Below are 53,486 nucleotides of genomic sequence, written 5' to 3' on the forward strand. Positions count from 1 at the left end.
CATTGAGCCATCTCTCTGGCTCACAATTTGTAACTTCCATCTATGTATGACATTATTGGTTGAGTGTCCATCTCTTGTCCTGAGCTTCTTGAGCAGGAAATCACACATTTCCCTGCACAGTGCCTGGAACTGAAAGAGACTTGGCCAATATTTGTTAATGAGAGGATTACATGTTAGTGCTAGAGGGATAGAACAGCTGGTAGGGCATTTGCCTTGCATGCGGCCGACTCAGGTACGATCCCCAGCATCCCATATGGTCCCCTGAGCACCGCCAGGAGGAATTCCTGAGTGCAAAGCCAGGAGTAGCCTTTGTGCATTGCCGGATGTGATTTCCTCCCCTCCAAAAAAGAGATGAATACATGTTAAAAGACAAAGCCGAGGGCGTGTAGGCATATGCTTTGCATGCATGGGGTTCCAAATTTATTCGCTGGCACCATTTAGTCCCCTGAGCACCACCATCAGGAGCCATCCCAAGTCTGGTTGTATATGGTCCAAAATATTTTTTTAATCAAAGGACTGGAGCAATAGTACAGCAGGTAGGGAGGGCCCTGGCCTTGCAAAACTGATGGCCAACCCAGTGTGGTTTTGTTTTTTTTTTTCTTTTTGGGTCACACCCAGAGATGTCCAGGGGTCACTCCTGGCTTTGCACTCAGGAATTACTCCTGGCAGTGCTCCAGGGACCATAGGAGATGCTGGGAATCAAACCCCGGTCAGCTTCATGCAAGGCAAATGCCCTACCCGCTGTACAATCGTTCCAGCCCCAGCCAACCCAGTTTTGATCCCTGGCACCCTATATGGTCCCACAAGCACCACCCGAGTGATGATCCCTGAGTGTAGAAACAGGAGTAAACCCACAGCAGTGCCATGTGTTATCCAAAACAAAACAAAAATGAGTAAATGATGAAACCAAGACAGGGTTTTTTCTTTCCTGATTTTTAAAAAGTTTTTTATTTTTTTGTTGTTTAGGTCACACCCAGCAATGTTCAAGGGTTTCTCCCAGCTCTGCACTCAGGAATCACGCCTGGCAGTTGCTTGGGGGACCATGTGCTGGGGATTGAAGCCTGGTCAACCACCACATGCAAAGCAAACACCCTACCAACTAGTCTACCTCTCCAGTCTTCAAAGACTAAACCATGGTGGGGGCTGAAGTGCTAGCACAGCAGGTAGGGCATTTGCTTTGCATGTGGCCGACCCGGGTTCGATTTCCAGCACCCCACATGGTCCCCTGAGTACTGCCAGGAGTAATTCCTGAGTACATGAGCCAGGAGTAACCCCTGTGCATCGCCGGGTGTGACCCAAAAAAAAAAAGAAAAGACTAAACCACAGGCTCTGCGAACTGAAAGGCCAATCCCACAGAGTCATCCCATGTGGCAAGAAAGGATTTTCTCAGCCTCCGTCACATGACAATTCTGCCAAACATTCGTGGTCACTCTTCTACAAGTTTAAGAATCTCTTGGATGCTTGGGTAAGGCTGGAATTTTGCTCTCCTGGTCTTTACACTTTGCCCAACAGAGTCTGAGAGAGGATGACATTTCCTTCCCCCACTCAATCATCACACACATTATGCCATACAAAGAGAGGTGAAGGCTTGAGTATAACATGGAAGATTCTAGAATTTTTCCCCTTGACTTTCCAGAACACATGAAAAATTTTCCTGCATGAAGTGCATGAGCTCAGCATGCCCCACTCCACAGATGAGGGGACTGAGGCATGGAGGAGTCGAACAATGGGATGAAAGTTCCAGAGCTCTGGGGCTGAAGCGATAGCACAATGGGTAGGGCGTTTGCCTTGTACATGGCCAACCCAGGTTTGGTTCTCCGCATCCCATATGGTCCCCCGAGCACCGCCAGGAGTAATTCCTGTGTGCATAAGCCAGGAGAAACCCCTGTGCATCGCTGGGTGTGACCCAAAAATAAAAAAAAAAAAAGTTCCAGAGCTCAACCAAGCAAGAACTGAGATTCACTCCCAGCTCACGCCATGCACAAAACCCCTGGCCCGAGAAACAGGATTCCTTAACCCAGCCCTCTAACCTTTGTTCCCTGAGACTGCCGGTGGTCAAAAACCTTAGAAGTGACAAGACCTGGGGCCCAGAGCTATAGTACAGCAGGTAGGGCATGACTTGGCACATGGCAGACCCAGGTTCAATCCCCAGTGTCCCATATGGTCTCCTGAGTACTGCCAGGAGTAATCCCTAAGAGACAGAAGTAATTTGTGACCATCACCAGGAATGGCCCAAACTCCCCCCCCAAAAAAAAATTAGTGATAAGAATTGGACTGTAGCAATAGTACAGCAGGTAGTACTATTTACCTTGCATGCAACCAACCTGGGTTCAGTCTCTGGCACTCCGTGTGGTCCCCTGAGCTCTGCCAGGAGTGATCCCTGAGTGCAGAGCTATGAATAAGCCCTGAAGCACTGCCAATTGTAGCATCCACACACACACCCCAAAAAAATTGTCAAGAATTCACCCTGGGGAACTGGCTGAACCCTCAGATTTCTTTTCTTCAGATCCATTGGGTTCCACCATCTTGCATCCAGGCTGTGTGACTTCAGAGCACAGGCAAGAGGTGTGAGGAATAGAGAAGACCCCCGCGTATACGGACCTAGGACCAGTTTAGTTCTGCCTAAACACAATCTCAGGACAAAGATACTACAGACCCAGGAAGCTTGCAGTTCAGCATGGAATCAATAAACCTAAGCAATAATCGTTGACAATATATGTATCAAAGGAAATACACTTTCTCTAAAGCTTTATCAATTACCAAGGGGTTTATACTCAGAGACATCTTGTTTCTATTCTCACTCAGCAAGAATGCACTGAGCACATGGAAAAGTTATGCAGCTTGCTAGTGGGGACAGCCACAAAAAGGGGGAAAAAAAACTGGACAGGAGCTGAGGGTGAGCCCTAATGCCTCTCTGGGTTTGGGCGTCCTTATCTGTGAAACGGAACTTGCACTTCCGCTCTCTGAGGTCCCCTTTGTCCGAGACTCAGCATCTCCAGTCAGCTGCAGAGACAGATCTGGAAGCATCCAGGAGAGCACCGGCCTCCAGAGATCAGGCTGACCCTTCATTACTTTGACAACGCTCAGGTCCAGTCCTGCTCATGGGCTGTGGACAGTTGGCTCAAGAGTCAGAAGAGAGTTCATGTCAGGGCAAACCATTCATCTGCCCACAGGCTCAAGGCCAAGCCACGTGGGGAGACTGAGTTAAGCAGGGGGTAATGCAAACTGCCCCCAGGATGCTGAGCTTGACCCCTTGGCCCCAGGAGTGTCCCTTTCTCTTTTGACCTTGGTTCCTGTCCCTGTGAGATGGTGGGGTGGGGGTGGGGATTATGACTATTTGTCCTTCCCATTGGAAGGTAAGGATAATATTGTAATGATAATAGTAATGGTCCAAGCAGATAAAGTTTTTCCCTCCCTCCCGCTCTTCTCCTCCTCCCAAGGGTCCCCTCCCCTGACCTTTGGGGAGCAGCAGATGGGTTATATCCAGCACCCAGCCTACCGTCATGCTTGACTGTTTGAGATGTTTAGGGAAGAAGCAACGTGCAGGTGCCTGACAAGATGCCACTCCTCTGGGCTTCAGTTTCCTCATCTATATAATGATGTGGTTGTAGAAATGAGTTCTGAGGGTTTGTCCAGCTGTGAGCTATAAGTTCAAGAGTTATAGCTCAGTGTGCTTTGTAGGAGGAGAGGCTCAGTACTGTCTGGTACCCCTGAGCAAGCACTAAGCCAGGAGTAACCCCAAGTATTGTCAACCAAAGAGACTGTTCGGGGTGCAGCTACACTGTTTGTTCTGGTGTCTAAAAATAAATAAATAAATGCCTGGGATCAGAGCTACAGTATGGGTAGGGTGCTTACCTTGCACAAGGCTGACCTTGGTTCAATCCTTGGCATCCAATAAGGTCCCCTAAGCCTGCCAAGAATGACCCATAAGCACAGAGCCAGGAGTAAATCCTGAATACAGCCAGCTGTGGCTCAAAAAAAAAAAAATGACAATGAGATGACTTGAAGACCGAGAGTGTAGGGTCTGCACACAGGAGCCCCAGATTCAGTCCCTGGCACTGTGTAGTTCATCCTTTCTCCACCATACACACACTCACCTGGTATGACCCTAAACATCACTGGGTAAGGCACCTACTTTTTAAATTTTTTTTCTTGGCTTTTTGGGTCACACCTGTGAATGCTCAGGGGTTGCTCCTGGTTCTGCACTCAGAAATTACTCCTGGCAATGCTCAAACCTGGGTCAGCTGCAAGAAAGGAAATGCTCTCCCTGCTATACTATTGCTCCAGCCCCCATTTTTTTTTTTTAACGATTACGATTCTGTGGGCTGGAGCGATAGCACAGCGGGTAGGGTGTTTGACTTGCACGCAGCCGACTGGGGTTCAATTCCTCTGTCCCTCTCAGAGAGCCCGGCAAGATACCGAGAGTATCCCGCCCGCACAGCAGAGCCTGGCAAGCTTTCTGTAGCGTATTCGATATGCCAAAAACAGTAACAACAAGTCTCACAATGGAGACATTACTGGTGCCCGCTCGAGCAAATCGATGAACAACAGGAGGACAGTGCTACAGTGCTACAATTCTGTGGTTTACAATATTATTAATAATGGTTTCTCAGGGCTGTAGCAATAGTACAGGGGCTAGGATGCTTGCCTTGTCTGCGGCCAACCCAGGTTTCACCCCCAGCATCCCATCCCATCCCAGCACTGTCAGGAGAAATTCCTAAGTGCAGAACCAGGAGTAACCCCTGAGCATCACCGGGTATAGCTCCAAAACAGAAACAAATAAATAAATTGTGTTTTAATGATGGAAATGCTGTGTTTTATAATACTATTGACAATAGTTTCTCAGAGCTGGAGCAATAGAACAGCGGGTAAGGCACTTGCCTTGCATGTGGCTGACCAGGATTTGGTCCCCGTCATCTCATATGGTCCCCTGAACCTGATCAGGAGTGATCCCTTAGTGCGGAGCCAAGTGTATGTACTAAGCACTGCTGGTTGTGTCCCCAAAACTACTACTACTACTAATACTAATAATAGTTTGTCAAGGTACACAGACTTTTAAAATAACATTATAGGGGCTGGAGCGATAGCACGCAGCCAACATGGCCGACCCAGGTTCGATTCCCAGCATCCCATATGGTCCCCCGAGCACTGCCAGGAGTAATTCCTGAGTGCATGAGCCAGGAGTAACCCCTGAGCATCGCCGGGTGTGACCCAAAAAGCAAAAAATAAATAAATAAATAAAATAACATTATACACACACACACACACACACACACACACACACACACACACATATACACAGAGTCAGAGCAGAAAATATCTGCAAACCACCAGTCCTGCGTATCCCACATTGACCACAAGTGTCCCACTCAGTCAGCTGCCTGTGGGGACCAAGAAAGTAGAGACAGAGGTGGGACTAAGGTTCCCAACCCGATTACCGTAGACCCAAAGTGGCCCCGCCCCCATGGAGCCCCGACCTCTCCTCGGCAGCAGGAGGGCAGGGGGTGCTGGAAAGGAAGTCTCGCCTTTCCCCTCCGTCTGCAGGGGCCTGGAACTGAGGCCCAGGATTTCCTGCGCAGTCCAGGATTCCTGCCTGCCTGCTCACGAGTCAAGGCCACATGAACACAACAGTGCGAGTGACAGCTGTGATCAGTCACGTCCCTCATGTGCACAGGTTCCTCCAGCACATCTGAGTGCAGAGCACGTATGGGGTGGGGAGGAGAAGCCAGAGGGTGCCGAGGTGGCTACCTTTTGGGAGTCTCTGCGCCTGAGGAATAAAAGCAGGGGGACTAGGGGGAAGGAGAGAGCCTGGGAGACCTGGGTCAGCTTTGCCAAGAGAACTCAGGCGCATCGTTTGTCCTCTCCAAGCCTCAGTTTCCCCTCCGAGGGTGGAAGGTTGACCCCAATGGCCCTGAAAGATGCTGGGAGGTAATGTGTGTATTTGGTTTCTGTTTATTTTCATCATATAGGGGGATTTCCTCTCTGTGACAACATCATTTTATAGATGAGGAAACTGAGGCCCAGAGGAGTGGCAGCTTGCCCAGGCACCTGCACGTTGCTTTTCCCCCAAACATCTCAAACAGTTGTGCATGACTGTAGGATGGGTGCTGGATATAAACCATTTGCTGGTCCTCAAAGGTCAGGGGAGGGGACCCTAGGCAGGTGGGGACCAATGGAAGGGAAGGGAGGGAAATCTGTCCATCTGTTTGGACTATCCTGAAATAAAGATCATTAATATTACTATTATCATTACAATATTATCCTTACCTTCCAATGGGAAGGACAAATATTCAGTGATGAAAATAAACGTGGTGCCTGGGGATCACCAGGCTCAACCAGGTGATGCAGTGCTGGGGATTGAACCGAGGGCCTCGCGCATATAGGGCATGTGCCCGACCACCTGGGCCAATCTCCGGCTGGGTTCTGAGGTCAGAAAGCAATAGATAGCAGGGGCAGTGGGCTTATGCCCTAAATGGAGGGGCACAAACTACAGCCTCCACAAAACTAGCCAAGTGCATTCTCTCTGGCAGTGAATCTCATTAGCATCCTTTGGGCCCCTTTATCTTGCCCCTACACCACCTTGCAAAAAGCCCAGCCACATGTATCACGGTTCTCCCTGCTCTTCACAGAAGTTCTGAAACCCATGGTTCACAGAGAAAGCGCAGAGGCTCAGGGCAGGAACATGTTCCTATCTAGAAGGGCAAAAACAGGGCAGAACCTGAGTCTCCAGGTATGCCCAGGGTAAAGGAGTCTCCCCCAAATAGGTAGGTCTTCTTGTTCTGGGAACTCCTTTGAGACCCAGGATAGCCCATGGGATGACTTCAGTGTTTGGAAGCCACCCCGCCCTCACATTCCTGGTACCATCCCCTCCATCCTCCAGCCCTATAAGGCTGCCTTTTTTCATTGTTATTCTGTTCAATAGTTCTCATTGTTATTATGTCCTGTTTTCACTTTTCTGTTCTGTGGCCACACCTGGTGGTGCTTGGTGGAGGTAAGGGAGGACCACAGTCCCCCACAAGCTCCTGCATGCAAAGCCTGGCCACCGGTCCTTGGAGCTGTCTTCTGGCTCAAGAGTTCCCTCTTTTGGGACCCGAGTGACAGGACAGATGGGCTTAACCATAGACTCCACTGTCAATAAAATAAGGTTCTGCCACTTGCCATCTGAGCCAACCTGGAAATATCTTCCATGTCTTGGAATGTTTCCGCTCCTGTAAAAAAAAAAAAAAAAGGACGGTAACAAGCTTCCCCTTTGATTGCTGAGGCATGACCTGCTTAAAGGACTAGCCTAGGTAGGTACAAGGAAGGGCGACCTTGGTTCTGCGCAGGTGAAATGCTATTGGCCACGCCCACTCTCTTCCAAACCGGAAGCGACTGCCGCCCCCACCTTGATGGTCCCCCCCCCCCCCCCCCCCCCGCCCGCACCTGGGCTCCTCATTCCCCTCACCCAAACTTTGCAGAGTTTTCCTAGGTTGGGTGGCTGGAAGTGCAATCCCAGTCTGTGGAAGTGCATCCTCCAGTCTGTTTCCCTGCCCCAGGGATCCTTCAAGAGCAAGGACCCATGGGCAGAATTAGCCTATAAACTATCTGGGGGCCAGTTAAATGTCAATTTCAGAAAACTCTGGATTGACTTTAATGGGCCAGTTAGGAGTTCACGATTTTTACCATTTACCTATTTACCTATTTATTTTGGTTTTTGGGCTACACTGGGTGATGCTTAGGGGACTCTCCTGGCTCTGCACTCAGGAATCACTGTTGACAGTCTTTGGGGACCATAGGGGATGCTAGGTCAGTTATGTGCAAGGCAAGCTTCCTACCCACTGTCCTGTTGCTACAGCCCAGCTTTCTTATTTCTGTACTTAAACTTCAAAGTCAATCACTGGTGCTGGGGAGAGGAACTAGAGCTGTTGGAATCCCAGTTTCTGTCCTTTGCACCTCATGGTTCCATGAACACTGGACCAGGAGCAGTCCCCAAAAACACTTCTGGGTGTGCCCTCACCCAGGAGAAAATTAGTGCCTGTTTATCTGAACTTCAAGTGTAAGTGGATGTCCTGTATTTTATCAGGAATTCTTTTCCTTGGATCTTAATGGATGACAGCCCAACATGTGTTTTTTGTTAAGACTTTTTAAACAATTACAAGTATAATTTATAGATTGTAAATTTTACCCATCTTTAGCAAAAGAAATAAATTTCTAGAAAATTTGCCAAGTTGCACAACTATCACATCGTCCAGTTTTTTGGTTTTTTTTTTTTTGCTTTTGCTTTTCGGGTCACACCCGGGGATGCACAGGGGTCACTCCTGGCTCATGCACTCAGGAATTACCCCTGGCGGTGCTCGGGGGAGCATATGGGATGCTGAGAATTGAACCCAGGTTGGCCGCGTGCAAAGTAAATGCCCTACCCGTTGTGCTATCACTCCAGCCTTATATAGTCCAGTTTTAGAGCAGCTCATCAACCCAAATGAAATGACTATTTACAGTTAATTCTCATTACTGCCTCCACAGATGGTTTTTATTAATTTGGAGGGGGGTGGTTTGGGCCACACCCAGTGGTGCTCAGGGCTTACCCCTGGCTGTATACTCAGGGATCACTCCTGATGGGGATCAAGAGACCAGATGGGGTGATGAGGATAGAACTCAGGTCTGCTGCACACAAGGTAAGTGCCTTACCTGCTGTACTCCATCTCCAGCAACGTTAATTTTTTATTCACTATATCACTGTATCCCTGTCATCCTGTCGTTCTTTGATTTACTCAAGCGGGCGCCAGTAACATTGCCATTCATCCTAGCCCTGAGATTTTAGCAGCCTCTCCTTACTCCTTCTTCCCAACATATTGGAGGCTCTTTCAGGGTCAGGGGAATGGGACCCGTTGTTATTACTGTTTTTGGCTATTGAATATGCCATGGCTAGCTTCCCAGGCTCTGCCGTGCGGGTGGGATACTCTTGGTAGCTTGCCGGGCTCTCCAAGAGGCATAATTTTTTATTATAATACTTTTTTGGGGGGAAGGTTACACCCAACAATGCTTAGGGGTTACTCCTGGCAGTGCTGGGGGATGAAGGGATGCCGGGGATCGAACCTGGGTCACCATATGCCCTACCCATTGTACTATTGCTCCGGATCCTAATATAATACTTTCAAAAAATATTTTCAGGATTAGAATTATAGTACGGTAGTTACAGGAATTGCCTAGCATGCAGCTAAACCTACTCCCATCCCTGGCACCAAAGATGGACCCCGGAACTGAGCCCCTGAGCACCACCAGGTGTGACCCAAAGCTCAATGACAAAAGAAGTCAAACACTGTATAAGTTCTAGGGAGAGGGCCAGAGAGATAGTGCAGTGGGTAGGGCACATGCCTTGCACAAGGCCGACCTGGTTCAGTCCCCAGCATTTCATATGGTTGCTGGGCACTGTTGGGGGTGATCCCTGACCTCAGAGCCAGTAGTGAGCCCTGAGCACTGCTGGGACCCAAAAACCAAAAGAAAAAATAAATTTTAGGGAGAAAAATTAGATAGGTACAAAGAAGAAAATAAATCATTATTAAATCCATCATCTAGCAAAAACAATTAATAACTGGGTACTTGCTTTCTTTGTTTTGTTTTTAGGCCACACCTGGAAATGCTATGGTCTTACTCCTAACCCAGTGCTCAGGAATCACTCCTCAGGGGACCATATAGAGAACTGAGGATTGAAAAAGGGTGGGCTATGGGCAAGAAAAGTGCCTTAACACCATGACTGTCTCTCTGGACCCCTAAAAGTTAAGTCCTTAGCACCACGGGGTATGGCCTAAAATCCAAAATCAAAAATAACTTCATTGCCCTGCTTTCAGCCACTGGGCATCTGCTGGGTTCCCAAAAGTTTTTCTTTGTTCAGGGGTCACATCCAGCAGTGCTGGGTGCTATTCTCAGTGGACAGTGGTGCTGAGAACTGAATACAGGGGGCTGGAGCAATAGTCTAGTAGGTAGGACATTTGCCTTGCACAAGGCCAACCCAGGTTCGAGTCCCAGCATCCCATATGGTCCCCTGAGCACCGCCAGGAGTAATTCCTGAATGCAGAGCCAGGAGTAAACCCCTGAGCATCGCCGTGTATGATCCCAAATGAAAAAAAAAAGGAACTGAACACAGATTCCCTGCATGCAAAGTACGTGCTCCAGTCCATTGCATCATCTCCTCAACTGCCCCCCACCTTACTTTTTAAATGATATTTTAGGGCGTGATCCACTCCCAGTGGTGATCCAGGGGCTAATACCAGTACAGTTTCTGGGGGTCACTCCTGGCAGTGCTTAGAGGTCCAGTGCCAGAGATTGACTTCAGAGACTGACTCTTGTTCTCTGAGCCAAGCCATCTCCCTCATCGTAAAATATTTTTTGAGGTACGATTCTTTTTGGGGAGTTGACATAACTGGCAATGCTCAGGGCTTTCTCTTGGTTAGTTCAGGGAACCGTGTGTGGTGCTAATGATGGAACCCAGACTGACTACATGCAAGGCAAGAACCCTCCATGCTGTTCTACAATTATTATTTTTGACTTATTAATATTTTTGTTTTGGGGGCACACCTGGCTGTACTCAGGGCTTATTCCTGGCTCTATATCTGGAATCATTCCTGGGAGGCTCAGAGGACCCTCTGGGGTGCTAGAAATTAAACCTGGGTCAGCTGCATGCAAGGCAAGTGCCTACGCATTGTCCTAACTCTCCAGTTCCTAAAATTATGCTTTTATGGGAGTCTCACATGTCAGTGCGGGGTGGGGGGCAGCTAGAACCACTCTGGTTGTTCCCGAGACTGAACCCAGGGTCTCAAACAAACAAAGCGCATACTCTACCCTTGGGGCTGCCTCCCCAACCTTCAGGGGTCCCAATACTTCTGCTCCTTTGGCTTTATTTTGGGGCCACACTGCAGTGCTTGGGGACTTCTCCCAGCCCAGTGCTTGAGCATTATTACTCTCAGCAGTGCTCAGGGAACCGTGTGCTGCCACGGATCAAACCCGGGGCAGCATGTGCTCCAGCAGTTTGAGTTATCTCTGCAGGCCCAGTGATGCTTCATTTCCATGCTTGTTTTTTTGCATTAAACCCAGGACCTCACACATGCAAGGCAAGTGACTGAGCTGCCACCCCAGCACCCTCCTTCTGTGCACGTTTCCCTTTCCACACTCAGAGTCTTTACCTTATGTTTCCTCCTTCCCTTCCCTTTGCTGTGACGACGGATCACAAGCTTTGCCCCTGGAATCCTACTCAGGGCCTCTGGCTCTAGGCCTGCAAGGCAAGCATCCTACCAGAGCTGGCCCAGGTCCCCACGCTCAACATTTTCAAGAAAAATTGTCTCACACTGTTTGTTTTATTTTATTTTTTATTTTCTGGCCACACCCAGAGATGCTCAGGCGTTACTCCTGGCTCTGCACTCAGGAATCACTCATGATGGGATGCAAGGAATCCAACCAGTGTCGGCTGCACGCAAAACAAGGTTGCTACCCACTGTCCTATCTCTCCAGCCCCCAAAATTATATCACTCTGTACCTGATATCTTACAAACATTTCACGTAAGACATCCTAGAAACATTTCCATGGCATCAAAGTTTCTGTGACAACATCACATTCAGACATTGAATTGCACCCTATTGGGCTGTTTTTCCTGGTTTCTATATTCAATCCCCTTCAGAGAGACACCACAGTTGTTTCCAAAGTTGTCGTCATTCTAAATAATACAGTGATGCACATTCTCATGACTAAATCTCTGCACATATCAATTATTCTCCTAGGACAAGTTAGAAGTGGAGCTCTTTGCTATAGGGGCTACACATATTTAAGGCTTTGGGCGACATTTTCTTTCTTTCTTTCTTTCTTTCTTTCTTACCTTCCTTCCTTCTTTTTGTTTTTTTGGTTTTGGGACCACACCAGGCGATGCTCAGGGCTGACTCTTGATTCTGTGCTTAGGGATCACTCCTGGTGGGCTCAGGTGCCATATGGGGTGCCAGGGATCAAACCCAGCATGCAAGGTAAGTGCCCAACCTGCTGTGCTATTGTTCCAGCCCAGGGTGGCATTTTCTGACCCTAGAGGGACTCTACCAGGGGATGCTTCAGGAACCTTCTAAAGGAGTTTTCAGTCCTGTAGGAGGAGATTGGCAGGGGACACGATTAGGGGTGCAGTGGAGGGCAGCTACCTGGCTGTGAAGATTGTCAAACACTGGAAAGTTCTCTATGGGACTCGGTGGGGGACCGTTCTCGGCCTCTCTGCAGCCCCTCCCCACCAACATTCAGAAGGGCGCAGACATCAGCAAACCCCTTCTAAGCTGGCATCCAGTACCCCAAGATCCAGCCAGCTGCGCCCTGCCCAGAGTTCTGCCCTATAGCCCTGAGCCCCCAGAAGGGGCTTCCAAAGACCCACCACAGGGGTCCAGCACCCCTGCTCCCGCCTTATGGGAGGTGAGAGGGGGAACCTTGGCAGCCCACCCCATGTCCAGCACCCCTGCCCTCACCTCCCAGACTCAAAGGAAGACCCCCCCTCTCAAAGGAGAGGTCTGTGGGGGAGGTGGGTGTTGGATAGGGGCCGTGCACAGAGGCTGGGATGACTCACCCGCCACCAGCGGGTAAAGGGTGAGGGATGAATGGATGGCAGCGCCGAGGGCGGGGCCTCGACTCGCCCGCGTCAGTTTCTTCCACATCTGCAGTGCGTGGGGCTGAGCCATCCCGCTGGGGGCTGGGGGGAGGCAGGGCCGAGGCTGGCTGACGTTCGCTTCCCGCCTGCTGGGTCGGCCCGGAGCAGTTCATGAATGACTCACCTCATTGTCAGGCTGATTCAGTGCTCGCCTGGGGACCTGGGTGGGGGGAGAAGAGGGGAGGAGAAGCGGCTGCAGCCCCCTTAGTACGCAGGCCCGGCGGCGAGAGGCTCCTCCTCTATTTATTGGGGGGGAGGGGGAGAGTTGGGGGTGGGTCCGGAAGGGAATAAACGAGGAGGGGATCCACACCCAGCTTGTTCATTGAAGAGCCAAATTTGAGGTTCCAGTCCAGCCTACCTGTAGTTAGTTGCAGTCCAATGAGAGGCAAGCCTCAGTGCCTCAGTCTCTCTAGCCAAATTTCAAGCCGTCCATGGGCGCCCTTGGGCTCCTGGCATCCCTCTCTCTGCAGATAGGGCGACAAGATAAACTCTGGATCTTCCCAAGTTCTACCCCACAGTTCTGGTCTCACCCAGACTCTCGGCATGTGAGCAGCCCACAACGCCTTCTGCGGGGCGGCACCCCGCCTCCCACCCGCTCTGTGGGTGCAGTTCCAGGGGCCCCACGGTCCACACCGAGGCAAAGGCGCACAGAAGCGCGCGCACACCAGCACACCGCAGCGCCAGCCAGGCGCATGCAACTGCTCATTCCGGAGAAACACAAATTCCTGCGAAAGCATTTCGTGAATACACTGAAATAGATCCAAACTCAAGCCATGTGGCTCCCATCACCAATCTCAGCACATGTTTGCAAACTCAAGTAGGGGGGAAGGGAATCCACATTGTTGAGCCCCTGCCAACATGCCAGGCGTCGAGTTAGCCATTTCCGTGGATTAATGCACTTATATCCCGGCAAACCCTGTCAGCAGGATGATCTTTGACTGCAGCTTCGGAGATCCAGTGAAGGATGCTCAGAGAGGGAAAGTCACCTGTTTGATGCCACACAGCCAGATGGCGGCATGGTGAATGTGAACTGATCTTTGCCCCAGACGTGGGAGGACAAAAGCACAGAAGAATCATCGGCACCCTCTTGACAGAAGGCATCAGGGCCTGGAAATACTGAGACTATTATGTATGAAGTCAGGTGGGAAGGAGAGATAGCTAGGAAGTCGGGCACTTCCCTTGCATGTGGCCCGCCCAGGTTCCATCCCTGGCACTGCATAGTCCCCTGAGCACCACCAGGAGTGATCCCTAAGCATAGAGGCATGAGTAGCCCCTGAGCACCAGCAGGAGCGGCCCAACTGCCCACTCCAAATCAATTACTCAGGGTGCTCTTGAGACGCCCTGCTTCCCAGCCAGAATTCAGGAGTCTTCTGGAGGGGGTCCTCTGGCCCAGGTCCCAGCACCCACTTTTCCCTATCAGAAAGGTAACCCCATTAATCCTGCTTCTGCGGGGAAGGAGGAGGACCTGGTGCATCACCAGGAGCACATGGGCCTTGCTTTTGCCTGCCTTTGCCTTCAGAGAGCAGGTCCGGGATGGCAAAGACATCTGCTTGGGAAGGGGTGCCGATGACCCTCCCCCCCAGCATGAGGGTCCTTTCCAACTCTCAAATCACAGATAACCACCTCCCCAGGGCCTGCCGTCCCCTCTGCAGATTGTTGCACCCACATTTTCCACTTGTTCCAGTCTGGACCCCACCCCACCCAGGTTCCAGCACGAGGCTGAGGTCTGGAGTTCATTTCTCCTTGCAAGATTACAGTAGGGAGGAAGTACAGGCTTGGGACTGGAGTGACACTATGGTGGGTAGTTCCATGTGGCCTGCCAGGGTTCAATCCCTGACACCAATATGGTATCCCAAACCCATCAGAAGTAAGCTCTGAGCACTGCTGGTGTAGCCCCCAAATTAAAAAAAGAAAGACACGGGATTTCCTCACAGATCACCACTGAGTGTTGGGCTGTGTGAGCCCAGAAACTGCTTTACTCCAGGGGCCTCCGTTCCCTAATTCATAAAGTCATGCCTCACCCCTCACCCTCTGTGAGATCTTTGTGCAGATAAAATGGGCTATGGTTCAAATGGGAAGCTGAAAACTATAGTGGAGCTGGAACTTCTTATTCCTCTTGGCCTTGGGCTCCCTGGTCTCCCTGCGGCTGGAGCTGACAGCCCGATCTGGGTCTCCTGACCTGTCCACAGTTGGGCAGGATGGAAGGTGAGGGTGGACCTGTAAACAGGAGAGTTGGGGTTTTGTTCCCCAGCTTCAAAGCATAGAGGCCTTAAGGGAGTTCCTAACTGCAGTGAGAGTGAAGGTTCCCTATCTGTTCACTATTCTCCCCTCCCTTCTGATGCAGAACTGGCAAATGGGTCCACAGGCAGCTATGAAGAGTTAGGGCTGTGGAGAGGTGAGCTCAGAACATCCTCCCAAAGAGCCAGGGCTGATTTCGACTAGCTCGCTTGCTCATAAAAACTGAGTCAGGGACTGAGGATATGGCTCTATGGGGTGACTGTGCATTTTGCATGTGGGAAGTGGAATTCAGTGCCAACATGACACAGTTCCCTGGGGACCCCCAGGTCTGGTCAAACACTCACTCCCCTCCTCAAAAAATAAAATGAAGTTAGCTATTTTCCTCCTGCCTTTGGGTGTTCAAAAATCACAGCAAGGTACTGGAGAGATAGTTCAGGGGCTAAGGTGCTTGCTTTGCATTTGGCTAACCCTGGTTTGATCCCTGGAACCATGTATGATTCCCCAAGTATCGCCAGGTGTGATGACCTTGAGCACAGAGCCAGGAATAACCCCTGATTACAGCTAGGTATGCAAACCCACCACCACTGCCACTAAACACACACAAATGCAACCAGAACTGCCACCGACTAGTGACAAATCAGGAGGAAAACTGAGGTAAGACTGAAAGTCTCACAACAGGCTTTAGTGAGAAAAAAGTCTTCCCAGCTCACTGGACCCCTGACCATCTTTCTGCCCAGCTCTCCTGGACTCATCTTTTGATCTGCCTCTCCCTGACTTGTCTGTGAACTGAAGGGCACAAGGAGTTTCATTCATTTCTTTATCCCCAGGGTCGAGCACTGGGTCCAAGACATAGCCAGCATTGTGTCATTCATTCAATAACCCTATTGAGCATTGTGCCCAGTGCTGAGGCTACAATGCTGAACAAGCCAGGAAAGGTCCCTGCCCTCACCGAGCTCATATTCTAACGAGGAAGACACACAATAAAAAAGTAAAGCACAACAATTACGCATTATGAAAAGTGCTGAGAAGGGAAACGGGTTGTCCTGGGGGAGGGGTTGTGACTTGAAAGAATAGATCTGCGATCTAAACTGAAACATGCAGGCAAGAGTCAGATCAGAACATGTTAAGGCTGGATGGATTGATGGATGCATGAACAGCGGAACGTACAAGCCAGTAGTGTGGATTCTGGTGTGAGCGAGAGGCGCGATCTAACACCCAACCCCTAGAGTGCTTTGGCACAGGAAGGCAGGGTGACCAGGGCTGGGCATCAAGTGTCCAACCAAGGTTTCCTTACTTTTCCTGGAAAGGGAAGACCTGAGAACCCGTGGGGCCGCTGGGGGGCGACCGAGAGCTTGTCCATTCCCCTTTAAGGCCGAAGCGGAAGCGGGGGGGAGGGAGGAATGCAGGCCCTTTGTGTCGGCGGGATAGAAACAGGACCGGCCCTTTAAGAGGGCGGAGACGCAGGAATGGCGGCGGCTTCGAATGCGGCCTAGGGCGCGGGTGTCCGGCTTTCTGGTGGCCGTTCCTCGCCCGCCCGCTCGCTCTCCGAGACTCCGCTCTCTGGCCTCGCTCCGGGACGCTGTCGCTCGGCCTGAGACCTTCCCGTCCCCGCCAGATCCGAGGCGGCCGCAGCTGGCGAACTGGGGGCGGCCGAGCCCCGCCGTGGTCGCCATGGTAACGTCTCCATATCCCCCCCCCCCCCCCGCGGAGACCCTCGCCCGGGATCCGCCGGCCCAGGCTGCTGGGCACGACGCGGGGGGAGCCTGGGGAGGTTCAGTGCACCCACCTCCCACTGGGCCTCAGTTTCCCTCCTGACACCTTCCACGCTTTCCTGGCCCACTCCGCCTTCCCCCTCCAGGTGCGCTTGAGCATCCCCAGGCCCGCGCCTGCCCCGGGTCCTTTCTGATCTCCGAGGATTTTTTGTTTTGTTTTGCTTTGGCTTTTTGGGTCCACCAGACCATGCTCAGGGGTTCCTCCTGGCTCTGCAGTCAGGAATTAACTCCTGGCGGTGTTCGGCGGGGACCATATGGGATGCTGGGGATGGAACCCGGGTCGGAGGCGCAAAACGCCCTACCCGCTGGACTATCGCTCCAAGCCGACCTTTCTGATCTTTGGGTGGGGGTGGGGGGGTCGGACCCTCGCTGCAACCCTGCAATCCTGTAGCCCAGCGGTCCCTCACCGCAGTCGCAGTCCTACGTAGGAGGCACTGCACAGGGTACCAGCCACCAGGGAACCTGGTTACTGGTTCCGGGATTGGCCAGAGAAAAACCTCGCTTGGCTTTTCCCCAGTGCTGTGCATTCTTGACTTTATCGTAGTTTCTGTCTCTGTGTCTCCTTTTATCTGGAGGGGGGCAGTGCTGGTGCATACCCTGAGCACCCCTGGTTCTGCTCTCAGGGATCACTCCTGGCAGGCCTTGGGCAACCGGATGGGGTGCCAGGGACCTAACCCAGGTGACTTGTGTGCAAGACAAGTGCTTACCCTCTCTGCCTTACTTCTCCGACCAAATGGTGTTCCTTTTGGTTCCTGTGTGATGCTCGATGCTTAGTGGTGTTGCAGAGTCCTTAGGCCTCGTGAGCTGTGTGCCCTGTGTAGAGAATGCCCCAGGACCTCTGGAGCGTTGTTTCTGCGCCCCCACCCCCCACCCCAGGGTGAATGTCATGGATTTGTGTGGATTTGTGTTTAGGAGACAGGATTCTAAGTAGGGTTTTTTTTTTTCTGTCCTCATCCTTATTTCTCCCCCCAACATTAGCAAGAAAACAAACAGAAAACAGTACACCTGCTGGCCCGTCAGAGTAGGAAAGCAGCGCGGTGAGGACACAATGTACTTGCAAACAGAGTTCTCCAAGCTCTACTGCTTTGTTTTCCTTTCAGGCATGCAGTCTGCAGAAGCTCTTTGCTGTGGGAGAAGAGTTTGAAGACGAGGTAAGGAGGTGTTGGTGACAGGGCTGGCAGAGGGGGCCCTGGGCACTTGGGCGCGGCCCACTCCTGCTCTTTCACGTGACATAATAGGTTGATGTAATGATGTAAACATGCACACACATTTTTTTTTTCTGTGAGAGGCTGAGAAATGCAAAAAAGCTTGTGGAACTGTTTTAAAAACAGGCCAGAGATAGTGTAATGGGTACAGCGCTTACCTTGCACATGGCCCACCAGTGTTTAATTCCTGGCATCTCATACGGTCCCCCAGGCCCCGCCAGGAGTGATGTCTGAGCACAGAGCCAGGAGTAACCCCTGAGCACCTCAAGATGTGGCCTAAAATACCAACAACAGCAACAAACCAAGTAAACAGGAAGCCAGAGCTCTGAGCTACCTGATTTGTCATCCCTTCGCAAGCTTGAGGGCCCTTGCCTGGCAGTTGAATTCACCTGTGTGCTGTCTGGCCTGCGTGGGGAAGAGAGTTTGTGCCCACCCAGCACAGCCACCCTGGAGGCCTGGGTCACCCGCTGGCTCCTAAGTTTATTCTCTGGCCTTCTGTTATTTTCCCTTCTGCAGTCTGAGGGCCGTTCTTCCTGTCTCTGGTCAACTTTGCTTCCTACCCTCTCAGAGAAGTTGCACCAGACCTGGAGCTCTTCCCTTAAAACAACCCCTGCTGATCCTGACACGTGCTGCTTTCTTTCCTAATTTTTTGGTGTCAGGGAGCGAACTCAGGGCCTGACAAATGCCAGGCAAGTGCTTTCCTGCAAAGTCACGCCCCCAGCCCCTCTCTTACTTCTGGACAGGAATTTCTCACCTCTGGGCCAGCCAGTGACCACTGAACTAGCAGTCTCACCGTGGTCTTCCTGCTCAGACCCACCACAGAAAACCCAAATCATGCTACCGCAGCTCCTCTTCAGAAAGGGCAGGTAGGATTTCAGTGAGGAAAGCCCCGAGGTAGCCATTTCACGCATCCATCCTTTCGTTCCCCTTCCCCTCCCCTTGGGGGGAGGGGGGGTCTCAGGCATGCTTGATTGTGAGCCCCCTGGGAATTGAGGTGCTCACACCTTGTTTACTGGGGGTCGCGCTTTCACTTTTATAAAATTTTGGGCCATACCTGGCGGTGCTTAGGCTTACTCCTGGCTCTGCGCTCAGGAATCACTCCCGATGGTGCTCAGGAAACGTATGTGGTTCCATCCAGGGATGAAACCCATGTCAGTCCTGTGCAAGGCCAGAGCCCTAAACTCTGCACTGCCTCTAGCCTAGGAGTCAGGTTGGTGGCAGTTTGGAAAGATTTAAGGTTAATCTGGTTGAGGTTTGCCGAACCAGTTGAGGAGATAAGAATGCAGGGAACAGGGGATGAGCTTTTGTTTCTTGGGGAAGGGGGGCCCACACCTGGCTGTACTCAGGGCTTACTCCTGGCCCCATGCTTAGGGATCACTCCTGCTGGGGCTCAGGGGCCTATATAGGCTGCCGGGGATCACGCCGGGATCAGCTGCATGCACGGCAAGTACCTTACACCTATGCTCTCTCTCCAGCCCCAGCTTTTCGTTTCTGGCTGGTGGTGCTCTGGGGTTACTTCTGTCTCTGCACTCAGGACTTACTCCTGGCAGTGCTCTGGAGTCATATAGGATGCTGGGGATGGGACCCGGGTCAGCTGTGTGTAAGGCAAGTGTGTATTCACTAAAGGGTTGTGGTGCTCTATCTCTTGCTCTTGCCGCCTGCAATCGGTAGTCTTATGCTGCTTCCCCCACCTTGGGGAGGTCGATGGCGATGGGTGGATGAAGGAAGGGACAAGAGCCTGGCTGGTCGGTATCAATTATTATTCCAATCTCCTCCCCATTCTCCTCTGATTCTCCTTCTGCTTCTCTTTCTGGATCCCCCCCAACCCACAGCCTAGTTTATATAGAAATCATGTAGGGTGGGGATACAAAGGTGGGGTTGAACATTCACTAAATCAACAAAGAGAGATAAGGTCACTCCTCCAGAAGATTAACTCAAGGACAAAATCTCATCTAAGGAGATTACTCCAGATTACAAGGAGATCTGCTTAAGGGCGGGATTCCATTCAGGGTGTGTTGCTTTCTTCTTTCCCCAGCTAGAAATCCACTTAAATAGTTGTAGTAAATTTACTTCTAATATTTCTAGCAATGTCATTTTTTATGAGAACAGTAAGAGATATCAAGCTTAAAGTTTGGTTCTTCCCGAGAACATCTCACTATGTTCCTGACCACAGTCCTCAATCCAGGTTAGTCTCCCTAATCCCAGCAGGGTCCTTATTCAGTTACCTCTGTTGGATCATGACAGAGTTTGTCCATGACTGTGCTCTTAACTTATAGTTAAGTATTATGGCGCTTGGCCTGGCCCATTTCTATGCCAGGGTAGCTCACAGCTTGCCCTGAGTCCATTCAGTCCCTCGTCTGGACCCTGCTTTTGGGGTGCTAGGCAACTAAGGGCAACTGAGGCTTAAGTTAAGAAAGCAGATGTTTAGGAGTGAATATTATTCGGAGTCAATTAACTCCCATGTTACATAGCATGGCATCAATTGTCTTTCTGTGTCTACAAAAAGGACATTGCTAAATAAACCAGACAAATGACATAAAGGGAAGAGAAAAGCAATATAGGATTATTAGTTGTGGAGCCTTAGTTGCTCTGTTGTAGGAGTGGCTCATTAAACCTTAAGCTCCCTGTGGAGCAGCGAAGTGTTATCCAACAGGCAAGCACCTTACCCGCTGTACTATGGGTCCGGCCTCTCTATTTTATTTTTTTGCAATTGGGGATATAGGGCTCACTTCTGCTGGACCCTGGCCTTGCCGATGCTTGAGGACAGTGATGAAGTGCTGCTTAGGCCTGCGGGGCTGTGGGCCACCAGGGTCATGCCGGTGGAGCCATGGATCAAACCTGGGGCCTCAAGCTTGCAGGACATGGACTCCAGCCTGGTTTGGTGCCCACTTTGGGGACTGTGTGGCCCAGGGAGCCCACCCAGGCCTCCTGCAAGCAAAGCCCGTGGGCAGCCTGATGAGTCATCACTCCTGCATGATTTATTGCAGTGCTGGGGATCGAACCCAGGAACACATGCAAGGCAGGTGATCTGTTGATCATCCCCAGCCCTGAGCTGTTTCTAGGGGAAGGGAGGAGTTTGGGGCCAGACCTGGTGGTACTCCAGGGCTACTCCTAACTCTTTGCTTAGGAATTGCTTCCTGTGGTGCTCAGGGATTGGCTCTAGAACTAGGGTCAGTTGCATGCAAGATAAGTACTTTAAGCTTTGTATTACATCTTTGATGGCCCCCACCCCCACCCCCAAGCACTGGATTTTTTTTTTTCTTTTTGGGTCACACCCGGTGATGCACAGCGGTTATTCCTGGCTCATGCACTCAGGAGTTACTCCTGACGGTGCTCGAGGGACCATATGGGATGCTGGGAATCGAACCCGGGTCGGCTGCGTGCAATGCAAACACCCTACCCACTGTGCTATCGCTCCAGCCCCAAGCCCTGGATTTTTAAGAAGTCTGAGAAAGCTCTATTTGCCCCTTTAAACCCCACAGGCTTGGAGATATAGCTATTCTGTAGAGCACCTGCATTCCATGTGTTAGGCCCTGGGCTCAATCGCCAGCACTGGAAAAAGAGAGAGGGAGGTGGGGGAGGGCTGGATGGATAATATAACAGGTAGGACACTTGCCTTGCATGTGGCCCACCTGGGTTCAGCACCCTGTACATCCACCCAAGCACCACCAGGAATCACCCCTGGGCACAGATCCAGGAGTAAGCCCTGGGGAGAAAGAAGAGCTTCTTCAAACCTCAGTGTCTAGACTTCTAACAGGGCACAGGAGGCAGAAGCTGCCAAGGGTTCCTGACGCAGGATTCACTACCCAGTGAGCCCCCGGGAACACACTCAAGAGAGTTTCAAAGCCACACCAGGTGACAAACATTAGACGCAAGTGGCTCACAAGTGGCTTGATGTTCACAAAACAGCAATTCCAATCTGTAAACACAGTTTAGTAGTTTCTGTGCATTTTTTTCTTAAAGTTTTTTTTTTATTGAATCACTGTGAGATACACCCTGACAAACCTGTCCGTGAATAGGTTTCAGTCATGCAGTGTTCCAACACCCAACCCTCCACCAGTGTACACGCATGCATTTTGGACTACAAGATCTACACTTGACTGTTGGTGCTAGATGCTGAGGCAGTGAATTTAATCTCTGAGGTGGAAAGTAGGTGATGGGACTCCTGCCTTACAAGCCTGAGACCATGAGTTTGATTTCCAGGACTGTCAACATGCATTCCCCCCCCCCCCCCCCAAATCCTCGAGCTTCCTGTTGAGATCTCTCCAGCATAATAAGTATTTTTGTGTAATAAGTAAGTCTCCATTTATGTCAGGTGTGTGAGTACAACTTAAAAAGATGTATGATGGGGCTGGAGTACAGTGCATAGGGTGTTGGCCCGGATTCGATCCCTGACAATCCATATGGTTTCTTTAGCACTGCCAGGAGTAATTCCTGAGTGCAGAGCCAGGAGTAGTCTCTGAGCATCGCTGGCTATGACCCAAAAATAAAATAGAATTAGTCTCGATAGCACAGCCAGTAGGGCGTTTGCCTTGCACGCGGCCGACCCGGGTTTGATTCCCAGCATCCCATATGGTCCCCTAAGCACCGCCAGGAGTAATTCCTGAGTGCAGAGCCAGGAGTAACCCCTGTGCATCGCCGGGTGTGACCCAAAAAGAAAAAAAAAAATAGAATCAGTCTCCAGCTTCTGTTGCTCACGGATGTCATAAGATGTAGTGGCAGAGGCAGCTGGGGATTCTGGTTCTGCTGGAAACTACCTAACTCTCAAGTCCTGGTTTCTGCATCTATAAACCAGGAAAACTGATCATATCTGTTCTAGGATCCTGTGAGTGGTCAGGGAGAAAATTCTGAAAAAGTTTGTGGTACTTGGTACCCAGTGAGGGTTTTTTTTTGGGGGGGGGGGTGCAGAGAGAAGGGGGCCTCCCAAGCAGACTTGTAATGGAATTTGTTTAACCACATCAAAAATATCTTTAAGTGAGAAAGTAAGGTGATTTAATTATTGAATGTCAAGACTGACCGCTAGTAGGCAGTCACCTGAAATTGTGACTCAGAATGGGGCTACAGAGCACTTTTATTTTTTTCAGGGTGGGGGAGGGGGTGGGCTTGGTCCACACCTGGCGGTGCTCAGGAGTTACTCCTGGTTCTGCACTCAGGAATTACTTCTGGTGGTGCTGGGGAACCTTATGGGATGCTGGGGAAATAACCCAGGTTGGCCTCACGTGCAAAGTAAATGCCCTACCCACTGAGTTATCACTCTAGCCCCCTACGTCAGGAGCACTTTTTTTTGTTTTGTTTTGTTTTGTTTTGTTTTGTTTTTGGGTCACACCCAGCGATGCTCAGGGGTTACTCCTGGCTTTGCACTCAGGAATCACTCCTGGTGGTGCTCAGGGGACTATGTGAGATGCTGGGAATTGAACCCGGGTCGGCCGCATGCAAGGCAAACGCCCTACCTGCTGTGCTATTGCTCCAGCCCCGGGAGTACTTCTTATAAAAGTTTTTCTGGTAACATAGCAACTTGTGGAACAAATTGGGCAACAGAATAGAGTTTCTTGATTGTGTCCTGACAATACACTGAGGTACACTGAGGCGGAGGGATGCAGCACAGAACTTGGGGGTGGGGGGCCCTTGTTGCTGGGAACCCTTAGGTCATTGAACCCTTAGGTCAAATGTAGAGGACATTTATTTACTAATTGTTTTTGGTGATCCCACTCCCCTTCCCGCCTAGGTAACAGATGGGTTGGAATCCTTCTGTTCTGAATCATAACTTATGATTTATGACCTATTCATCTCTGCCCAGTTTCCATAACAGCTCTGCCTCTGGCTGCCTTCCTGGTCACCTGTACTTAGTGACCGGCTTATGTTTCTCACTTTCCCATCACTATGATAGTACATCAAGATACGGCCTTTCTTAATCCCAAGGGTATAGGAATGGCAGAGCGAAAGCTGCAATTTAACCCTTAAATACCACACAGCAGGACCTGGGGGTCCTACTCCCGCCCCCCGCGCCCCCCCCATCCTCGGCTTGGTGCTGCTCACGCCCAGCAATGTTCAGGGGTCCTTGCAGTGTCAGGAATGGAATCAGGACCCCTGCATGCCGGGCATGTACTCCTGGCCCACACTTGGTGGTGCTCTGTGTTTACTCCTGGCTCTACTCAGGGAGCACTCCTGGCGGGGCTCAGGGCCCATATGCAGTGCCAGGGTTCGAACTGGGGTTGACTGAGTGCAGGCAAGCTCCCTGCCTGCTGACTCTCTAGCCCCTTATCTTACTATATATATTTTTTTGAAGGTTATAAATATTAAAAAGGTAAAGGCCCTCCCGTTGATCGTCGATTTGCTCGAGCGGGCCCAGTAACGTCTCCATTGGAGACTTTGTTGTTACTGTGTCTGGCATATCGAATACTCTCGGTAGCTTGCCGGGCTTTCCGAGAGGGGCGGAGGAATCAAACTCGGGTCGGCCATGTTGGCCGCTTGTAAGGCGAACGCCCTACCCGCTGTGCTATCACTCCAGCTATATTACCTGGCTTTATTACTCCTTGGACTGGAGTGGTAGCACAGCAGGTAGGGCGTTTGCCTTGCACACAGCTGACCCGGGTTCGATTCCTCCGTCCCTCTCGGAGAGGCTGTCAAGCTACCAAGAGTATACCGCCTGCACGGGGGGCAAAACCTGACAAGCTACCCAGGACGTATTCGATATGCCAAAAACAGCAACAACAAGTCTCACAATGGAGACGTTATTGGTGCCCACTCGAGCAAATTGATGAACAACGGGAGGACAGTGCTACAGTGCTGTTACTCCTTGGGGACTTGATGCCTGATGGTTGCTTTCCCCAAGAGCTCAGGATGGCGACTTTGTCCAAGAGATGCGTCCTTGTGCTTGTGCTCATCTTTCAGCTTTGGGGACGTGTGATCACAGCCTGAGAGGGTGACTGTCAGAGGGCCCCCAGGTGTGATCCGGCGACGTTCGTGCAGGAATATGACCCCTAACACCCCCAGATGGCGGTGTCACGTCCCACATGTCCCAGCCCCCCCACCCCCAGCCGGGGATCTCGGTGCTGCCATCCTGCTAGGACGATGAGTCTGGGCGCCCTCTCAGGGTGGGCTCCTCCTGCTAATGCCCAGGCTAGAAGGAGATGGTCTCTGCAGCCCGGACAGCTCCGGGCAGCGGGGCGGGGCCAGCGGGAACCTTCCTGCCAGTTCAATCAGCAGTTCTGACTCAAAAACACCCTCGGAGCAGGTCTGTTGCTCTGCAAGGTGGCAATCTCACCTTGCTTCCCGACTGGAATCCAGACTTAATTTAACTTGCTGAAAAGCTATATTTAACTTCTGCCTGTTTTGCTGGCTCCGAGGCCTCCTGGCTCACCGAAGGCAGTGTGTGTGGTGGGGGCGAGACGTGGGCCGTGGACAAGCCCGGGGCCAGCTGGCAAGGGCCTGACTGCACGGCTGGACACCAGAAAGAACGTTTCCTGGACATGGGTGTGTAACCTCGGGTGACTCTTATGGCTCCTGCAAGCCCTGATAATGCTTGCTGCTCCGCCAGCTGCCGCCCCCACTCTGTCCCGAGACGGAAGTGAAAGGGAAACTCCTGAACACTTGGCACGTGGCTGGCAGGAGCCCGGTGGTGGTGGACTTAGGGGCAGCGAGCGATGGCACAGAGGGCTAGCGCACAGACTCTCATGTGGGAGCCCCGGTTGCAGTCTCCCTCATCACAGGGTGCCCCAGCACTGCGCCAGGAGTAGCCCCCAAGCACCACCGGGTATGGCCCTAAAACCCAAGGGGCACTGGATGTGTGCATCTGCACTCACATCGACACGCGCCCTGTCAGCCAGTGCCAGCAGGGTGCTGTGGCGCTCCCGGTGCTCAGACCCTTCTGCTTCTTTGCAGGATTTCTTGTCGGCTGTGGAGGATGCCGAGAGCCAGTGTGCTGGCCCGTGGCCCATGAGAGCTGCGTGCCTGCAGCCTGGCCCTTCCAGACCCCAGGACAGTGTGTCCGAACAGCTGCCGGCCTGTCCCCCTGCACCTTCGGAGGCCTCAGGCCTGCCAGCCCGGGGTCTCCGCCTCCCAGCAATCAGTTTGCAGAGGCCTCCAGCGTCCGTGGGAACAGCTGCTCTCGGGCCCGAGTCTCCTCCCTGTGGCCCGGAGAAAGGGACCCTTTCCAAAGTGGGAGCCCCGCCCTTGGCCCCCCGCCCCGGGCTCGCCTTTGAGAGCCAGCAGCCGGGGCTTGGTGATTTCGAGGGCCCAGAGCAAGATGAATTTGATAAGGTGCTGGCAGACATGGAGCTGGAAGGGCCTGGCCTGGAGCCGACGCCTGGCCTCTTCAGGGAGGCCCAAGGAATCCTGCCGACGGAGGACACGCTCTCCACTAAAAAGGCGTGGGGTGCCGATCGGAGCCAGTCTTTTCTACGGGGTCCCAGGCCTGATGCTCACACAACGGGCAGCGTCTCAGCCCCCCATGAGCCCTCAGCTCCGCGTGTCCCTTGGGGGACTCCACAGTCCCCCTGGAGGCCCAGTGCTGTGGGTGCCTCGAATGCTCAGCATGTCCGCCCGGAAGTCTGGCCCCCAGAGCCTCCTTTCCGGGCCCCTCAGCCTCCTCAGACTGCTGGTGGGGCCCTTCAGAGCAGCCCGCGAGGTCACCTCCCCAGTCAGCCCTGCCTGTCTCCAACGGTGAGGCCCGGCAGCAGGCCTGGCTGTCCCCGGCTGCGGGCTCCGGGTGCTGCCACCTCATCTCCCTCCACGTTGAGCCCCAGGGCTTCCCCCCGGGGCCCCTTCCCGCTCAGTGCCCCCAGGCCCTGTGGGGACTCTCCTATCGGGACCCCGAAAGGCCCCCAGGCGGCTCTGCAGACTCCCATAGTGACTAACCGCCTGGTCCAGCTGGTCAGCGCTGCCAATCGGACACCACAGCAGCCGCCCCGCCCTGGCCCCCGCAGCAAGGCCCGCCGCTTCCCGGGCCCCGCCGGGGTCCTGCCTCACCAGGTAAGTGCAGAAGCCAGCGCTCTCTAGAGCAAGGGCCCAGCGTGTCCCTGCCGAGAATATTGCTGTTCCTGGAAAGGAGGGAAGGAAGTTCTGAGATGGAGGGTCAGAGAGCAGTGGGAAAAGCCCTCCTCCAAAGAGGTGAGGGCAGAGAGATAGTGAGACACCTGCCTCGACCACGACTGGCCTAAGTTCTGTTGTGGCATCCTGTGTGGACCCCACGCCCCTGAAGGGAGGTGTACTGAATGCTCGGGAAGCCTACGGAAGGCGCCGGGCGGGTTTCCCTGTGCTCTTGCAGCACCTGCTGCTGCCCGTGCCTTGCGGACAGCCCCTTCACTCACCTTCACTAGGTGAGCTGGACCTAGGCAGCTTGCGGTGAGCGGAGAATACCGAGAGGAAAACCACTAATTCACACCCAAGCACCTGCGGGTGCTTCATGTAGAAGGGGTGGGGGGCCCCAGGGAAGGCCCAGGGTCCATCCGTGATGCCACTCGGACCCTCCCAGCACCTTGCCAGGAATTGGTACTTGAGGGTGTGGGCCGCTCCCTGGGCCTGCTGTGGTTTGGGGGTGTCTGGGGGCCGTTGCAGTAGTGAGCCGGGAGGCACACATGCGACGGCAGGTCTGTGGGGCCAGTGGGCACTCTGCTTAGGTTGGGATTTCTGCAGGAGTCAACAGCTTCTCCCCGCCACAAGTGACTCCAGGTCAGATCCCACCTGATTCAGGATCCTAGGCTTGTGAGGTGCACCCCCTATCCTCCCATGTGTAGACTGCAAAGTTTCTCCCCATCACGTAAGGTCTCTCTGGACTGGGTCTGTCTGAGCGAGCACCTGGGGGGGAGTCTCCTCCAGGCTCCTCTATTGTTGGTACTGGGGAGAGTGTCTTCCAGGCTCCTTCCGGCTGGCTCTGCTATTCAGGTCATTGCCCCCTGCAGGCAGCCCGGGGTTTTGCTCCTGGGCCAGCTTCAGTTCCTCACATTCCCAGACCCATCCCCAAAGCGACTTTTTTTGAACTGCCAACAAGGCTCCTGAGACTTTGTTAGAAGAGATGTAATATGTGTTAATTGTCCCTGATAGTTTCCTGCACTCATTATGTAATCCAGACAAGAAGCTGTACTTGTAAATAACAGCTGCTGAGCTCGCTCTCGCCTTCCCCTTCTCTCTCTGCTCCTAGCACAGTGGGAAAAATCTGGAGGAGATCATGGTCTCCACGCCCCAAACCCCAACTCACGGGGCTTTGGCTAAACTCCGGACCAAGGTAACTACTCCTGTGCGCGTGTTTGCTTCCCCGGCCTCGCTGGAGGGCGTGGGCCTGGCTGGCCCTGTGTGTTTCGGGAGCTGGGCATCGGAGCTGATGCTTGGAGGCCTCGTCCCCAGCGTTGCATTCCAAAGGGTGCTTGGACAGGAGCGCCTGGGAGGCATGCACTCCGGCCGTCACTGGGCGTGGGTGCAGCCTCTTGTCCCAGCTGAGTCAGCCCTGCTTGCTCTGCGGGCAGTACCGTCTGTGTTAGGCACCCGGGGGCCCTTGCTCAGGGTTCTGGCAGCGGAGCTGGGGAGATGTGCTTGCACCCAGCCCCCAGTTGGTTCCCTTTGGGTGAGTGAGCTCCAGCCTCCCTCCAACGGTGCTGCTTGGCCTACGCAACTCCGAGCCCCGTTCTGGCCTGGATTAGCCCCAGTTCGTCTGCTGCAGCTCCATGGCGCCTCCACCCAGTTCAGATCCAGAGCCCTTACTCCACATCTGGCTTCAAAGCAAGAATTAAACCTAAGAACGTCAATAGCCAAAACCGGAGCCAGCCCAAACCAAATCCAGCTGTTTTTCAAAGAAATCAGCCGGAAGGCATTCTGGGAGCACAGATCTGCCCAGGCTCGCTGGCCCGAGGACGCAAGGACAACTGGCCTTTGGTGACAGTGTGCTGAGGCCAGGACCCACCCTGCAAAAAAGAGGCACAGGGCCAGAGAGATGCCTTGGGTGGGACACTTGCCTTGCCTGTAGCTGACCTGGGTTCAATCCCTGGCATCTGATATAGTCCTTGAGCACTGCCAGGAGTAAGTCCTGAGCATTCACCAGGTGTGACCTCAAAACCAAACAAAAAACAAAGAAACCGAGGCACACCTTTGCCACAAGCTACACACTGAGAAACGTGCACATGTCTGAAGTGGGGCGGGCCTGCAGGCCCCTCCTCACCCACCTGCATCTGGGGGGGCTCGGGCAGGTCTGCGCAGGTGCCCCAGGAACCCAGCCCCCTCTGTTCTGTGGTGTCAGGTAGTTACCAGTTCTCAGACATCAGTGGAAGAGGACTTTGGGCGCGGGCCCTGGCTGACCATGAAATCGGCGCTGGGCCTGGACGAGAGAGACCCCGCCTGCTTCCTGTGCTCCTACAGCATCGTCATGGTGCTTCGAAAGGTAGGCCAGGGACTGTAGCCAGGCAGCTGTGCCCAAAGGCCAAAGCCCCCTGCTGTGCGCACGCACAGAAAGTGTCCGGCCTGTCCCTGCGTGCCTTGCCTGGGGAGGGGGCTCTTGCCCCTCCCCAGTGGTCCAACCCATGTGGAGACACATCCCTGCACTGCTGCCGGGTCATCAGGGAGGGGAGGAGGCCGGAGGGAAATGAGGGCCTGGCTGTGAGAAGGGTGGCTGGGCGGCCTTGGAGGCCCCGCACCGAGGCACTGGCCTTTCTCTGCCTTCCAACCCCGATACCAGCCCCTCCTGCCCTGTTTGCCCCGCACCCTTGGGCACTTCACCAGCTCAGCTGAGGCCTCCTGTTGTTCCAGGCAGCTCTGAGACAGCTCCCCAGGAACAAGGTCCCCAGCATGGCCGTGATGATCAAGTCCCTGACCCGGAGCACCGTGGATGCCAGCGCCGTGTTCAGGGACCCCACGGGTGAGGAGTGGGGTACCCGGGGTGGAGGGTCCGAGGCCCTGGGTCATCTCTCCATGTGGCTGTGGAGAAACTGAGTCAGTAGGCAGCTGATGGCCTGCGGTATTGCAGGGGAGATGCAGGGCACGGTGCATCGGCTGCTGCTCGAGTCCCGCCACAGTGAGCTAAAGCCAGGCTCAGTGCTGCTGCTCAAGCAGGTACGGGGTCCCGCCCGCTGTGCTGGGGAGGCCCTGACCCCCACTGTGGGCTGGGGGGGGGACAGTGCTGCAGGCAGGAGCTGGGGAGGGCTCAGGCTGCAGCATGAGCTGGCCGGCACCCGGCCCCATCTGAGCCCAGCGCTACCCGGTGTGGCCCTCGTGGTCACCATTGAGCCCAACCATTTGACTCTCTGGCCCATAGAGTCGGCAGAGGGCCACGGGGGGCCCCCAGGAGCCCCCCAGCACTGTTTGGGAAGCCCCATCTTCCAGGACATGAAGAGGAAAATAGGCACTGGAGCAAGTACAGTGGGCAGGGCCTTGCATGTGGCCAAGCTGGGTGCAGTCCAGATGGTCCCCCGAGCCTGCCAGGAGTCAACCCTGGGCCTCAGGTGGGCGCTGACCCCCTCTCCCTACAGGTTGGCGTGTTTTCTCCTTCGCTCCGGAACCACTACCTCAACGTGACACCCAGCAACCTGGTCCGCATTTACTGCTGCGACACTAGAGACGGGGGCCTGGGCACGGTAAGGGTTTCGGGGGTCTGCACTGTCCCGGGCCGGAGTGTGGGGATGTGCCTAAGGTGAAGGGCGGCAGGCTCGAGCCTGGCAGGGCAGAACTGACCGAGCTGGGGTCCCCTGGAGGACAGTGGCCCCTGTTAAGGCTATGGTCACAAAGGCCTAAGCAGAGCAGCTAGCACACATGGCTCCCCCAGGCGCATAGAAATGGGGCATGCAGGGAGGACCCTCTAGGAACTGAAGGAGATGGGGTTCCAGGCACCCACTGCCCCCTCTGACCACTCTCGTCCTGCCCAGAGCCCTGTCATGACCTGATAAAGTATGGGGGGGTAGGAAACTGGGGTGGTCTCAGCTTTGTCCATGACATGTAACATGCCCCCCTCCCTTCCCTCCCCATATCTCACCCATGAGAGGATGCAGAGGACCTCACTTGAGTTTTGAGTGGTGCCTTTATTTGATTTTTTTTTTTTTTGCTATACCCAACAGTGCACAGGGTTTACTCCTAGTACTGTGCTCAGAGATCACTCCTGGCAAGCTCAGAGGACCATATGGGGTGCTGGGGATCGAATCCGGGTCAGCCTCATGCAAGGCAAACGCCCTACCTCCCGTACTCTCTCTCTCATCCTCTGAGTGACGTTTTTAGCTTTAATTTGTTTCACCCACTGCACCCCTAACTTTCCTGAATTCTCTATGTTCTCTAAAACTCCCTACACTTAAAAAAAAATAGTCTCTATGTTTTGTTTGGTTTTATTCCCCCTTTTTTGGAGGACTGGGGGGAGCACAAAATCCAGTGATACTTAGAGCTTAGTCCTGGCCCTGCCAGAGATAACTTCCGGTGATGCTCAGGGGACCATATGTGGTACCAGGGGTGGAACCTGGGTTGGTCATGCACAGGGCAAGTGCCTTAAGCCTTGTACTATCTCTCTGGCCCCTTTCTTTTCAATGTTAAGTCATCTATACTCATTGAAAAAAAGTGGAAATAGTACAGAATAAAGCAAAATATGAGATTTACCTCCCCTACTCCCATTCTCTAGGGCAAACCATGGCTAATGGCTTAATTACTAATTTTAATTACCTGCCCATCAATTAGTTAGTTTGGGGCTTGTCAGCAGCTAGTTTCCAGTCCCAGGCTTACCCCTAAACATTTCTCTGAATGGCCTCGTTACTCTCCCGGGCCAGTCTCTGAGATTTCCTGAAACCTCAGAGAGCAGCGCAGTTGGGAAAATCAGCTCCAAAATGAGGTTTTCTTTGTTTTAAAAAGCTGTCTCTCCAGCACTGCATGGTCTCCTGAGCACCGACACTGTGAGCAGCTCCTGGCACTTCTGGGTATGACCCAACACCTTCCAAATTTTTTTGTTTCCATTTAAACGTGGGAGTTGGGAGGGGATAGTACAGTGGATAGGGCATTTGCCTTGAGTGCCATTGACCTGAGGTCAATCTCCAGCATCCCATATGGTCCCCTGAGCCCATCAGGAATGATCCCTGGGCACAGAGCCAGGAGTAAATCCTGAGTTTACTGCCCCCCTCCCCCATTTTTTTTTTTAAATAAAAAGTTATTATTGGGGCTGGAGCGATAGTCCAGCAGGGAGGGCATTTGCTTTGTATGTGGCCAGCCCAGTCCCCTTTGGTCCCCCAAGCCCACCACAAGTAATTTCAGAGTGCAGAGCCAGGAGTAACTACCAAGCATCACTGGGTGTAGCACCTCACTCCCCTCTGCCCCCCAAAAAAATTATGATTGACATTTCATCTTCACGATGTTTAGCTCATGTTCTTCTCAGTGGTATGGATCCTGGAAATGTCTGTCAGTCATTAGAGACAGAAATAAAATGATCTGGGGCCGGAGCAATGGTACAGCAAGTAGAGCGTTTGCCCTGTACACAGCTGACCCAGGTTCGGTCCCTGGCATCCTATAGGGTCTCCCTAGCACCACTAGGAGTAATTCCTGAGTGCAGAGCCAAGAGTAACCCCTGAGCACCGTTGGATATGACCCAAAAAAAAAATCAAAAAAGAAAGAATATGCTGGACTGATAGTACAGTGGCTGGGCACTTGCCTTCCAGTTGCTGACTCGGGTTCAACCTGAGCACAGAGCCAGGGGTCAGCCCCGAGTACCGCAGTGAGGGACCGCAATGATAGTACAGGGGGCAGGGCTCTTGCCTTGTACACGGTTCCCCAGCACCCGTATAGTTCCCCAAGCCTTCCAGGAATAATCCATGAGCACAGAATCTGGAGTAAGCCCTGAACAATGCCAGGTGACCGTCCCCCTCCATAAATAAATAAATAAATAACAAAACCCCTTAGGGGCTGCTGCCTAGGGCATTGGCTTTGCCCTTTCCTCTCCACACTTAGACAGGAAGGCCAGCCTGATCCACCCTGCCTCTTTCCTGAGCCCTCTCCGGTGATGCCGAGGTCGTCTGGAGGAGGCTCCCCCGATGGGGATTCCGTGGGTAACCAGATCGTCTGTCCACAGGAGCCCGCAGACTCCCAGGATGGCCTCCTTCAGGACGAGACAGGGAAGCCTGAGAAAGGCCTCACCCCAGCCCGGACTCCGGAGACTGGGGCAGCCCCTGAGGAGGAGCTGCCTGAAGCAGGTCAGTACTGGCCCTCCCCGCAGCTGCCCCGCCACTAACCCTGGTTTGGGACCCCACCCATGGAGCTTGGGGGCACACACTGCTCAGCACTTGGGCAGCCGTGTACCAGGGTCCACCCTGCGGCTGCCCTTTGGCTGCTTCTCAAGCCCCTCCATTACTACTTTGCTGGGGTGGCAGCTGCCAGGGTTTCAGGGCTCACCTGGTTCTGCTCAGGAGTGACCCTTGGCTGCACTTGAGGGGTCAGTGCATTACTGAGGATTGAATCTGGCAGCTGCAGACACGCACCTAACCCCACATACTGTTTCTCTGGCCCCTCCCCCATTAACCCTTGATGAGCTCAGCCAGATTTTTCTTTCAGTTCCCTCTTGATCCTTTTTCTGTGAATTTTTCCATCTGATGGAATCTCAAAATCAGCTGTGGTGCCTTCTCTGCCACAGATGGTTTCCCAGTGTGATCAGCTGCACCAACCAGGCAAGGCCGGAGCCATAGCACAGCAGGGAGGGTGTTTGCCTTGCACACAGGTGCCCAGATTTGATCCCCAGCCCCCCATAGGGTTTCCTGAACCCCACCAGGTGTGACCCCAAAACGAAAAAAGACACAGTGAAAACAGAGTATGATCTACAGGCTTTCTGTTTCTATGCCTCTCCATCATGCACAGGGTGGGCCGGTGCCTCCTTGGGCTGATGGCCAGGCTACAGCGACACCCGACTAAGCTCAGAACCCCTCCAGGCAATGCTGGGTCCAGTGGCCATGTGGTAGAGCTGGGAGACCAAATACTGAGCTGCCCAAAGCCAGCTGACTCCCCAGGAGGCAGCATCAGCCAAGTGAAGCCAACGCGAACCTAAGACCTACCCCTTAGGGGGTTTATTCCGTTAATTCAGCCTATGATAGTACAGCAGGTAGGGCCCTTGCCTGTCATGCAGCCAACCCAGGTTTGATCCCTGGCACCACATAACGTCCCCCAAGCCCTCCCAGGAATAAGACCTGTCTCTCCTAAACAAAAACAAAATTCTACTTTGTCTGGCCCCCAGTGCATGGAATCGTGTGGAAAAGCACCCACTCTGGCTTTTGGTAGAGTACTTGCCTTGCATGTATGAAGCCTTGGATTTGATACCCTGTTCCATGCAGCTTCCCCCCTCCCTTCACTGCCCAGGGCTGTCCCTAATTAAAGGGAAAATGAAGGGGAGCCAGGTAGTAGAAGGCTAAGGCATGTGGCTGAGCCCCATTTTGTTCCCTGAAAACACATGGTCCCTCACCAGGAATGATCATGAGCAGAGCTAGGAATAGCCCCTGAGCACCACCAGGATGACCCTAACCCTACCCATCCGGCAACCCCCGCCAAAAAAAAAAATTTTTTTTTGTGAAGGATAGTAATAATTGGGGAGACAGCTCAGCAGTAATACACGTGCCCTGCCTGTGCGCTCCTAGCTGCAATCAAGAGTCTGTGGTTGACTTTGAGGGGCTGACTGGAGAGGTGGCTCAGTGATGGAGCTCATGCTTTGTCTATGTGAAACCCTGGGTTCAGCCCCCGGCACTGCAGAAAACAAGCATAAGAGTTCATGATAGAAGCTGCAGGGGTTGATGAAGGGAGTGCTGCTCCTATGTCCTTGGGCAAACCATTTCAGTTGTTTGATTTTTAACGTTGGGGAAGTTCATACCCAGTGTTGCTTAGGGCTTACTCCTGGCTCTGTGCTCAGGGATCACCAGGCAGAACTCGAGGAACCATATGGGGTGCTTGGGGATTAAACCTGGGTTGGCTATGTGCGTGGCAAATGCTCTGTCCCCTGTACTATTGCTCTGGCCAGTAAGCACCACTTCAGAACTGCAGTCAGGAAGATTTCATTCCCAACACCCACAAAGACACCTTGGGGACCTCGTTGTCTCCCAGTCTTTGGATAAGAAGCCAGATTAATGAACGGAACTGTGGGGGCCAGAGTGACAGCACAGCAGGTAAGACGCTTGCAAGTCAGGTTTGATCCCTGGAACCACATATGGTTCCCAATATCTGCCAGGAATGACCCCTGAACTCAGAGCCAGGAATAAGCCCTGAACACCTCTGGTGTGGCCCAAACTCCCCCCACCCGCCGAAAAAGCAAACACTAAGAGAGTAATGAATCGTGTGATTTGGAACCTCTAGTGTCTTTTCCCTGCCTGGTCCCCCGGTCCAGTGAGAGGGTTGTCCTAAGGGTCCGTGAGCCTTTCTGCTCAGGTGCTGAGCAGGTGACAGGCACAGGCTCCACCCCTGCCTTTCCATGTGAGGGTATGTGGGGAGCCGATTGCAGCAGAGGCAGCCTGGCGCCCCGACTCGACCACCAGGTACAGGCCCTCTGGGCAGGAGTTGTGAAGGATGACATCACAGAGATGTCCTTTCCTACAGATGACCTGGACGGGCTCCTGAGCGAGCTCCCGGAGGACTTCTTCTGCGGGACCAGCACCGGGCAGCCACCCTGAGCCTCACCGCTGTCGGGCAGCCTCTGCTGGTCAGGTCACGGTCATGGGCAGCTGGAGGAAAGGCGGGGCTGGAGCTCGTCGTCACTGCCCCAGGCACGCTGCACACAGCTGTCACTGGCTGTCCTCTTGGTGCATGGGAACCAGCTTGCCTGCCCTCCTCCGGGTCACCCCCTGCCTCCACTGGACTGCGGAAGAGGCTAGACAGCTGCAGCCCCACACAGCGGCGCCAAGTGCCCGGCCCAGGAAAGGGCCACACTCAGGCTTGTCCTTCCTGAAGGCCCTGTGCCCGAGCTCGCCTGTGCCAGGCCTTCCCCACTGCTGGGCCCAGCTGCATCTGATGCCTGGTTCTCCCCTCTTCTTGGTGTTCACTCCCCTGCCTATGTGTTCATTTTGTTTTGTTTGTGGGGGACTTTGGGGCACATCCAGTGATATTCAGGACTTACTCAGGATTCTGCACTCAGGGGTCACTCCTGGATGGCTCAAGGGACCGGAGATCAAACCCGGGCTGGCTTCGTGCAAGGCCTACCCGATGCACTATCACGCCAGCTTCTGCCCGGGTGTGCTTTTGGCCCAGGCAAAGCCGCCTTCTCCTTTTCTCTGTTCCTTCTTTATACCCTTTTTCTTTTATAGTTTTTGGGCCTCATCCGGCTTTTCTGGACTTACTCCTGACTGCTCAGGGATCACTCCTGGCGGTTCTCAGGACCATATGCAGTGCGGGGGGGGCGGGGAGGGCGTCAAACTGGAGTCCCCCGCAGACAAGACAAGCACCTTACACCTTTCTGGGCCCTGCTTATATTTGTTTCAATAAATTTCCTCGAAGACAGTTCCAGTATTCAGCAGTAGCATGACACTACAGGGGATTCCCCCTCGCGCACCTCCCCCAGTCTCCCCCTTACCTGAGTGTGGCCAGCGTGGAGAAGCCGTTCTTTCACACCGTGATAAAACTGCCTCGGGCTACGCGGTTTCCCTGCTCTCCTGGGATCCCGAGTGGGCTTTATTTGTTTGTGTTTGGGGGTCACACTAGTGGTGCCCAAGGATCACTTCCAGGCTGGCTTGGACTACCTGGGGTGCCTGGGATCCAACTCGGCTTGGCTATGTGCAAGGCAAGCACCCTGCCTGCTGTACTGTCACCCACCCCCCCTCACCCACTGTGTTTTAGTCATCATGAGTGAGGGGACAGCTTGGGGTGGGCAGCATGTACATTGCCTGCTGGAACCAGCCTGGACGCTTCCCCCAAGCACTGCAGGGATGCCCGGCCCGCAAACATCTTAGGTGTCAGGGTTCTTGGAGGGGGAGGGGGGCTGGCCATTGTCTGGCAGTCCTCAGGAACCACACCTACTGGCTTGTTGTTGGCGGGTCACTCCCAGCAGTGCTCAGGAGACCCTGTGGTACTGAGGATCAAACTGGCCCCCACATACAGAGCAGGTGCTCAGCCCTTTGAGCATCTCCCCTGCCCAGATATATTGGGTTGTGCTTCGTAGGGGGCCATACCTGGTGGTGCTCAGGGATCATTCCTGGCAGGCTTGAGGGACCAATGTGGCACCAGGAAACCCAGGCTGGCTGCATGGAAGGCAAGTGCCTTATCTGCTAGACTATTGCTCCAGCTTCCCTTGTTTGGTTTTGGTTTTGGGGTCGCATCTGGCACTGCTCAGGGTTTACTGCTGGCAGTGTTGGGGACCAAACCAAGATGGGGATCAAACAGGGATCAATCAGCCATGGCCAAGGCAAACTCCTTAGCTACCATACTGCCTCTGGCACCTGGAATTGAATGTTTTGTAACTAGGCCAGGGTTGAGTGCTTGGGGGAGGATGACCCCAAGGATATGGTATTATTGTCACATCAGATCAAGGGTTGATGTTGACCCTGACTGACCCTGACTGGGGCCAAAGGTCTAATAATTACAAGTGGCCTATCTTGCTTTCCTTTCTGGAGCGAGAAAGGAAGATTCTTCTAACTGGTGCTAGAGGGATGCAGGTTCAAGGCCTCAACCTGAACCCCAACCCCAGCTTCACCCATCACTTAGCAGTGCCGGGTCCTTTGATGGGGAGGCGTCAAAGCAGCTGCTGCCATGGAGCCCATCTGAAGGCTGAAGTGTGGAGAGGCTTTAAGAATTCCACCTCCGGATGCCAGAGAGACAGCACAGAGGGTGGGGCTTTTGCCTTGCATGTGGTCAACCTGGGTTTGATCCCTGGCACCTCAGACAGTCCCTCGAGCACCTCCAGGAGTTATTCCTGAGTAGAGCCAAGAGTAACGCCAAGCACTGCCAGGTGTGGCCCCCAAAACAAAACAAACAACCCTCTGCCTTCGGAGGAGAGAGCTCAGCAGGCTGGAGGGCCTGCTTGGCATGTGGGAGGCTCCAGTTAGATCCCTGGCGCCGTTGGGCACGGCCAAGAACTCCAGATTCAAATCAGGGCTTCAGCTGAGCAGGAGAGCCCTGGACCCACCCTGGGTACACAAAGCATGAGTGATGGGGCTCTTCAGCGAAAAGGGAAAACCCCATGTCAGGGGAAGGAAATGGACGCTCTGGTGGGAGGTGTGGTGGCAGAGCGCAATACCCCTAAGACCCTACCAGTTAAATACTGTAGATGGTGACACTTAAGAAACAAGTTAGGGGCTGGAGCAAGAGCACAGTGGAGAGGGCATTTGCCTTGCACACAGCCAACCTGGGTTCAATCCTCAGTTTCCCATATGGTCCCCCGAGTATCACCAGGAGTCATTCCTGAGTGCAGAGCCAGGAGTAACCCGTGAGCATAGCTGGGATGTGACCCAAAAAGCCATAAATAAATAAATAAATAGATGAAACAAAAGTTATTTAATTTCTCCTTTGCTTTCACTCATGCTGCTTCCCCTCCCTCACCCCCCGCCCCCAACAACAACAACAAAAAAAGCTCAACAGTCACTGGTTGCTGTCTAGCTGAGCAGGTCACACCCTTTCTCCAGCCACAACTGCCAACTCCTGCCCGCTCTGGCTGTGTGGGCCCCTTGCACCTGGCCTGCAGTGGCCTGCCCGACTTGGAGCCCTGGTCCCTACTGCTCAGTCCTGACCAATGTCCAGGTCTCATGAGTGGTTCCCGTGCTCTGAGGCTGGCTGGGCACTTGGCCGCCTGGCATGCTGCTCCTGCCAGTAGAACTGGCTCCCCGTGGGTTCGGTGCGGGCTGAAGTAGGACCCTCCTTTCCTGCCTTCAGGAAGTTCGTGCTCAGGACAGGAGAGACAACCCAGGGCATCTGGAGGGGAGCTGTAGTTGGCAACTCCAGGCCTGGGGGACAGCCCAGAGGCTGTGGAGCACGGTGGGATGGTGGGGTGGTACCCCCTTCCCTGAAATGAAGGCTGGGAGGACCCCAGGCCCCACGTCCTGGGACCACTGTGGGCCGCAGGCAGGCTGCCTTGGCCCCTCCTGACCTTGCCAGCTCCCCTCCCTGGGAATCCAGCTGTGGGTGCTCGGCCAGGCCGTGGGCAGAGCAATTAAAACGCTGAAGGGGTGCCAGCAGGGTTAATCATGCCGTGTGGATAGAGGCATCTTTCTCTGCGCAGCCCCGAGCCCTCGCTGTGCATGATCTCATCTGTCCTCTGGGCCCCCTCGCCCTAGAGCATCACCCAGATGCTGGGGCAGGCGTGGGTGAGGCAGGCAAGGGCAGTGCTGGGGAGAGCCAGGTGGCTGCCGCCCCCGGGGGCAGGTGAACCAGTGTTTGCTGAGGCAGAGCCCTGACCCGCCGGGGGCTACCCAGCAAAGGACGCCCTGCCATGTGCCAGGCCTGGCCAGCACCCAAACCCACCAGTAAGCGTAAACTCACTGGGGTGCGTTCCAGAGTGCTGGGGGGGGTGGGGGGGAAGGGGGCCTGGGCTCACCGCAGACCTGGGGCTGGGGCGTGTGTGGGCTGAGGGTTGGGGCTGTCGTGAAGGCAGGGGATTAGCCGTTTCCCCCAGCGCCTGACCTGCAGGCTGCGCAGCAGAGAGATGCTAAAGACTCCAAACGTGGGGTCAGGGGACAAGGAGGTGCCCAGGCCTGGCGGGGCGGATCCCTGGCCCCTGCAGCCCAGCGGCCCTTTGAAGCGTCATGCATGGCCTCCTGCTGCCCTCTAGAGGCTGCGGGAAGTGCCGCCGCACTCCAAGGCTTGGGGTCCCCAGAGCTGGAAGGGCCACCCCTGGTCCCCCTCAGGCCCTCAGGGGAGTGCTGTCGGGAGCTGGAAGTGTGTTCCTGAAGCCTGCTGCCGCCTGGTGGGGAGTGGTCACCGCTCTGCTCCTGGGTGTCCTGGGCACCATGCGGAGGGACCCCATCTAGGGTCCTCGCCCTGGCTCCCTGGCCCATACTGTGACTTGGGCAAATGTTTAACTTCGTCTCGCCTTAAGGTCCTATGGGTCAGACAGCATCACCTACGTCAGAGGTGTTCACGGATGCTGACTAGAGTCAGTTCTAGAATTTACTATCCAAACCAGATCTGCTCTTCACCTGACCCTGGGCACTGTGTACGAGTGATTTATTCTTTTATTTTTGGTTTGGGGGTCACTTCTAGTAGTGTTGGGGGAAAGGGGAAGGATGAGGTGCCGGGGATTGAACCAAGATCTCCTACGGAAGTGGTTTGCACGCTCTGAGGCGTGTGTTTGTGTGTGTGTGTGTGTTTGTGTGGATGTGGGGGTCACTACTGTGGCTACCCCAGGTGTCTCCCCGGCGGGGTCTACGTCTCTACAGCAGTGACAAATTGGGGGGGATGGGTTGACAGTTGGGGGGTCAGCTCCGATTCTTCCTGTCTTCTTCACTTCCAGCCCCAGGGCTCCCCACCCCAGAACAGGGAGGATACGAACCTGAGGGGTTAGGGTTAAGGGTCCCTCCCCGGGGAGCTGGGGGGCAGGGGTGGCCTCGCCACTATCTTGGCTTCCAGAGTCTCCTCTGGGGAAACTTTCCCAGCACGGCCTATTTATAGCCTCAGCTGCTCCTGTCTCTGGGTTAGGGGTGAGGGGCAGGGTGACGCCTTGGCCCTTGGGGTGCCAGTGGGCTGAGGGAACCCAACTCTGCCCAGCTGCCCCTGCCCAGCCCCCTGGGCCCCTCCACATGGCAGGAAGCTTCCCCCTCGCCTCGTCCACACCCCGCGCTCGTCGCCTGCAGCAGGAGTGGCTGGAATGGGAGGACCGGCGGGCTGCTGCCCAGCAGGCCCGGAGCCGCAGGGGCCCCCCGAGTGCCCGCGCCCAGGTCAGTAGGCCCCGCCGTGCCTGCCAAGACCCAGCCGTCCACAGCGCCCTGCTGGCCGGCGACCTCCCACAGGTCCGCGCTCTGATCCAGGACGAAGAAGCCGCCAACATGATCGTGGAGACAGTGAGCAACCAGCTGGCCTGGTCGGCTGAACAGGGTAGGATCCCTGGGTGGGGACGGCGCCCTGGGGACAGGGGGGCTTGGCCACCCTCCTGGCAACACCACCCATCCAGCTCACTCCCAAACTGAGCGGAAGCATGAGCAGGGTGGGGGGGAGGGCTTCTCTGATCAGCGTCAAAATTCTTCTATTAGTCACGTAGTAGTACCGTGATATTCTAATGAGATCTTTCTCTTGCGTGCGCCATATGTTTTCCTTTCAGAGAATGAAATCATTCTCCATATGCTCTTTTTTCTTTTTCTTTTCCTTTTTTTTTTTTTGGTGGGGGTGGTTTTGGTTTTGGTTTTGGACCATACCCAGTTGTACTCAGGATTCATCTTAGGATCTTAGGGATCATTCCTGGTGGGGCTCAGAGGACCCTATGGGGTACCTGGGAACCAACGTGGGTCGGATATTTGCAAGGCTGTATTTACCCGCTGTACTATCTCTCAGGCCCCTTTACCTGTTTTAAATAGCACTGTGATCAAAATCTTGGTGTTCCTGCCAGGTGATTTCCTTAGGCTCTCAGCTCTCCCAGCAGCTGAGATCCGCAGGAGGAGATTCAAACCCCACACAGAGGTGTGCCCTCAGCACATGAAGAATTTATCTACCTATTCCTAAGCTTCCAGTTCCTGCTTGGCCTCAACTATCAGATGTGACCCCTCTCAGGGTTTTACCCTCCGGAAATCTGATAGTCAAATAGAACATAACCCTAATCATTTTTTTCCCCCTCCTCTTCCTCCTCTACCTTCCTCCTCCTCCTCTTCCCTCTCTTTCCTCCTCTGCTTCTTCCTCCTCCTCTTCCTCTTCTTCCTCCCCCCCCCTTTTTTTTTTTTTTTGCTTTTTGGGTCACACCCAGCGATGCTCAGGGGTTATTCCTGGCTCTGCACTCAGGAATTACTCCTGGCGGTGCTTGGGGGACCATATGGGATGCCAGGGATCGAACCCAGGTCGGCTGGCGTGCAAGGCAAACGCCCTACCTGCTATGCTATCGCTCCGGCTCCCACTCTCCTCCTTTTGTTTGTTTTTGGGCCACACCTGGCTGTGCTCAGGGCTTTCCCCCTGGCTCTGTGCTCAGGGATCACTCCAAGCAGGGCTCGGAGGACTAGTTGGGGTGCCAGAGATTGAACTAGGTTGGCCAGGTGCAAGACATACGCTTTGCAATTTGAAGGTTATTTTTAGTGATTGTTTTGGGTTTGGGGGCTATACCCAGTAATCCTCAGGGGCTATTCCTGGCTTTGTGATCAGGGGCCGCTCCAAGAACCAGTGCCAGGGATGGAACTGAGGTCAGCACAGACCAGACCTCTGCCCCACCCTCTCCTGTCTCTGGCCTCGTTTCGGGTTTGGATCCAACACCATTTCTCTTTCCTCTCCACACTCTTCCTTCCCCACCCCACACTTATTTGTCTCCTCTGTTCTCTACCCCCACTTCCTCTGCACGGCCCTAACCTCTGGAGTATCCTCAAGTCCAGGATCCTTCAGGACTGTTCACTGACCCCACCCCCCCAACGCCCCCCAAGCTCAGCTTCATGCCCTCTCGCATTTACATCCCACCGTCAAGGCCAGAGTGAAGGAAGAGAGCAAACTCAGGTTGTGGCTAGGACATTCACCTTCTATATGGCCCACGTGGGTTTCATCCCCTGGCACCCCATATGGTCCTCTGAGCCCTGCCAGGAGTGATCCCTGAGGGCAGAGCTAGGAATAAGCCCTGAACATCACTGGGTGTGGACCCCCAAGCCAAACCAAAACAAGACCCAGGGTTCCTGAAAGAGAGCTTTTCGGGCAGAGAGCACAAGGGTGACCCCCAAAGCACAGAGCCACTAATACCGACCTCCACCCTAAGTTGCACCAGCTGTAGCCCCCAATCATAACGAGTCCATGTTTTACAAGGAGGAGACTGGCTTCTATCTGGCCCAGAGTCAGTAGTGGCTCCCTACGCTCAGAACCACAAGATAAGTGGTTTTGTGGCCTCAAAACAAAAGAAAAACAAAAAGGAATGAAAAATATAAAAATAAAAAGAGACTCACGGCCTGTTAGTCCCTGCAGGGTTTTGTCTGTTTGGGCCTGGAGGCCATACTCAGGAGAGCCCCTCAACACCCACCATGCCAAGGACCATCCAGGTGCTGGGCAGAGCCTGAATCTTTAACCCCGGGTCACCAGTCTTCAGGACTCACCGTCTGGGGCTGGAGCAACAGCACAGCAGATAGGGCATTTGCCTTGCACACGGCCGATCCGGGTTCAATCCCCAGCATCCTATATGGTCCCCTGAGCGCTGCCAGGAGTAGTTCCTGAGTGCAGAGCCAGGAATAACCCCTGTGCATCACTGGGTGTGACCCAAAAAGAAAAAAAAAAAAGACTCGCTGTCAGTGCTGACAGATGGTACATCAACCCAGTTCCAGGCTAAGCGGGCCCCTCTATACAGGGTAGCCCGGCAGAGCCTTTGTGCTCACCCACTGGTGCCAGGGGTCCAGCACCAGCTGCGCGGGTCTCTGACACCACCCCACCCCCTGCCTGCTCTCCCCAGGATTCTGGGTGCTGACTCCCAGGACCAAGCAGACGGCGCCCCTCGCCCTGGCTGCGTCCCAAGGCCACACCGACTGCGTCCGCCACCTGATCCAGCAGGGAGCTGAGCTGGACGCCCGCGTGGGGGGCCGAGCCGCCTTGCACGAGGCCTGCGCCGGAGCCTGGTCCGACTGCGTGCGGCTGCTGCTGACCTTCGGCGCCAGGGCCAATGTGCTGTCCAAGGAGGGCCTGACCCCCCTGCATCTCTGCACTACCCCTGAGTCCTTGCTGTAGGTGCCCAGGTGACCCCTTGGGGAAGGGGTACATGTGTGAGAGAGCGAGAGCGGGCTCACACAGGAAGAGGGAAGCCCCTCCGGTACACATCCTCATAAGCACCCAAGGGGCCTCCTGTGGCCAGGGAAACAGTCTCAGAAAGGGGGAGCAGGGGCTGGGGAGACGGTGCAGGCCAAGGTTCTGTCCTCGCAAACAGCCAATCAGGGTTCAGTTGCTGGCACCACATATGGCCCGTCCTTCCAAACAGTGCCAGGAGGAGTGATCCCTGAGTGCAGTGGCATGTGGCCCCCAAAACAGAACAAGCAAAGGGTAAGTGATGTGTCCAAGAGTCTCTCACTAAGCCTTGAGGCAGAAGCCCTGTTGCGTTCTGGGGTGACCTTGTTTCCAGAACCCTCTATCACCATACTCCAGGCCATCTGGAGGAAGAGACCTGGTTGGGGCCCTCTGCTGCTTCCTCTTCTCTTTTCCATCGTTTCTCCCACCCCCTGCCGAGCTGTTTGCTCATTTACAACCTGGCCACCGCCTGCCTGGCTGGGCAATGGTCCTGGGAGACACCCAACAGCTCACGAGCCGGGCACCTTTCTCTGCTTTGACCAGCTCTGGGGGTAGCACCTGGAGTGGTCTGAATTTTCCAGCCCCACTCAAGTTCTGAGCACATAATTTTCAAAAAGACTATTTTGTTGGGAGGGGGAGCTACACCAGGGATGCTTACGGGTTGGTCCTGGAGGTGCTCAGGGATCAGTGCACGGCAAGCGGCTTAACCCTCAAACTATCTCTCTGCTCCCTACAAACGACCTTTTAGGGAGAAGGTTTGGGCCACACCCAACTGTGCAGAGTTTACTCGTAGCTTTTTGCTCAAGGGTCCCTCCTGGCCATGTGCAGGGGACCATCTGGGGTGCCAGGGATTGAACCAGGATCAGTAGTATGCAAAGCAAGCGCCTTAACCCCCGTACTATCTCCCAAAAGATGTGTTTTACATTAAAGAGTTCTATCGTTCTATGCACTTGAACTTGGTGTTATTTAACTTTTTTAGTATATTTGGAAACAAAAATTAACTCGTGGGCCGGGGACCAAGTTATAGTACACCGGGGAGGGTGCTTGCCTTGCACAAGGTCAACCTGGGTTCGATCCCCAGCATCCCATATGGTCCCCCAAGCACCACAGGACTGATTGATCCCTGAGTGCAGAGCCAGGAGTAAACCCTGAGCACTGCTGGGTGTGTCCACCCCCCACCAAAAAAAAAAAAAAAAAAAAAAAAACAAGAAAAAGTAGAAATTCAGAAGTTGACATGTAGCTGGCTGCTCACATATCCCCCTTGGTTATCAGAGTCCCCTTGGGGTAGATACTGCCCTCTGACTGGCCATTCTGAATTATAAGTTACTGTTTAACTTTGTTTTGGCTGAGCTGGGGACCAAGCCCAGGGCCTCACATAAGGTGAGGGGGTGCTCTCCTACTGAGTTCCATCCTTGGTTGTTTGTTTCATTCCTCCCCCCACTTTATTTGGGGGGGGTGCCCACACCTACTCATGCTCCCTACCAGTTTCTCTTATAGGTGGAGTTTGTTGTGCGTTTGCTTTACCCCACTTGTGTTGACGATGGATGGATGTGTATTTACCTCAGCGAGGTCCTGGCTTAAGGACTCAGGACGGAGTCCAGCAATGAAGTACTTGCCTCGCCAGAGTGAGACCCTGAGTTCAAGCTGTGGCACCACCAAGCAAACAAAAAGTTCCAGGGCTAATCCCAGCTTCCCGCTGCAGAGTCACCCCTGGCAGCACTTGGGGGGGACGTATGTGGTGCTGCGGATTTGAACCAGGCGGCCCACATGGAAGGCAAGAGCCTTACCTGCTGTAGTATTTTTTTTTCTCCCGCCCTCATACTGGAATTTTCGATGCTTTCTAGTGTTGTGGATTTTCAAAATTCTGCTGTCCCAACGTCCAGAGATTCATGACAAGTGATTTAGTGCCAGACCTTGAGTCCTGATCAGATAGGGTAACCCACTAAGGCTGGGGGTGCTGCCTGACATGGACAAGGTTGGGGACTTTACGCTTTTTTTTTCTTTTCTTTTTGGTATTTGGGTCACACCGGCAGTGCTCAGGGGGTTACTCACTCCTGGCTCTGCGCACAGGAATTAGTCCTGGTGGTGCTCGGGGAACCATAAGGAATGCAGAAGATCGAACCCAGGGCAGCAGAATACAAAACAAGCACCTTCCCCTCTGGGCTTTTTGTGTCCTTGGCCACAAGACCGCTCCCCTGGATTGACTGTTCTTGAGGACTCCGATGGCCCTTCGAGCTGGGGCTTGTGCCAGCTGGGCATCAGGCTGGACACCAGTGTGGGGGGCTGAATGGGAAGGGGAGGGGTACGGGCCCGGGAGGGCGGCAGGCTGGGCCCTGGGCCCTCCGGACTTACCCCAGGCCTCGGCCCTGACCCCAGGTGTGCCAAGCTGCTGCTGGAGGCGGGTGCTGAGGTGAACCTGGCGGCGCGGGACAGCGAGGCCACGGCCCTGCACGTGGCGGCGGCGCGAGGCCTGGAGGCGCACGTGGCGCTGTACCTGGAGCGCGGCGCGGACGTGGCCCGCCGCACCATGCAGGGCGAGACGGCGCTGAACGCGGCGTGCGCGGCTGCCGAGGGCCCCGACGGACCGCACCAGGCGGTGGCCCGACGGCTGCTGGAGGCCGGGGCCGACCCCCGGGTGGCCGGGCGCAAGCGCCACACACCGCTGCACAACGCCTGCGCCAACGGTTGCGGGTACCTGGCCGAGCTGCTGCTGCGCCACGGCGCCTGTGCCACGGTGCGCAACGCAGCGGGCCACACACCCATGGACTGCGCACTGCAGGCCGTCGAGGACGTCCCGAGCCCGGAGCCCGAGGTCCTCTTCGCGGCGCTGCTGGACTATGGGGCCCCACCGGTGCACCCCGAGGTACCTTGGGGAGAGTTCGGTCTGGAGGCCCCAAGTCTCTGCTGTTATCAGGGAGCGGGCGGGGGGGGGGGTGGGGGCGGTGGGGGGGGGCGGCTCTTCAACCACAGGCCGGCCCACTCCTCCCATGTGGAGATAATCAGGGAAGGAAATGGGAAAGGGAGGAAATACTGCCCAGGGGCCATGTGGAGCCATGGGGTTGGAGCTCTTTAGGGCGGGGTAAACTGAGGCAAGGAGCAAGGCTATGGAGTGGTTAGTGAGATTTGTAGGTTTGTTTGGTTTGGGTTTGGGTGGGGATGGGGGTTGAACCACTCCCAGCGGTGCTCAGGGCTGACTCCTGGCTCTGCACTTAGGGATCATTCCTGCTGGCCTCATGGGACTGAACTCCATCAGGGACCTGAGCGATAGTATAGCATAATGGGTAGGGTGTTTGCCTTGCATGTGGTGACCTGGTTCAGTCCCCGGCATCCCATTTGGTACTCCAAGCATTGCCAGGAGTGCTCCTGAGTGCTGAGCTGGGAGTACCCAAAATGGGAAAATAAAAAAGGAAAGGAAAATGAACCCAGGTCAGCCAGCAGTGCCCTGCCCACTGCACTGTGGCTTCTGGTTAGTGGGCTTGGTTGGAGGGGGTCTGCCCTGGGCCAGGGGGTGGGGGGCCACTGCTCTCACACTGTCCCTTCCCAGAAGCTGCAGCTCTGTGCCAACTGTCCCCGGGCGCTGGAAGTGCTCCTGAATGCCTACCCACAGGTGCCTCCAGACAGCGGTTGGGCAGGGGCCGTGCCCCCTGAGTTGTGGAAGGTACGGCCACTGAGGCCAAGCTCTGGGGACAGGAAGGAGGTGCCCCGGGCCTGTCATCTAGCACGGGCTTCCCTGAGGGAGGAGAGGAAGGGAGGGCCTTTGGCTGCACACCTCTTCAGCCTCTTTCTTTTGGGGGCATCTCAGATTCAGCAGCCCGTCCCCCCATCACAGCAGCGTCTTCAGGGTGGGTGGGCACGGACGTGGCTGAGCCCCTAAACTGCCCCCATCCCCCACCATGCCTGTCTGGCTCTGAATCCGAAGGCTTCAAGGTGCAGCAAACACAGGTGAGGTTCATACTACAAAACCTCAGGGGTCCCAGGTAGAGGTCACCCCCAGAGGAAGAGCGCAGTCCTAGGATGTGGGGCCATCTGACGGCGCCCATCTCCTGGCCTAGGAGCACGAAGCCTTCTACAGCTCTGTCCTGAGCATGGAGAACCAGCCGCGGCGGCTGCAGCACCTCGCCCGACTGACCGTGCGTGCCCAGCTGGGGGCGCGATGCCGCCTGGCTGCTGCCCGCCTCCCACTGCCCCCAGGGCTCAGGGCCTACGTGCTGTTGCGAGTGGAGGGGAGCATTCAGTGAGCCCCACTGGCTGTGCCCTGCGCTCATCCTGCCCTGTCCTCTGTCCCTCATCTGCCTGCTGTGTTACCTGTGCCTTCTGTTGGGGTGACAGACCATGACCCCTGCCCTCCGTCGCCTTAGAGATGAAAAGGACACTTCACTGACCAGATGACCTCCATGTCCTTCAAAGGCGCTGGCACCATCCTGGGATGCACGGTTCCAGCAACGCCCTATCTGGGCCATCACCATGCGGGGACCCCAGCAGGAATTCCCAGCTCCCAGCTCAGGTTCCCTGGAGTCCCCGCCCAAGCTCCTTGTCTCCCACCCTAATAAACTGGCTGTTGCTGGCTGCTAAGACTCTCTCCTTTGCTTCTGGGAGTCTGTGCGTGCTGGTCCCTCTGCTTGGCTGTCCTTCCCCTGAGCTGGGCCTCCTTGAGGCTGGCGGGCCCAGCAGCTCTCTCTGTTCAGCCTCATTCCTGCCTGTGCTTTCAGGCTGGCATTTCCTTGACAGTCATGATTGTTGGCTGGAGCAATAGCACAGCAGGTAGGGCGTTTGCCTTGCACACGGCCCACCCGGGTTTGATTCCTCCGCCCCTCTCGGAGAGCCTGGCAAGCTACTGAGAATATCCCGCCTGCACAGCAGAGCCTGGCAAGCTCCCCGTGGCGTATTTGATATGCCAAAAACAGTAACAGCAAGCCTCACAATGGAGATGTTACTGGTGCCTGCTTGAGCAAGTCGATGAACAATGGGGGCACAGTGCCACAGGGACAGTGCTACAGTGCTAATGATCGTTAGGGAAGGTTACATGTCTGCCTGAGACCTCTTTATGTCCCCCTTCCCCAGGGATAGGGATCCAGGGTGCCCCTAAACAGGGGTCACTACACTGATGGCTTTTGGAGGCCTATGACAGCAAGGCAGGTCACCAGCTGTCCCCATTCTCACTTCCTCCTCTGGTCCCCAGAGTCATACGGACCATCATTTATGGCCCAGGGATGTGACTCAGTGGTAAAGCCCTTGCCCAGCATGTGTTAGGCCCGCATTCTATCCCCAGCACCACATGACCCCCGCCCCCACAAACCAAAAAAAGTACCACATTCATTGTTAGGAGCAAGCTTCCCGAGTCAAGGCCCTGTTGTTTATTTTGTTTTGGGCCCACACACAACAGTTGGCAGAAACAGCTGTCCCCTTGCTCTGGGCTCAGGGATCACTCCTGGGGTGCTGGGGAACAAATATATTAGGGGAGGAGATGGCGGAAGTGTTAAAGCACATGTCTTGACCTGTGCAAGACCCTGAACTCGGTCTCTGAAACCACCAGCACCACCAGGTACATGCCCAGGGGCCCCCAAATACCACCATCTGGACACTGTTAGTTGTGGTCCCTATAAAAAAAATAACAAAAGTATTGAAGACAATTTATTTTCTATTTTTTCAGAGTTAGCGGTGCCCAGGACTTACTCCTGGCTCTTTGCTCAGGGATCACTCCTGGCAGGGCTCAGAAGATCATATGGGATGCGGGGATAGAACTCAGGTCAGCCATGTGCAAGGCAAGTACCCTACTATAGTACCCCAGTACTATCACTCCAGCCCCCTAAAACAATTTAAATGTCCATCTGAATGAGACAAGTAAATATTACGATGCCAGAAAGAAGGCAAAGCATGGCAAAGCAAGCTTTGCATGCAGGAGGCCAGGGTTCGATCCTCAGTACTGCTTGAAGTAGCCCCTGAGCACTCCAAGGAGTTCTCCCCTTCCTCAAAAAAACAAAAAAAACTTTATATATATATATATATATATACATATATATATATATATAGAGAGAGAGAGAGAGAGAGAGACCTGGATGACTTTAGTATATTTATTTTGGTTTTTGGTTTTGGGGTCATTCCTGGCAGTGCTGAGGTCTTATTCCTGGTTCTGCACTCAGGGATCACAGATCACTCTCGGCAGAGCTTGGGTGACCATATAGGGTGCCAGGGATCGAACCCAAGTTTGCCATATGCAAGGCAAGCACCCTACCCACTGTACCTGTACTATCATTCTGGCCCCTGATTTTAGCATATTTTGGACAATTACTTAATCTGTAAAAGGAACACAATAAAAGCTACTTTATAGAATTCCATGAATGTGTTTGAAGTATTTAAGGCACTTGGCATCTAAAATTTAAGAAGCTCTTTTTCTTTTTTTTTAGTCACCCCTAATGATACTCAGGGGTTACTCCTGGCAGTGCTTGGGAAACCATATGGAATGCCAGGGCTTGAACCCAGATCAGCAGCATGCAAGGCAAATGCCCTACCCACTGTATTATCGCTCCAGCCCCTGAAATTTCAAAATCTTTAACAGTTATTCAACTCAGTTTCATTCTTTCAAATGCTTATAGAGAGGCCTTGAACCAGTTGTTCTCTGTGTTTAGTACTTTGCTTGGCAAATCTCTACTCAAAATTCTGTTTAGTTGTATCCTGACCTATCTTGTGTTCTTCAAAATAAAAACACTAAAGCTTTTTTTTTTCTTGTTGCTGTTTTGGGGTTTCACCTGTCTGCTTAGGGCTTACTCCTGATTCTGTGCTCAGAAATCACTGCCAAAGGACCATATGTTGTGCTGGGGATCGAACCCAAGTTGACCACATGCAAGACAAAAAAAACATTTCCTGCTAAAACACTAAAGTTGTTTGTGTGTTAACATAGACAGTACATGTGCACAGAAGTACAAGGCCCTGGGCTCAATCTCTGGGAAAACGCATGCACCTACAGATGCAAGAAGAAAAAAGTATCCTCGCACTTTCTGTTTGTCTGTGGCAGCCCGGACTGAATGGGGAAATACAAAAGAGAAAAGAAAAAAATCAGACTGGCCATCTCCTGCATTTAAATAAACTAAAGTGAAATAATATATTTAAATTTCTGTCTTTTGTTATCATTCTCAGCACCACTATTACTAAGATATTCTGGTCTGACCTTCAGAAGTTGGGATGAGGAATGTAGCTGAATGGTAGGGTGTGAGTTCACAAAGCAGCGTGTGGGTGCTGCTGTGACGTGTGTGCATTCGGTGGCCGAGACCGCCTCCCATCCTCCCCAGGCCTCCCCAGCAGAGAGACAGAGAGACGGGACTACAGCCTGATGGTGAAAATGGTCCGTTTAATGCAGAGCTGCCAGCATACTTATAAAGCATCTGAAGGGGTGAGAGGTGTAGGACTGTTTGTCTGTGTGATTTATAGAGGTAAAACATTCCAGCAGAGGCAATTCTCTGGGAGAGATAAACTCAAGGAGACGCTCTGTCTTCCAGGGATATCTATATTGTTTTTCTCTATCCTTCAAGTCGTATATATATCAAACAATTCAGTCAAACAGTCAAACAATGAATTCTACTTCTTACCAATATCCCGGCCGATCCGGGTTCGATTCCTCTGCCCCTCTCGGAGAGCCCAGCAAGCTACCGAGAGTATCTCACCTGCACAGCAAAGCCTGGCAAGCTACCCGTGAGGTATTCAATATGCCAAACACAGTAACAAGTCTCACAATGGAGACGTTACTGGGCCCGCTTGAGCAAATTGATGAACAATGGGAGGACAGTGTAAAGTGCTACAGTGCTACCAATACTCGCAGTCGTTTGGATAAACACAGTAAGAGAAAGATCCCAAAACTTAGTTCTCTGGGCTCTGAGAACAAGGGAGTGTTTTACCGTAAATCCCAGACTAAGCCCTCAGGCCAGTTCAGTTTATCCTTTCTGACGGGGGTCCTGACTCTTAAGTCATAACAGCTTGCACCAAGATCATGCATTTCTAGAATGTCTTATTAGATGCCGAGTAGCTTTGCCATTCGCCCCGGGTCCATCCCAGTCCCATGGCGGGACTTCCCTTTTGGGGTGTTAGGAACTATAGCAACTGAAGCCTGAGTCAAGTAATTATGACCAAGTAATTATGTGCAGGAGTAGATATATTTAAGAGTCAGTCAACTCACCAATATCAGGAACATAGCATCAAGGTCTTTCTGTGTTTAAGCAAAGAACATTGCTCTATAGTAAAATATGAAAAGGCTATAGGGGAAATAGAAAAGCAAGTAATTCACTACAAATACAAAATCCAGAATTCCCAGAAAGTTTTGATTTATAAGTAACCAAGATTAACTTGGGGAACTGTGACAACGAGGTGTAAAACACAAAGGAACGGTTAAAGATAAACTCGGAGGTTTGGGATGCTCACATGAGCACTGAGCTCCGCTGGGAGGAGGAAAAGGGGCAATTCACTGATGAAGCCTAAAACACATAGGATTAGTATCCAACAGTAGGCCATGTGCTTCCCAGTTGTGAGGTTCCAGGTTTGTGATTTCCAGCAGGAAAACAGAGTGGGCCAGTCCTCAACGACAGAGGAAATTTCTTCAAATGTTTTTCCTGGCCGTCCCTTTACTTTCTCATTTTGTCACCTCTGCGGAAGGCATATACATCTCACTAATTTAAATTTTTACTGTATCTCTAGTTTTTTTTCTATTTTTTCCATTTTCCCCTTTATGTAAAAGCTGTGGTTTACCAAGTTGTTCATAATACAATTGTTACAGGCATTCACTGTTCCAATACCAATCCCACCACCAATGTGACCTTCCCTTTACCATTGTCCCCATTTTTCCAACCATCCCCCAAACCTTCCCCTTAGCAGGCACAAAAAAAAAACCCCAAAAAAGTGCACACACACACACACACACACACATACACACATACATATCTAGAAGTGCCCAATTCAAGCTATCCTACTGACAGATTTTCACAAACTTGAAAAAAGAGGATGCTAAGGAAATAGCTCAAAGAACCACATGTAGGAGGCCTGGGTTGGTTCGGTAAGAGGTATGAGGTATGAGGGAACCTGGGGTTCTATTGATTGTGGAATTGTGTGGCCCCAGGAGCACTGCTGGCAACAACCAGGAGCACTGACCCCCAAAACCAAGCTGGGAGTAGTCCCTAAAGCTACCAGGTTTGACTACAAAGCAAAACAAAAAGTACATATATTAGAAGGTTAAACAGAATCTTTCATCTCACAAACACACTCCTGATCAAAAGAAGCCCGATGAAAGAATGTAAAAAGCGACTCAGAGACTCATACAGGAGTGCTCAAACCAGCATTAGTCACAATAGCTCACAGATGGAAACAAACAAAAAAACAAAAAGAGAGAGAGCCAGGGAGATCTCTAGCCTAACAGGTTGGATTACATGCTTTGCATGCAGGAGGCCTGGGTTTGATCCCCAACACCACAGAATTCCCCAAGCACTTCCAGAAGTTACCCCTGAGTTCTAAATTGAAGGTAGGCCCTGAGTACCACTGGGTGTAACTCCCAAAACAAAGCCATTCAAATTATTCCTCTTTTTCATTTTTGTTTTTGGGCCACACACGGTGGTGCCCAGAGCTTACTCCTGGCTCTGCATTCAGGGACAACTCCTGGTGGGGCTTGGGAGACCACATGGGGTGATGGGGATCAAACCTGGGCCAGTCACATGCAAGGCAAGCACCCTCCCTGCTCTATCATCACTTTTTTTTTGCTTTTTTTGGGGTCACACCCAGCGATGCACAGGGGTTACTCCTGGATCTTCACTCAGGAATCACTCTTGGCAATGCTCAGGGGACCATATGGGATGCTGGGATTCGAA

The 53,486-nt window shown here is 53.5% G+C and overlaps 2 protein-coding genes across 2 annotated transcripts; both read left to right on the forward strand.

Moving 5' to 3' along the window:
• Positions 1-16,354: 16,354 nt before the first annotated feature.
• Positions 16,355-35,529, forward strand: HROB (homologous recombination factor with OB-fold). Its single transcript, XM_056126567.1, has 12 exons — positions 16,355-16,559; positions 17,758-17,808; positions 25,744-26,231; positions 26,353-26,523; positions 26,637-26,832; positions 28,001-28,084; positions 29,090-29,230; positions 29,596-29,704; positions 29,813-29,898; positions 30,315-30,419; positions 32,879-32,999; positions 35,377-35,529. Exons 1-12 carry the CDS (start codon positions 16,368-16,370, stop codon positions 35,448-35,450), a joined length of 1,818 nt encoding a protein of 605 aa, XP_055982542.1. The 5' UTR covers positions 16,355-16,367; the 3' UTR covers positions 35,451-35,529.
• Positions 35,530-40,499: 4,970 nt separating this feature from the next.
• On the forward strand, positions 40,500-48,131 carry ASB16 (ankyrin repeat and SOCS box containing 16). Its single transcript, XM_056126622.1, has 5 exons — positions 40,500-40,794; positions 43,319-43,586; positions 46,021-46,507; positions 47,189-47,302; positions 47,697-48,131. Exons 1-5 carry the CDS (start codon positions 40,500-40,502, stop codon positions 47,880-47,882), a joined length of 1,350 nt encoding a protein of 449 aa, XP_055982597.1. The 3' UTR covers positions 47,883-48,131.
• Positions 48,132-53,486: the final 5,355 nt, after the last annotated feature.

The sequence above is a fragment of the Sorex fumeus genome, unplaced genomic scaffold (genome assembly GCF_029834395.1).
Source record: "Sorex fumeus unplaced genomic scaffold, SorFum_2.1 ptg000063l, whole genome shotgun sequence".
NCBI lineage: Eukaryota > Metazoa > Chordata > Mammalia > Eulipotyphla > Soricidae > Sorex > Sorex fumeus.

Bases quoted from the DNA above. Each gene is read 5' to 3' on its own strand.
- ASB16 (XM_056126622.1), top strand. From the start codon at position 40,500: ATGGCAGGAAGCTTCCCCCTCGCCTCGTCCACACCCCGCGCTCGTCGC. The intron at 40,795-43,318 runs GTAGGATCCCTG...TGCTCTCCCCAG, and splicing joins GGCCTGGTCGGCTGAACAGG to GATTCTGGGTGCTGACTCCC. The intron at 46,508-47,188 runs GTACCTTGGGGA...GTCCCTTCCCAG, and splicing joins CCCCACCGGTGCACCCCGAG to AAGCTGCAGCTCTGTGCCAA.
- HROB (XM_056126567.1), top strand. From the start codon at position 16,368: ATGCGGCCTAGGGCGCGGGTGTCCGGCTTTCTGGTGGCCGTTCCTCGC. The intron at 28,085-29,089 runs GTAACTACTCCT...CTGTGGTGTCAG, and splicing joins TGGCTAAACTCCGGACCAAG to GTAGTTACCAGTTCTCAGAC. The intron at 33,000-35,376 runs GTCAGTACTGGC...CCTTTCCTACAG, and splicing joins GGAGGAGCTGCCTGAAGCAG to ATGACCTGGACGGGCTCCTG.